This window comes from Toxorhynchites rutilus, chromosome 1 (genome assembly GCF_029784135.1).
Source record: "Toxorhynchites rutilus septentrionalis strain SRP chromosome 1, ASM2978413v1, whole genome shotgun sequence".
Classification (NCBI taxonomy): Eukaryota; Metazoa; Arthropoda; class Insecta; order Diptera; family Culicidae; genus Toxorhynchites; species Toxorhynchites rutilus.
The window spans coordinates 107,101,954-107,174,042 of NC_073744.1; the positions used below are offsets into that span (position 1 = coordinate 107,101,954).

A 72,089-nucleotide genomic window follows, 5' to 3' on the forward strand; every position below is an offset into this window, starting at 1 on the left:
TAGGGCGTTTAGATAACGCCTAATATTTTACAGGTATTCAATTGTTTATCTAATGAAAAACAACATTTTGTTAGTTGCGATAGATGCGTAGAAATATTCCCTATCAAGTGATGCAAACATCTCTCCTATCCAGTACGAAATGTTCGAGCTATAAGCATTCGAAATCTTTCATTTTTTCCTGCATGTTCTGTGTTTAGGTTTTCATTTTACCCTCCATATATTCCGGTTAGACGTAGTCCCACGTCAAAAAAAACGGATGGGTAATGTCGGGAACATAACCGGAGTGACGTAGGACTATACAAAGGGGACAGATTTTGCTAAATATATATTTTAAATATATTGTTTTATTTTCTTCTCCTACGTGAATACCTACCTATCTACCTGAAAAATGGATTAGTTTACTGTTTACTCTTTATGAACATGTTGGGGGTTCTGAAAAGAACCTTTGGTGTTGTGTTTTTGCGATTTTTTTTACAAACTTGATTCTTGATTTTTTTCTGAAGGCTTTGTACTTATTAAATGTTAAACGCCGAGCATTTTTCGGGGTATGCAAATATCGTACAATCAAAATGATGGCTGTGATAGAGAATGCATAGGTGGTCATCAACTCATTTACTATAATATATTTCACTATTGAGCACCTTACCGTACCTTAAACTGTGGTTTCGGAGACGAATGAATTGTAAGATTTGTAGTCTCCGCAAACAAAGTAAATATAAATGAAAAAGAACTGAGGTTTTGGAGACGAACTCTACGATCTGTCGAGAAATAAACGAGCTATAAGCGTTCTGAAAAACCAACAGTAAATATAGGGACGGATGACCTTCGGATTAAAGTCCTTTAAAATAAGAACAGAGCAGCAGGAAATACATTGCTCCTGTTGCTCCTTAGTTGTTTTTCTATACAATGCAGATGTAACGTCAGTCAATTTTCAACACCAGTTATCAACAAAAGAAAGCAGTTCTTGCTACCGAGAAAATTCGTTAATGCCATCCTGCATACAATGTGTTGTAATTTGAAGCCACTTTTAATTCGGGAACCATGCATGGGTTTGTTAAAACAGAATGATCAATTTAAAAGAACCCAACCACCAATAAGTTCAAGAACAAGCATAAACAAAATAAATTAGCTTATTTTATATGTCATATTATGTCACTTTAGAATGCATTGGTATTGTGAAAAACTTTTAATAACTCTTCTTTGAAAGGTTTAATGGCCCTGAAAAGCGCCGTGTTTTACGGTGGCTGGTTTTGCCACCAAAACACTCTGTGTAAATAAACTTTTTCCTTCTTCTACCTGCTGCCGTTTTGCGATTGCGTTTGCCACTCGCTGAAACTAGTTGTTGCCACCGAACCGAATGTGCTCTGTTCTATAGGCGGGTTTTCTTATTGTCGTGAGCAGCTTTGCAAGCCAACCCGAGCACTCCGGCAGCCGAAATTCTATAACCGCTATTAGGTATACTGGTGCTCCGGCACCAATCCGTTGATGCGATGTGATGTGAAACGATGCCATACAACCACACTGATTTACGGTTTGAAAGAGAATGATATATTTTTCAGCGGATACGCGCGTTTTGTACTTTAGCGGTACACGCTCACAGGATAGAGACAAATCGGCAGACTCAGTCAAAGGGACGGGTCCAACGAGACGAACGAATGAGCGTTAAAAGGCAGCGATGGCAAAAAAAATACATTCATTACGATTTGTTCGCTCGTTGGATTCACATGCAGGCTAAAAAGGGTCCTTTTCAGGATCACAAAATTATCTTTAATCTAAAGAGTTTATTGTTTTGTTATCACTCGATATCCCCATCTTGTTCGGCTAAACGTTCCTGTTTAACGAATGCGTTTGCCACTCGCCACAGCTTTCACAGTTGGGAAATTTCTTCCCATCCAGCTTGTGACATGTTGTACAGTGAATTATATTTAATGCGACGTGCCGAAGCACCACTTAGTGTCGCATTGGAGGCGATTTTAACCTGTAATTGAACATTTGCGATGACAGTGGTACAGTGTCGATGTGGGGTCATAATTTGGACCACGAACTCTATGTTTACAAAAATGTCCAACTAAATGTCGCATTATAGGTCCGTCCAATTAGATAAATGTCGAGCTAAATGTAAATTACTGTACTTTCAATCTAGAAGCAATTTAAGAATTGGTGAAAATTGAATAATCTGGAAAGTCCCCAACTATCAATAAGCTCAGAACAACTGCCAAATTCACATACTCATCATATCCTGGCAAACAAATTATAAAAAAATCTATTTGTGTTTTATTATTAATTGGGATGCTGTTTTAGAAAGCATTGAACTGTATTTCGTAAACTCTTTTTTGAAAGGTTTAATGGCCCTGAAAAGCGCCGTGTTTTATGGAATGGTTCCAATTTAGAAATCTTAGTACTCGTGGTTTCGAACATTTCGAACGCCCTCGATGCCGCCTTGTTCTGGATTTGCCACCAAAGCAGTTTGTACAAAGAACAAACTTTTTTTCTTCTGCTACCTGATGCCGTTTTGCGATTGCGTTTGCCACTCGCCACTCGCTGCAACTGCCTGTTTTTGTCTTGATGTCCACCGAACCGAAGGTGGTCTGTTCTGAATGCGGGTTTTCTTATCGTCGCTAGCAGCTTTGCCAGCTAACTCGATCACTTCGGCGGCCGAAACTATATAACGCCGGCTAGGTGGACTGGTGCACTGGTACTAACGCGCTCGGCCTATCTACCCTAGCTACCCGGAGCAATTGGCGGATACACCTACGGGGAACTGCACGGACCAATACGGTCCGAGCGGGATTTTGCCTTTCCCTTCAATTTTCTTCCTTTGCCGTGTCCAGAAATAGGTGCTTGTGTTGGTTTGTTGATGTGGTGTGGTGCGAAACGATGTGGTGTACGGTTTGGATGAGAATGATCGTTACGGTAGCGGAGCGGGGATTTTTAAGCTGACTGGCTGGCTCGAGAATTACGCATGTGGGAGACTGCGACCAATGTTTCATTCATTTTTTTTCTTTTACCTTTCCAATCGTGCTTCATTCTATTTTGCTGCTGCTCTGGTTGCCCGTTTTGGTCGGTACGATTTGAGGAGCACAAAATGGGCCAATCAAAAATGGGCACATAGTGCATTTGGACAATGCTTGATATTTCACAATTATTCAATTATTTATCTCAAGAAAAATGAAATGTTATTCGTTATGATAGATGCGTAGATATATTTCCTATCAATTGATGCAAAAACCTTTGCGATCTATTGAGAAACGACGGAACGTGAACGTGACGTGGATGTTGTATGTGAATCGAATCGTGAATGTATTTATTGTGCGATTCACATAGAACGTTACGGAAAAGAACGTCCACGTTCCGTCAACGCCTCCACCAATTCACACATGCAGTCAATGCTCGCACCAGCACCGTCACGTTAAATGTCAAACGAATGATTTATTTAATCAAGGCGCCTAGAAGTATATCCTAAGGTGAGGCCGTTTCGTCACTAAGTTGGTTAGGGGAGCGGTACGGAAGAAAGCAGAAGAGGAATTATTTACTTGAAGCGTGAATAAGACGGACAGATCAGGAGCGAGCTTCGGCACTAGCGAAATTTGTTTTGTTTACAAACAAAACACAGTAGACTTCCAAGATGGCTAAAGAGTGCTTTTAGCAAGTTGGCTCACCTTAGGATATACTACGTATTTAATGTCAAATCTGCTGTTCGGCCAGCTCATGATAAAACAAATTTGTTTACAAAACAAGTCGTATCTTTTGGTGACAAATGCATTCGTTGGCAAAATAGCTGCTCGCGCTTTATTGTCGAATCATAACAGTGCAGAAGGATGTTTTAGTATATCTTTTCGCCTTTCTTTCCAAGCAAAATGTACTTCTGTTTGGCTCCTATCGGCGGGGAAAAGAGTACTATAAGCTTACGACGATGGCGACAAAAAATAACGCTGATTGTGGCTCCACTAATTTCGCTCAGGGAGGAGGAGAATGTTGTGCATATACCGGGAAGGAGATCCGGAAAGGGCCGTTACAAGTAATTGGCTAGAGCAAAAGGAGGTTGTGCACTATATTTCACGAATATATATTTGCTTATTTTTTCCTTCAATTATTTTCCTTAGCGAGTTGACATTGAAATCATAACCATACTCCCAAACAAAAAGTAAATAATTCTGAAAGTTACGTCTCGCTACTCGTCTCACGTCATGTCCTGAAAGTGCCAAGAACGAAACACCTATAGTTCAGCATCTTGGTTCTAAGCAAAGAAAAATTCAATGAAAATCATTGAATTATATTATTTGAATGAGCCCCGTAGTCCCGACCCGTATTCAACAATAATAATATTTTTCTCTATTTTTCTATATTTTCTATATTTTCAATAATTTCTATTTATATCGACTATTTTTCTCAGCAAGTCGCGAATGATTTCGACTCCAAAATTCGGAACTAAGAGATATGTTGGCAAAATACAACCAAAATCAAAACAAAGCCCAGACAAAAACACAACTAACCGTCCCTCTCCGTCAATTATTTTTTTCTACAAATCCTGCCGGTCGTTTTCGTTGAACGTTCGCTGACGGATTGTTACGTTGCCGATGGGTGTGAATGTTTTCATTAGAGATGTGCCATCCGCTCATGAACTGTTCATTCGAATCGCTTCATCATAGTGAGTGGATTCGGATCGGCTCGCAATCAAAACAACGCAGCTCGTAAGCTCATTACGGAGCTGGAGAGCTGATGAGCTGATGAGCTGCTGAGCTGTTGAGCTGATGAGCTACTGAGTTGTTGAGCTGATGAGCTGCTGAACTGTTGAGCTGCTGAGCTGTTGAGCTATTGAGTTGGAGAGCTACATAGCTGTGAATCGCAAAAGCTGCAGAGAGTGTGAGTCGAGAGACGCGAAATTTTTATTCGTGTCCCGCGCTTTATGATATGACGTCAGTTTGTTTTCGTGTGTCCCTCTTCGTTCTTTAGCTTTAACAGAGATGCCAGATAGGAAAAAAGTTTTTGTTTTGAAGATCGTTCGTTACTTCATTAAATTTTCTTACATCGCCGAACAAAATAAAAAACATTATTATATGATTGTAAATAAAATTACTACATTATATTGTGATTCAAACATGACTATAGAAACACATACATTTATTTCCGCGTGCTGAATCAAAACAATTCAGAAAACCACCCGGCATAAATGCTGATGATTGATAATGGTCCCTTTGTTACCTTTGTCATCGCGAATAATTATTTCTCGTTGCGCCTATTAGTGGATTTATTTTTATATCCTTGGATGCATTGGATTTTATTGGGCTACTACTGGTTCTAAGCATCTTCTATGTTGGATTTCAGCATTCAATATTTGTTGTATATTATATTATTAGAAATCATATTAGCGGTTCACTTGTATGAGCTGAACGGCTCTGAGCCGCTCACCATGATGAGTTGATTTGCCCATCTCTAATTTTTTTATAAGAATTGCATGGCAGAATTCGCGTTGACGGCGGAATGGTGTCGATATCTGGATACGATGATAGTTTGTATGAGGACAACTATTCTCTATCAGATAAGTCGACCCTAAGGCAGTTTTAAATTGTTAAAATTTCCTCTTTATTCCGCGCGGCGAGTGACATGAGATTGCAAAGTTTACTACTTTATTCTGGAAGCCACTTTAGTTTTCAGCTCCTATTTGACGCTCGAATCGATAACAAATGAGGACACGACTTCAAATCACACCTAGTGACGCCAACGGAAATGCAGTCACTTGAGCCATCTCACGTCATTCGCCGCGTAGAATAAGGGGGGTTGTATGAATTTTTTTTTCTTGGCGTTATTTACCTACTAGAAGTACGTTGTTCTGACCCTAATTTAAACTTTTTATGAATGTTCAGATTTTGTCACCAAAACTTACCATTATAATACAAAATTATCTTTAGATACAATTTATGTATGATATTTTTTCACTACTTGCAAGCAAAAGTGATTTTCATTTACATAGAGTACTAATTTGGTTTGGTAAAAATAATTTTCATTCATAATTTTTATTTTCAAAGTACGTTCATTTCTTCTGCAAACCCATATTGTCATGCCTACTCCCCCATTTCGTAGTACGAAGCTCAATGCCGTCAACGCGGATAACTGACGTAACGTGACGTGAATGTGACGTGGATGTTGAATGTGAATCGCACTTATAGCTGCTAAACGAATTTTTTATATTTTTGTCATTTTTGTTGTTTTGTTGTGTTGCAAAGTGCGAGTTTCCCGCAAAAGTCGCAAAGTAAACATAACCTACACCTGGGCAGTAATGGGTTAACATGAATATAGCTCCAAAAGAAAGCTCTTTTTTAATTTTTCACGCTCAAAAAATGAGGCATGTTGCTAGATGTCACACTGGAGAAAAACATTAGTAAACACAGCTACCAAATCTTTAGTAACCGAAACATTGGTATAATGTACACATTTTTTGTACATATTACCAAATCCTCGTAAAACTAATGTCAAATACAATTTACATCCCTACCAACGATTCGTACATTTTACTTCATAACATGAGTAACCTTGAGTATTTTCATGCTTAGCAACTGTGTGTGTGCATTCGCCATTTCTCTTGTGGAAGCGATGCAATTCGAAGGTAAGCAGTTTGTTTTATTTTAATTATAATACTTAACTTGTATATTTCTTTTTAGTCGCGAAGCTGTTTTTACTGGAAGAAATGCAGGGCCACACAGAATACAGCCCTCAAGAGGAACGCTATTAAGTCGCCGAGCAGCAGCGGTGGTTCAAAACGGAGTGGATGTGTTTCGCAGTTTGTACTGGCACTTATTCAATTGAGCCGCAAACTCGAAAAAATACATTCCTGCGCCCATCGATGATGAGACGATTGGCATATCACTTAAACTAGGTAAATTTTGAACGTACTTATCATTCCCTCGAACGAAAAGAAACCAAATCTGTCTTTTTTTTCTTTCTAGGTCAACTTAAAGAGTTTCCGGGAGCCGGCTATGTAAAATTCTCCAGTAAGTTTTCAGCCGGTCCATTCCATTAATTGCGCAAATATTATTCCTGCGAACTCTATGAACAATTCTTGTGCTAAGAAAACTTCAGACGGCATCTGCAACAAATTTCCAGCGCAGATATAAATTACAAAATTGCCAATCATCCAACAGAAAAATCCTTCGAGCGGGAAAGTGAACTCATCTACATTGTGCCAACATAAACCAGAGCCCAAACAAGTGCCCAATTCCGAAACAATTACATTTTGTATTTCCTTTTTCATTGTCATTGCAAAAACTGAAAATACAATAATAATACGAATGCAACCCGATTTCAATAAAGTGCGCGTAGGCCCAAAATCTCGAAAGCAGGAACGAAGTTGGGGCGATATTCGGGTACATGTTTTGACACTTGTATTTACCCATTTACTCGCGTAAAATATACGAATAATTAGTACGGTCGAAAATGACTAACGAATTGGTATTATTTACAAGACATTTTGTAATATATACTAATTATTTCTCTCAGTGCAGAACCCAGATGGTGGGGTTAACAGGTGGCTCGTAATTTACACTATTTAGAAAAGACGTAATGGCAAGACGAAAAGTTTGGATTTGTATATGTTATTACTTACGTTGATATGGTTACATTTGATTTCGTCGAAGGTATTTGAAGCAGTATAATAAATAAACAGTTGTCGTTGAAAATAGTAACCTAATAACCTTTATGCATATGCTTCCGCCAGCTGGCTCGGTTAAAGTGATTCAGGGAATGCTTTGATCGTGGTACCGCCACTGGCACATAATTTGCAGCTTTGTTTTGACGTAGGATTACGTCTTTCGGGAACATATTGGGGTACAAATTGAAAATCGAAAATTGAGTATATCGTGAAAATTGTCCAATTTCAAACGCTTATTGCTCAGTCATTCGATGATGGATTGATGAAATTTTTGCTCCAATCGATTTCGGCACTCCATAACAATTTTTCATATTGAAGAAAATAATATATGTCATGAAACTAACTATCGAACAATTGAAAAATCTCAACCCCTACCCTAACGGAAATACCAACTTCTGATTGGTCGAAATTGACGATACATGCGGCGGGTACCTAACAGAGACATCAAAACCATGCTGCCTAGGGGAAATCGGCATTGCAAATACATAAAAGTAGGGGGAGCTTTTGCTCCCACCGAAATGTGTTCCCTAACAGAGGCATCAAAACCAAGCTGCCTGGGGGAAATCGGCATTGCAAATATATGCAAGTCGGGGGCACTTTTGTATTGCAAGTAGGGTGAGTGATACGATTAATTCTAGCAAATAAAATTTAAATTTGGAACTTTAATGTTGGTTGCTTCGGTAAATTTCATATCAATGACCGATCGTGTATTTTGAAAAATTTAGCACAAGTGTGTGGACACGTCATATCGACACACCTTGGTTTCTGAAAACGTGTTCACCTTAGACATATACTACATTGTAATCACAAACGTGAGAGGGAGAATTTGGTTTCATTAGTAGCGACACGCAGAAAACGTAACACGCGAAATTCTTAGAGAAATAAAGTTTATTTTTATAACAAATCCGTTCGTATTCGTTTCTTCCGGCGTTAATCCACCACATTGGTGACCGCGACGTGAGTTCCGTTCGTATGCTCAATCGATTCGAGCAAGTTTCGCGATAAAATATCGAATCTTTCAAACCGCGTCCTCGCCCTAACCTCAAACTACAATGTCAACACCGCCAAGCAATGGTGGAACTTCTGGAACAATCGAACCTGTCGGAGCAGCAGCCGTTGTTTCCGTGAAGCTTCCGGAGTTCTGGAAAGCAGAACCAGAAATGTGGTTCGCGCAAGCGGAGGCACAGTTTATTTTGGCAAACGTAACGAGGGACGATACTAAATTCTATCATATTGTGGCAAAGCTCGAACAGTCGGTGATATGCCACATCACTGACCTGGTATCCAATCCACCGCAACAAGATAAGTACAAGAAAATTAAAGAGCGTTTGATTTCTCGGTTCGCACTTTCACCGGAAACACGCCTAGAACGGTTGCTAAGTTCATCGGATCTGGGTGATATGAGACCGACCCATCTCCTTGCCAAAATGCAGGATTTAGCAGCGGGCTTGAACGTAAATAATGAGCTTCTCAAAATGCTTTTCCTACAACGGATGCCTCAACACATTCGCCCGGTTTTGACCATTAGCGATGGAACGCTCCCCAAGTTGGCGGAAATGGCAGACAAATTGACCGAGTTTCCTCGGGTCGCGTCTGTGTCTTCGGTTCCCACTCCTATCTCGAATGCAGTATCTGATCAAATGGAGGGCTTGAGGGAGCAAATGGAAGTGCTCAGCACGGAGATCCGGCGCCTGAAGCAAAATTCTGCTAATCATCGTAGAACTCGTTCAACATCTCGCTCCAGTAACAACAGTACGACAACCGAACTGTGTTGGTACCACCGGAAGTATGGACAGCAAGCTGAACGTTGCCGGCAACCGTGTCAATTTCATGTTTCAAAAAACTAAGCCGGCGCTCACCCGAATCGGCAGGAGTGAGCGAATCCTTCTCGAGCCGACGACTTATGATATTTGATAAAACCAGCGGGTATCGTTTTCTTGTAGATACCGGATCCGATGTTTCTATTATACCCGCCACAAGAAAAGACAAATTCAACGAGCCTATTTCATTTCTGCTGCACGCTGCAAATGGAACATCAATTAAGACTTATTCGACCAAGTTCGTGTCAATAGACCTCGGCCTACGACGAAAATTAACGTGGAATTTTCTGATAGCTGATGTAAGCCATGCGCTGATTGGTGCTGATTTCCTGGCGCACTTTGGGTTATTAGTTGATTTGCGTAATAAAACTCTCATCGATTCAACAACAAATCTTCGATCGACAGGTGATGTGATGACCACGACCTTCCACAGTATAACTACTATTAACATGAATCATCCGTTCCACAACCTTCTATCAGAGTTCCGTCAGGTTACACTACCAGCAACAATGCGAAACGAGGCTCAACACGACGTTACACACCACATCATCACCAAAGGCCCGCCAGTAGCATCAAGAGCCCGCAGGATGCATCCGGAAAAACTTAGGGCTGCTAAGGAGGAATTTTCGCTGATGATGGAGTTAGGAATCTGCCGCCCATCGAGTAGCAGTTGGGCTAGTCCACTTCATTGTGTGCCTAAGAAGGATGGCCAATGGAGATTCGTTGGAGATTATCGGCAGTTGAATAAGGTGACTGTTCCGGATCGATACCCGGTTCCACATGCGCACGATCTGCTGAATTCGCTGCAAGGTAAACAAATATTCACTACTATTGATTTAGAAAGAGCATATCACCAGATTCCTGTCGAGGACGCTGATATACCTAAGACTGCAGTTATCACGCCATTTGGCCTCTTCGAATTCACAAAAATGCAATTCGGTCTCTGTAACGCTAGCCAGACATTTCAGAGATTTATGAACAAGATATTAGGGGAACTAGACTTCGTAATAGTTTTCATTGACGACATCTGCATCGCGTCATCATCAGTGAAAGAACATGAACAACATGTTCGAACTGTTTTTGAACGGTTACAAAAATATGGCCTAGTCATAAACGTGGCGAAAAGTAAGTTCGCACAAAGCGAAGTTGAATTTCTGGGATACTTGGTCAACCAAGACGGAATCAGTCCGCTGCCATCTAGAGTTCAAGCGGTTTCAAATTATGCATTACCCAATACAGTCAAGGAGCTTCGACGTTTTCTTGCTCTTATTAATGTATATAAACGGTTTGTACCCAAGGCAGTTGATCTGCAACTGGAGCTTCGAAAACTGATACCTGACAATAGGAAGAATGATAATAGAAAATTACATTGGGATGAAAATACATTGTTAGCTTTTGATCGTTGTAAAAAATCTCTGGCAGAGTCTGTTTTGCTGCATTATCCAGATTCGAACAAAACGTTAGCGTTGTTGATTGATGCTTCTAACACTGCAGCTGGGGCCGTTCTTCAACAATATTCTGGAGTTTCCTGGCAACCACTCGGATTTTATTCGGAGAAGTTCTCAGAAGCGCAAAAGAAATATTCAACTTTTGGACGAGAGTTGACAGCTATGAAAATGGCAGTCAAATATTTCCGTTATTTTCTGGAAGGTAGAACATTCGTTATATTCACCGACCATAAGCCGCTTACCAGTGCTATGGGCACCACTTCTTCCAGTAGACTTCCGCACGAAGAAAGATATTTGCGATACATTTCATTGTTTACCACAGATATTCGCCATATCAGTGGTATGGATAATACAGTTGCCGATGCTTTATCCCGAATCGAGGTTGTTACAATGATTGACCTCTCATCTATTGCAAAAGATCAGGTTGACAACCAGGAGCTTAAAAAACTTATGAATTCTTCAACGCTCAAAATAGAACCGATTCGCATTCCGAATGTTTCCAGACCAGTCTACTGCGATGTATCGATTAAAAACAGAATACGTCCGTTTATTCCAGAAAACCATCGTACCGCAGTGATGCAACAGTTGCATGGTATGGCGCATGTGGGTGCACGAGCAACGAGAAGGCTTATATCTGAGCGATTCATATGGTCATTCATGAACCGAGACATCAATCAATTCGTTCGGAAATGTCAACACTGTCAACTTTCAAAAATAAACCGGCATACTGTTTCACCATTAGGCTCCTTCGACCCTCCGAAATGCAGATTCCGTCATATTCATGTGGACCTTGTTGGTCCTTTGCCTCCATCGAAGGATAATCGTTATCTCTTAACCGTTGTAGATCGGTTTACGCGTTGGCCAGAAGCCATACCTTTGCCTGATATGACCGCACCTACTGTGGCTAGAGCATTGACACAGCATTGGATTTCACGATTTGGCACACCTGAAACGATTACTACGGATCAAGGGCGTCAGTTCGAATCCGAGTTATTTCGGGAATTGAATTACATTATGGGAGCTCACCACATTCGAACAACAGCGTATCATCCTCAATCAAATGGAATGGTGGAAAGGTTCCACCGTACATTGAAATCAGCTTTAATGTGTAAAAACCCCAATCGTTGGTGCGACGAATTGCCGTTAGTGTTACTTGGATTGAGAACAGCGTTCCGAGAAGATTTCAAGTGCTCTTCAGCTGAACTGCTGTATGGCCAACCATTACGAGTCCCCGGGGAGTTCTTCGATCCACCTGTTGGCTCAATCGATCGATTCGAACTTGTCAAGACCTTGCATGACACATTTGCAAATCTTCGACCACCCAAACCAAATCATCACACGAAACCTAAAATATTCATTCACAAGGATCTGCGTACATGTGATCAGGTTTTCGTTCGAACCGACGCGGTGAAGCGTCCGCTGCAACAACCTTATGAAGGACCTTTCAAAGTCTTGGAACGTTCTGAAAAACACTTCGAAATTCTCATTGCAGGCAAAAAGCAAAACATAAGTGTAGATCGATTAAAACCAGCATTTGTTTGTGAGGAGGACATTGCCAATCACCCTTATGAAGATTCGCGAACACTAGTCACGCCAACCGGACATCGTGTACGATTCTTGGCGTAACTAGGGGGCGCCTGTGGACACGTCATATCGACACACCTTGGTTTCTGAAAACGTGTTCACCTTAGACATATACTACATTGTAATCACAAACGTGAGAGGGAGAATTTGGTTTCATTAGTAGCGACACGCAGAAAACGTAACACGCGAAATTCTTAGAGAAATAAAGTTTATTTTTATAACAAATCCGTTCGTATTCGTTTCTTCCGGCGTTAATCCACCACAAGTGTAAGTGTAGAGCAAGGGGACGAATTACCCGCAAAGGAAGGGAAGGGGGGTATAAGGATATAGGAACAATCACACACGAGAACTTGATACATGAAACGATTTATTTCAATTTTCATAAATAAAAACCAAGGTGTGTTCCCACTCGAGAACGGGTCGTTTGGTCTAAGCTGTCTGTTTTGTTGTGTTCATTCTCACCCAAAGAAAGTTTATACAATGAGAAAAATTGTAAAAGTGAAGAAATATTAGAAAGTGATTTTCCATATGCTCTACATATAAGATTAGGTGTTGTTAGTCCAATTTAAATTCGCATCAACAGATAGCCTAAGGGAATCCTACGTCAACTATGCGGTCGTGTCTCGGACACAACCCTTCTGTGACTTTTTTGTAAATAAGTTCAAACTTACGGGATACGTCCGAACGGCAATTCTGACATTACGTTTTACCTTCCACTTCACTTCCCTTGGTCAGAACTAATAACTAGAAGTGATAAATTATTGTTAAAAAGAAAAAAAAATTAAATCATTGGTGGGAATATAGTTGCCGCTACCCGTGAAAGGGTTAAAGTAAACATATAAGTGCGAACCGGAGTGCTATTATGATAATACTCATTTCCAAGCAGGAAAACTTTCTCAGAGATCCTACATATTTCCTACTGATACTTTTTATTCTAATAAAGTACAAAAGTACAAAAGACCAGGATAAATCAGAATCATTCCTAAAAAACAGGAAAAATTGAGTATTAGTCAGGATATCAGAGAACGTACCAAAAATTTTGAGAAATCAGGAGTGTTGGCATCTCTAGTCAGCAATAATTGTATCACCTGAATTGCGTTCGTTGTTATACAAGTTCAAGAAGAGTTTTTTAGTGATATTCTGAGTTTCTCCGGATTTTCTGGAATGTGTTTTATTTACAAAACATTATTGATTTGACTTTTTTATTGCTAAATTGTTACCATTTAGTTTAATAGATCCACACTTGAATGAAAGTATAAGATTTGATCAAACAGCAGTCTAGACTTTTGCCGAGCCTGGCATGGAAATACCAAATTCTTTCAAAAGCGATGCATTCTGTCGCCACATCCAAGAGGAAATTTAACTATACCAACATTAGTAAAAAAAAAAAAAGATCCGCAAAATGTTGTTTATTTTGGAGAATTTTACTCTACTTAGTAGATTATTTGTTTCGTGATTGTTTATGTTGAATCAGCAGTTCTTGGAAACGAAAAATGCTTTATGTTGTACGGCGACAGCATTGTAGCCTCAATTGACTCGAAGTTGCGTACACTGTTGAGCAAATTTCGACGAATGTTTGGAAACTTTGTATAGCGAATCGAATTCAATCAAGAACATTTTGTTTATGAATGGGACATTAAATTTACAGCTGGCCACAGTTAGCAACTACAATCTGCTTCACAGTCTTGCCCGACTGGTTGCCGTAAGACTCAACCTTCCGGATAACATCCATACCCTCAACAACGCTACCGAAGACTACATGGCGATCATCCAGCCAAGAGGTCTTAACAGTGGTGATGAAAAACTGAGATCCGTTAGTGTTAGGTCCAGCGTTAGCCATCGAGAGAATGCCGGGTCCGGTGTGTTTCAGGATGAAGTTTTCATCCTCGAACTTGTTTCCGTAGATGGATTTGCCTCCGGTTCCGTTGTGATTCTGGAAATCCCCTCCCTGACACATGAAGTTAGGAATCACACGGTGGAATGTAGAACCCTTGTAGCCGAAACCCTTTTCTCCGGTACAGAGAGCGCGGAAGTTTTCGCATGTTTTTGGAGTCACATCTGTGCGCAGCTAGAAAGAGAATATATTTTTACAGCGTCGTTAGATACTTTCATTCAGACAAGTTTATATTCAATTTATTTACATATAGTTTCGCATGCTTAACATGAGTATTGTTTCAAAAGACAAAATCGAATACAAATCTTCTGATACTAAAATATTGAATTGAATTGGAGGAAACTTTTTTGACATATCAAGTAAATTGATATGAAAAACCTGCCCAAATTCCGGATGTATTATAGCATAAACGACTGTGGCTCATTTCTTTCGTTTCGAGTGTAAAATAGCTTCGCGAGTAAATCACAAAAAAATCAAATGTAATTCAGAAGACATCGTAAACGCATGTAAAAAATTGCTGGGTTACCAGCTCAATGTGAACATTTAAGGTTGAAAACTATGGGTAATTCTCTCAACTTACTGTGAAACTAAATCGTATCAATGCTTTATAAGCACCCGTTCTCGAAATTACACGTATTGATATTGGAATATGAGTTGCTTCATGAGATGCAGATGAAAAATTGCAGAATGATTCACAGTAATTTTCCATTAGCATGACCTACGCGAATCAATTCATTTCCCACACATTGTTAAAATGGCGAGAACAGACGTGTGATATTCATTGGGAACAAAAATTAACACACATACATAGCATTCGAGGTTCCTAGTTTGATGTCGGTGAAAATTGTACACATTACGGAAAAACGAACTTAGGAAATACTCGTATTCTGTAAAACACAGATTATGCCGACAGTTTAGCAATAGTTCTGATTTCCAGGTAGCAAAAATCGGCTGTATCCGAACATGGTTTTGGAAGGAAAACTGCTAGATAGAAAAAAGAAAATCTTGTAGGATCATAGTTACTATTCGTTTAAATGATAACGAATTTTGCAGCCTGTAGAGAAACAAGATCTACTAATCTATTTTTTCTACTCATCTACACTTTCTTTTATAAATATTCATCTGAATAAGCAAACAAGTATTTTTTTTGGAATGAAAAAATTATATCTTAACGAACTTAGCTCGGCTTGATTACTCTACGCTTTCTTTCAATGTGTCATGTAGGTGATGCAAATAAAGCAACCAAGCGAGAAAGTGTGCGTTTCTTCCACAAATTTTACCAACACATCAAGCTAACTCAATGTCTCCCACGAAACCAACCACATACAATTGCGATCTGACCTGCTCTAGCGCCTTCTCGTCTCCATTCTTCCGGCGTTTCCTTCAGAGCAAGAAATCATCCTATATGAATATGTAAATCAATAAGCAATTACATTGCAAACATGAGGGCACATATCATGATTAGGTAAACTCTCGCAACAGAATGTTACCTTTTTCATGTTTACAGTTATGCTTGCCTTCAACTTTTCCCACTAATCAATCTAAATATGCCGAGTCGGTAAAAAAAATTGTAGAAATCGATTTTTACTAGCATTGCAAGTATTCTACTCGCATCTGGATATTAATTTGTGAGAAAAATTGCAAAAACTTACACCAGTTGATTTAAAAAATGTATATAATACTGTAATTTCCCTGATAGAAAGTTGCATTAAAATGGAGAAAAAAAAAATATCTTACCTCGATAACAATACGCCCCAACGGAGCGTTATCAGCAGTTAGGTCGAAAAAGCAACGCGGCAAACCCATAGCTTTCTTAGCGTAATTAGACACTTGCTGCGCCAACAGAGAAACTCCAGAAACACTTAACAGCGATTTATTCCTGATTTCCCGAAAACCTCGGTTGAAAGTGATGCTGCTCTCAACGGAGCCAACGACGACTAATGCACGAGTGATGAATCCTAGAGCCATGGCGGAAGTCATTTGCCGTCGAAAAAGCTATAAAAACGCATACTCGGGGGATGTAATAGAGCGGTAATAGTTTGTCATTACGGACAGCGTATATCAAGATGGGAACAAAAATGTTTACACTGAACATTTGAGACAGAATAGTTAATTGAAGTAATAGACTAAAGATAAATTGAAGATTGTTATATCTGTGTTATATCAAAAGTACATTTAATCGATGATACAAACTATCTTCTAAAGTATGTATGTGTATAAATGAATTCGATTCATATATTATTTTAGAAGAACACTCTGCACATTAGATTGTTTGGAGTATCTGGTACCGTATTGAATAGAATATTCGTTGTCACCTTCACGCATTCCATAACAAAGAATGTAATCTTGCATAATTTTTCAATAGAACCTATATATATATATATATATATATGTTATGTTGTAACAACAATTCTAGATGTGTTTGATTGTTTTGTATATTGTATCATAGTTTGAGTTTTGAATCACTTTGAAACACAATTTCAGTTCATAATTTTGTCAAACACGTGGAAAAAAGATGTTTCCTTCAAATAGAACACATATTCATTACTGAATAGTCGATTTTCATTAGGAGCTCAATTTCAGAAACGCACTGTGGCCATATTGGGTTGAGGAAAAAGAAATGTCGTATATTGTCAATATATGGCAACACTTAAACATATCTTGTGTTGTACTTATCGCATCGGGTCATACTATACGGCTATTTAAAGACGACAATCTGTGCTACAAGTGTAGTTTTGACAGTGTTGCGAGTGTCCTTTTCAATCTCAAGTTATAGACGCGTATGGACCCGATACTCCCCTTTATTCCGCGCGGCGAATGAGGTGAGATGGCTCAAGTCACTGCATTCCCGTAGGCGAATGGCGTGACTATCGTTTGTCACTAACTGATATTCGAAGTCGTGTTCTCATATGTAATCGACTCGGGTATCGAGAAGAAGTTGAAAAGTAAGGTAGCGTCCACAATGAGCGAAAAACTTTGCTATCTCACGTCACTCGCCGAGTGGAATAATGGGGACTGTAACGATTCGCACAGCACAGCGTTGGTTTGATCGATTTCGTTCTGGTGTAGTGGCTGTCGAAAATAAACCCTGTACTAATAGGCCAATCGTCGTGGAAACCGATAAAATCGTTGAAATCATCCAAGTAGACCGGCATGTGAGCACTCACTCGATTGGCCAGGAACTGGGTATAGACCATAAAACCGTTTGGAACCATTTGCAGAAGATTGGATTTTAAAAAAAGCTGGATGTATGGGTGCCACACGAGTTGACGCAAAAAAAATCTTTCAGACCGAATCAACGCCTGCGATGTACTGCTGAAACGGAACGAACTCGACCCATTTTTGGAGAAGATGGTAACGGGTGATGAAAAGTGGATCACGGACGACAACCTAAAGCGAAAAAAGTCGTGGTCGAAGCGCGGTGAGCCGGCCCAAACCATCGCCAAGCCCGGATTGACGCCCAGGAAGGTTTTGCTGTGTGTTTGGTGAGATTGGAAGGGAATCATCCACTATGAGCTGCTCAACTATGGTCAGATCCTCAACTCGGTTCTATACTGTGAGCAGCTTGACCGTTTGAAGCAGGCGATTGACCAGAAGCGGCCAGAAATGATCAATAGGAATGGTGTTTTCCACCAGGACAACACTCAGCCTCACACATCTTCGATGACCCGCCAGAAGCTACGGGAGCTCGGATGGGATGTCCTATTGCACCCATCGTATAGTATGAAGTTGCCATATAAATGGCAACAAGTTTGCGAACAAAACGGTGCATATTTGACTTAAATTGGATAATTTTAAGTATGTTAAATAAAGCGTCAAATTTCGATCAGAAATACGACATTTCTTTTCCCCCAACCCTATATATAAAGTCATCTTTCTTCCAATTTTTTATGCCGTAAAAACACTCCTTGAAGGGGATTGTATATTGTGTACAACTTTGAGCTCAATCGGTTCCGTACTTTTCGAGTTTTTGACGCGTACACAAACCAACACAACATTTATATATATATATATATATATATATATTTGTTTATTTGTTTAGATATAACATTCATCTGACAAAATCGTCTTAATGAACAAAAATTAGTATAATAGTCGAACAAAAACATAATATTAAACACATCGGGATTCTCAATTCGGTTTCTGAAGCGTAGTGATGATTCTCCAAAGTCATAAAACTGCTCTACGGATGAAAAGGTTCTGATCATTTCCGTGACCGGCTCATGTTGACCATACGATGAACGATGTGCAAGCGGTTGCAGCAAAAACGAGGATCGTAGAATTCTACTGGGAGCGCGAAAGTTCATCTTCTCGAGCAAGTCATCGCTTTCACCACAAAGAAGTTTGGCAACAAAGGTGGCTTGTTGAATACGCCTACGACGCTCAAGAGTATTCAAGTTCAGTAAGCGACATCTAGCTGTATATGACGGCAGGTTCCGCGGGTCACGCCAAGGCAGATTCCTAAGCGCTCTACGGATGAACCATTTTTGAATCCGTTCAATCCTGACGATCCACATGTGTTGGTACGGGCTCCATACTACAGATGCGGTTTCAAGAATCGGCCGAACAAGCGAGCAGAAGAAAGATTTCAGGCAGTAGGGATCAGTAAAGTCCCTAGAGATTCTCGAAATAAACCCAAGCTGACGATTGGCCTTGGATATCAATGCAGATCGGTGTGCGTCGAAAGTGAGCTTAGGGTCGAGAGTTACGCCCAAGTCATTGACCTGACTGACTCTCTCCAAGATAATATCATCGATCGTGTAGTCGAATATAGTTGGTTGTCTTTTTCGATGGAAACTCATGATGACACATTTATTTATACTGATAGTTAGTTTGTTCAGGCGACACCAACTCACAAACTGGTCAAGCAGGCTCTGTAACCGTCGGCAATCCTCGAGGGTTTCGATGGCTAGATAGATTTTCAAGTCGTCTGCATATATCGACACACAGTCACATGCTAGAATAAGCGACACATCGTTATAGAAGATCGCGAACAGCAGTGGTCCAAGATTGCTGCCTTGCGGAACACCCGAAGAAACAGCAAACGGAGATGAAGTGTGAGACAGGAGCTTGACACGGAGCGTTCTTCCAGACAGGTATGATCTCAGCCAGTTGATGAATTCGTCGGAAGCACCAAGACGGGATAGTTTTCTCAGTAGGATGCGATGGTCAATTCGATCGAAAGCGGCTTTTATGTCGGTGTAGATAGCATCAACTTGAGCGCGTTCCTCTAGACGGTTGATACAAAACGACGAAAACTCGAGGAGATTGGTGCTAACCGAGCGTCCTGGCATAAAGCCATGTTGTACTGGTGAGATATAACGCTTAACTTTAAAAAAGACAGCATCGTTCACGATCAACTCAAAAAGCTTGGAGGCGACAGATAAACTGGTTATGCCACGATAGTTAGCCACGTTACACTTATCACCTTTCTTAAACACGGGAAACATAAAGGAATGCTTCCACACATCTGGAAAAACCCCTTGACTCAGCGAAGCTGTGTAAATACGGGAGAGCGGTAAAGCCAAAGATGTAGCACAGCGGCAAAAAACTATAGCTGGAACGCCATCTGGGCCAGGAACTGTTGAACGTTTCAATTTTTTACGCCCTTCTCAACCATCTGTGGGGTAACGACGAATGGTCCCAAGTCTATTAAACTCTCTGGAATGTTAGCTGCAGCTCTCTCGGCTTCTGACGGGGTGGCTGCCTCAGCGACAAACACCGATGCAAAGTGTTTTGAAAATAAATCGCACATTTCAGAAACGGAGGACGATTCCTGAGCGCCCGAGAACACCTTAGACGGGATATCTGCTGTTTTTCGCTTGGAATTAACAAACTTCCAGAAGCTCTTTGGATTTCTACGCAGGTTTGTCTGGACACGAAGCACGTATGATTTGTAGAGGGCACGGTTAAGGCGTCGGTATACACTGCTAGCGAGTTGAAAGTTGTGTATGGTTTCAACAGTTCGTCGACGGCGTAATTTACGTTGGCAAGAATTTTTGTCGCGCCGTAGAATGCGAAGAAGTGGAGTGCTCCAAGCTGGAGACATTGGAGGTTTCCTTCGTGGGGTATTCGTCACGAGCCAGCTGCAAACGATTTCGCAAAAACGCGTCGCCATGTCGTTAACGTCCTGACCAAGAGCGTTCCAATTGTAGCTACTCAGAAACTCGTTAAATGCAGCGAAATTAATTTTTGCGTAATTCAACGCTTGTTCGCCTTCGTTCCGATCCTCAACGGCCAACACTGCTCCTCTTGTATCCGATAACGATAATACTAACGGAGGATGGTGCAAATCCACCGCTAGCAGTGGCGATACAGATTCGTTGATAGCGATGTTAATATCGGGAGCACAAAAAACCAGATCCAGTGTTCGGCCACGAAAATTACGAATGAAGTTGCGCTGCTGGAGACCGAGAAAGGTGATTCCATCCAATAGAACAGCACTCGCCGCAGAGGTCAAAGACGGATTCAGATCAACAACAGAGTTAGCATGTAATTCCCATGCAATATGAGGCTGATTGTAATCGCCACATACCAATACGGTGTCATCAGAAGACGCACGGTCACACAGCTCACGCACAGAAGCCAAATGGGAATCATAAACCCCCACGTCACGACTGCGGTCGGGAGGAATGTATACTGCGCAAAGTAATATCCTTTTCCCACGTATGGTAGTGGAGACACAAATCTGTTCCAAAGAGTTTCCATTCCTCGTTTGAACCGATACAGCAGAGAAGTGACGAGCTACTGCGATAAGGACACCACCAAATCTGGACTTGGAACTGTTGGAAGGACTACGGTCACAACGGAAAACGTTAAATTCAGCTCCGAATAGCTGTATGGAGTTGATGCTGTCGTCAAGTCCGGATTCAGTCAACATGATGACGTCGTAATTACAATCGCATACTGCTACATAGAGATCGTCAATTTTCGTCCTCAGGCCGCGTACATTCTGATAATACAGCCACATAACATTGGAAGTCGTGTCGTTGCCCCTAGAAATGAGAGGCAGATCAGGTTGCGAATGGTGCTCGATTGAATCGTACTCGCCTAGAGTGGCACGTTGGAAGACCCCTTCCCCAGACTCAACAACAGGACCGGGACGGCTAATCTGACGCTGGCTACAAGGCTCGACTGAGTTGGACGGGTTAGGGGCTTCCATGATGCCGTTAATCGTGCGTCCCAGTAATCGAAGCTCATCATCGAGCTGATCAGTCCATATAAATTGGCTGGAAATTTGAACGAAGTCAGGCAGATACGAGCGATCATAAAATGCATACTTGCCTGAAGAGTCAGGTTGGGAGACTCTCCCCCAACATCCGACCACAGGACCGGGATGACTTGAACGGCAAGGGTCAATCCGAGGTGGATGAAGTCCGGCGTGTGGCACGACTGGGTCGGAGTAGTTGAGAGCTCCCATGGTACATTGTTTATTGCATCCCGGTTGTACAAACTTTGATGATTGCTGCTGATGTGACTCGCTGGGTACATATTCTCCTCGTTCTCCTCGTCCAATCTGCTTTTCTACTTCAGACGGGGCGTTTTGGAGAACCCCGACTGAGTTTTCCGATCTTGATAGTCGATGAATTCACGAAAGTATACTCCATCAGGCCACGTGTCAGCACATAGAGCCACTTCCCGATATTTTTCGTCAATTCCAATTTTGAACGAGACGAAACGCATCGAATTCAGGTCAGCGTCCTTTTTTACCAGCTTTTTGACAACTATGGGTTCGTCGCACGGAATGCACTCGGTGACTAGCGAAAGTATGTCATCTTCAGAGGCTTTTGGATCGATTCGGGACATGTATACCCAGCAGTTTTCAGGCTCTGGGGCAACAACAGGGATGGTGGTTTTTGTTTTTCTCCTACCGCACGACATTGTAGGTAGCTTTGGAGATTCTAGTTCCGCAGCATCAACGGATCTTTTAATAGTTGGTCGTTTAAGGCTCGGCCATGGTTTGGGAGTTGTAGGAGCAGTGGAGACTTTGGTTGCTAATAATTCCACTTGCTCCCAGTTCTTCACCAACTCTGATTGGATTCCTTCCAATGCAGTACGATGTGTTTCGCTCAGCTTGTGAAATGCATCATTCAGAGTAGCGAACGCATCACGAACATGCTTTGACTTCATGATCGCAGTGCAATTGTTGCAAAACCAAAACAGATTGGGTTGATCGTTGATGAAATCCATGTTCGCTCTAGTGAATGAAACGCAATCCAAGTGCGCAATTTTTTCGCAAAATCCCTGACATTTGATGAACTTCAACGTTTTCACCGGCTCAGAGCACTGAAGGCAGCTGGATTCCATCATAAAGCTTAATGCGGGAAAATATACGCCAACAGTTATGCAACCCTTAAGGTAGGTAATCTTGTGTGGTAAAAGTTGAAATTGTACGCAATTTTCAGTACCGCTGCTGACCAGCAGATGTCGCTCCGGGAGAAAAATTTTGCGTGGAGAGGTGATAGAGCGAGGTTCTTTTCAATACACCAAAAACAATCACTACACTACACTGCCGAATATTAATGAATTCGGGACAAAAACAAACAAACAGCACTACACCAACGGATAAAAATTGTTCACAAAGTGAATTACGCGTTAGTATGAATTAAAAACAATAGAAGTATTTCAAAAAACGGTAAACAAAAATGAACAACAAAAAACCGTACGTTCAGTCAACTAGTGTTGCCAAACATATATATATATATATATATATATATATATATATATATATATATATATATATATATATATGTCATTCACTTTTTTCGCTTTAGGTTGTCGTACGTGATCCACTTTTCATCACCAGTTACCATCTTCTTCAAAAATGGGTCGAGTTCGTTCTGTTTCAGCAATGGATCGCAGGCGTTGATTCGGTCTAAAAGATTTTTTTGCGTCAACTCGTGTGGCACCCATACATCCAGCTTTTTTTGGAATCCAATCTTCTGCAAATGGTTCCAAATGGTTTTATGGTCTGTACCCAGTTCCTGACCAATCGAGTGAGTGCTCACATGCCGGTCTACCTGGATGATTACAACGGTACATTATCGGGTACATAAGCTACACGATTTTTTTTCGGCCGCCTTCGTTGCAGTTTTATCTCGCAGGTAATAAAAACGTAAAATATGGCGAATTTCTTGCTTGGTGGACTCCATCTTTGACGCGCTATAACTTGAGACTGAAAAGGACAATCACAACATGTATATATCGAGCGAGTGGCCGGCACACTTCGTCCCGCCCAAAATTTATTTTTCGTTATCACATCCACGTTTCCTTACTTATCACATACCATATTTCCTTACTAAGATTATTTTCAGACACAATTCTCGTTCAAGATTTTTCAACTACTTGCAAATAAAATGTTTCTCCGTTACATGGAATAAATGTTTGATACCGAAAATATGATACGATAAAGACACCCCTAAATCAGACAATTCCTCTCTCGAGTTTTGCTCTTATCAACACATTCGGCGATGCATTCATATTTATACAGATACAGAGTGCGTTTTATCACATTTAAATCCATTTCCATTTTGGAACAAAAATCAATTCCGAAAATTGCAAACGGAAATTGAGAAATGGAGAAGTGTCTAACCATTATAGAAACATTTATTGCATCCTGAAACCTCCACATATATATAATAGACGTTTTTTGAAGAACTCCACTTGGTTTCCGGGTACTGCAGACCATGGAGGGGAAGTGTGAGGATCTAAAAGTAAACAAGAAATGGAAAATTCAATTCATGTATTCATGTTTTCACAGCTGATGTTATAACACTTTGAGAATGTGTACGAGTACATACCGAATCATTAAATCCACTTTATTCGCGAAATTTATCGTTTGAGGATGACTCCTGAAAAGCTGAATTGCAACAAAATCGATGAATGGTAAATTAGACCGATAATAGCAGAACGAACCGCATCTCAACGTCCGTAGCGCTAGGACGAGATTATTTTTCGCGAATTGACTTCATTTGAGAGAGGAGGCAATGTAATTAATAACACTACTGACAGCTGTTTGAGTTCATGCGATGAACGCATCAACACTTAATGAACATCGTCTTATTGCTCTTACAAAATAAGGAAGAGAAAGCTAAAGTGATGCAAAAAAAACCACGATCAAGATATTTTCCAGTATTAACTTAGAATGAAAAGGTATGAAGATAAAGTCTTTTTGGTAATTGATCCTCAAAATTAACAAGATAGTTATTTTGAAACCGTCGGAGAAGTAATGCAACCGTTGGTTCCAAGCATTAATTTGGGCTCTACCCAAATAATAGATCCCAACATAATGTTTCAATAAAAATCGCCATAAATACCCACCGCCTGTTGCTTGTGAACAGTTGGCCCAATAGTGAACGGTGTGAGTCCTGGGTAAAGATGGCCACCGCGAAATACGCTTCATGGGACCATCTGTTATTCAACAGAGCTGCCAACTAGGCAAAACCAAGACGAGTCTATGGTACTAGGTGAGGCCGTTTCGTCACTAAGTTGGTAGGGGAGCGGTATATGAAAACAGTACGGAAGAAAGCAGAAGAGGAATTATTTGCTTGTAGCGTGAAAGAGACAGACTGATCACGAGCGAGCTTCGGCACTAGCGTATTGTGTTTTGTTTACAAACAAAGCACAGTAGACTTCCAAGATGGCTGAAGAGTGGTTTTAGCAAGTTGGCCCACCTTAGCATATACTTCTAGGCGCCTTGGGCAAAACATAAATGAACTCACACAAAAGAAGAAAGAAAAGAAAAGCTCGGTAAAGAGCAAGGCGTTTGTATAAATGTATAACAGGTGAAGCATCATCATCACTTCAATAAGAAGGGGATTATGGTTTGTGGAGCGGGGGTTGTTTGTTTTGTTATTGCTAGGATACGCAATTTTTGCATTTTCACATGCGAGAGTAGTGGATGAACTGGATGAGAATGAAATTCTACAAAATCATCTCTTCTTTTTCACATAAATTTGCGAAAGCCGAACATAGTAGGCATCGTTCGAATAAGCGTCGTGGCAGTTTGTAGAGAGCCGCCGGCAGCTGTTTGTAAACAATACCGACAGCAATTCCAATATGGCTGAAAGTGCATTTCATATGATTGTTACACCTGGTATATATAGAGGCACCTTGGTAAAGAGTAGTGCCGGCTAACGACTTTCCACCATCAAGGAAGTAGGAAGTGCGCGTCGGAACAAGTAAATTTTAATAGTGCCAGAGTGCATCGAGAGCAAATAGAGAAGATAGAAAAAGATTGTTATAAGAAATAAAAGGTTAGTGGGAAATTGAAAAGGAATGAATTATTAGTAATTTAATATTTAATTTATAGAAATTATAAGAGAAAAGATAAGAGCTAAAAAGAAGAAGAGAAGCGGAAGAGAAAAAAAAAGGTAAAGTAGTGTATTGGCGAGAATCAAGACTAAGAAATAATACGCTGAACATGTCCTTTCAGCGGGCCTTTTTTTTATATTTCATCTTTTTCTCCGCCGAGACGTGTGGTACCCGCCATTGAAATAAGGGACGTTCGACTGCAATTTCCGCCATTGATAGTCGACGTCGAGTAAGGATACCGGAACCAGAAGAGCCATATTCACGCTTGGAGGTTACAGCGGGGATTTTATCCGGTTAAACGATGGAGAAAGAAGAGAAAAACTACACGAAAAGTACTGCAAGTATAAAAGCATAAAATTTAGTGACGTCACAATTAGGACAGAGGAAGAAGTGATAGGGAAAATAGGATAGGGTCAGAAGAACATCAAAGAGTAGATTTAAAAGGAAGGAATAAAAGAAGAAAATTGTAAGAAAATTACATTTATCTCCTCTATTGCGGTTTTGGAAATTCCCGTTTTTCGGACTCGAAAGGAGTCGTCAGCCCTCGTCCTCGATTGGTCGGCGGAGTTGGCTAGCATTGCTCAACCTTTGAGAGATAGTTGATTGTGGGAGTAGTTGGTGGCTTCAAAGGAATGCGTAGGTCTTGTGGAGAAGGATAAAACTGACACTGCTCCTTTTTGCTGGAGGAACAGCTGTTTGCAAGTGACCGGAAGCAGGTTAAACGACCCTGACGGAAGGAAATCCCTAATTAGAGAGTTTCACCCTCAACTCGGTTCTCTACTGTGAGCAGCTTGACCGTTTGAAGCAGGCGATTGCCCAGAAGCGGCCAGAAATGATCAATAGGAATGGTGTTTTCCACCAAGACAACACTCGGTCTCACACATCTGTGATGACCTGCCAGAAGCTACGGGAGATCGGTCGGGATGTCTTATTGCACCCACCGTATAGTCCGGACCTGGCTCCAAGTGATTATCATCTCTTCCGGATACTAAGTTGGCCTCTTCATTATAATATCAGATTATTTTCGTTCAAGATTTTTCAACCACTTGCATTCCCGAGTAATGTAGAAATTTGTGTTTCATTTGTATGACAGACCCCCCCCCCTTCCCCCTTAGAGAGGGGGGTGGAGAGTCTAACCACCATAGAAACATTTATTGGACCCTAATACCTCAATTTAGCACAATTTAGTTTCATTCACTTGAATAATTCTCGAGTAATGCAGAAATTTGTTTTTCATTTGTATCGCAGCCGCCGCACCACCCCCCCCTCCCCTTAGAGAGGGGGTGAAGAGTCTAACCACCATACAAACATTTATTGCACACCCTAATACCTCAATATACCCAATTTCGTTTCATTTGCTTGAATAATTCTCTAGTAATTCATAAATTTGTGTTTTATTTGTATGGCAGCCCCCCCTTTAGAGAGGGGGGGGGGGGTGAAGAGTGAAGGTGAGGTGAAGAGTATATATATACATTGAAAACTTCGAAAATCTACTCCAACTGATTCCTCAGTCAAGTTTTATGTCTTTATACCATGAGTACCTTACCCAGGACGTGCACCCTTCACCAGTTATCTCCAACCACGTTTGCTTCCCATACTTTTGCAATTCCTCTGTCATTTTTGATCTGTCCATGCGACAAAAAATCCATGGAATCCCAGATCATCTACGCTCAGATTCTATTCCGCCGATATTTTCGGCAGAATATGGGGGCATAGTTAGATATGATAAAATGTTCTTTACTGACGGTTCATTCATAAACGGGTCCACTGGCTTTGGCATCTTCAATGAAAATTCCAGTGCCTCTTTCAAACTCAAAGATCCTTGTTCCATGTATGTTGCTGAACTGGGTGCGATATACTACGCACTGGGGATCATTGAAACATTGCCCATCGACCACTATTTTATTTTTTCAGACAGTCTCAGCTCATTAGAGGCAATCCGCTCAATGAAGGTTGATAAACGCTCATCTTATTTCCTAACAAGAATAAGACATCTATTGAGTGTTTTGGTCGAAAAATTATTCAAGATTACCTTAGCATGGGTTCCCTCTCATTGCTCGATTCCGGGGAATGAGAAAGCGGAATCGCTAGCTATGGTGGGCGCTTTAGAAGGCACTCTTTTTGAAAGGCAAATTGCTTATAATGAATTTTTCCACATTCCTCGTCAGTACACGCTCGTAAGTTGGCAGCGCATGTGGAGTGGAGATGAGTTCGGTCGTTGGTTACACACGATTATCCCTAAGGTCTCGACGAGGGCATGGTTCAGGGGATTGAATGTAGGTCGTGATTTCATTCGCGTGATATCTCGGCTTATGTCCAATCACTACAACCTAAACGCGCATCTCTATCGCATTGGGCTCGCAGCAAACAATCTTTGTGATTGTGGTGATGGCTACCACGACATCGAGCATGTTGTCTGGTCGTGTATCCGGTTCCATACTGCTCGCTCTCAGCTCTCTAGAGCACTGAGAGCACAAGGCAGACAATCGGAGATCCCCGTCCGGGATATCTTAGGTAGCCGTATCCTGATCTTCTGCTTCATCTATACCTGTTCCTCAGAAACGCCGATGTCAACGTTTAATGATGTTTCCTTCGTTGTGTCCCAGTTTCATATCCCTCCTATCCGATCGATAAACTTTTACTTAGTCGCGGCAATACATACACACACTCTTTACAGATGCACGGGCCAAAGGTTGTGCAGTCCACTGATCATTCAACAAGAGCCAAAGGTTGTACCGCTCATGACAACTCTACACGAGCTGATGATTGCGCCGGCTAGTGACCATTCTATCCTGGATTCCTCGAGTCGAGAAAGACGCACCACGCAAGATATGAGGTACAGACTAGGGAGGCGTTGCTGATTAATGGTCAGCTGCATCCCAATAGGAAGTATCCCGTGTCGGGCACACGTACAGAGCATTGGAGACAGCAACATCCCAATAACGAAAACACTTGTAATACTAACCTCGAGCCAACCGCGAGTGATCGGTTACATATTACTAACATAGATAATAAGAAAAATTGTCAAAGTATTGAACTCCCGGCCCCGTGAGGCTAACGCCATATGAGCCTTTATAAAAATATATATTTTGGAAAAAAAACAGGAAGTGGGTTATATCTATGGTATAACCGCAAGGGTGACGTAGGACTATCGTTGATTTAGAGATCATTTGTTTGAAGTTGAATCTGAATTCATTCTGAATGAATGAATATTTGGAGAACTTCGAAAACGAGAGCGTTACGTTGGAGCCACAAGGTTTTATGCATCCAATATTGGATACGGAAATATCCTACTGATGGGGAAGAATAATCTTCAGAAGCTATCCTGTTAATTGCGATTGATTGAAAAATCACAAAACCAAATGTATTTGGTCACAGCGTTTCATGGATAGAAAACATTAAAATAAACTCTTTCACATGAATGTAATTTTAAATTCCCAGAGGAACTGGCAGATTATTTTCAGTAACGATTAGATATTTCCACATTTTCCTCGATACTGGAAGCCCACCAGTGGTTAATGCCAACTCGATAACCACCTGTTAATAGAACTTGATTGAAATATATTTGGTCACAGTGTTACATGGATAGAAAACATTCAATTAAACTCTTTCACATGAATATATTTTGAAAATTCCCAGAGGAACTAGCAGATTATTTTCCAGCAATGATTAGATCTTTCCGGAACTTTCCCGATGCTGAATGGCATCCTAACGGAAAGAGTTCTGCGCGTGTATGTGTCGATCCTTCGCCGTCCACCTCCTCCAGCACGTTAGGCAACGATGTTGTCTTGTCGATGTCCTCACGAAAAATGAATGTGTCTCACCACCAGAATATCGCTTAAGTATGCTTTTTGTGTGTGATTGAATCGAGAGAAGGTGTGGTTTACGATGGCAATTTGGAAGGCAAACTAGAGGGGAATGAACTCTCTGAGCTCGGAACTTTCGGCGACTGAGCAATAATCGATTGCGGGCGCATACAATATTGGATACGGAAATATCCTACTGATGGAGAAGAATAATCTTCTGAAGCTATCCTGTTAATTGCGATTGATTGAAAAACCACAAAACCAAATGTATTTGGTCACAGTGTTACATGGATAGAAAACATTCAATTAAACTCTTTCACATGAATATATTTTGAAAATTCCCAAAGGAACTGGCAGATTATTTTCAGTAACGATTAGATATTTTCACATTTTCCTCGATACTGGAAGCCCACCAGTGGTTAATGCCAACTCGATAACCACCTGTTAATAGCACTTGATTGAAACATATTTGGTCACAGTGTAACATGGATAGAAAACATTCAATTAAACTCTTTCACATGAATATATTTTGAAAATTCCCAGAGGAACTGGCAGATTATTTTCCAGCAATGATTAGATCTTTCCGGAACTTTCCCGATGCTGAATGGCATCCTAACGGAAAGAGTTCTGCGCGTGTATGTGTCGATCCTTCGCCGTCCACCTCCTCCAGCACGTTAGGCAACGATGTTGTCTTGTCGATGTCCTCACGAAAAATGAATGTGTCTCACCACCAGAATATCGCTTATGTATGCTTTTTGTGTGTGATTGAATCGAGAGAAGGTGTGGTTTACGATGGCAATTTGGAAGGCAAACTAGAGGGGAATGAACTCTCTGAGCTCGGAACTTTCGGCGACTGAGCAATAATCGATTGCGGGTGCATACAATATTGGATACGGAAATATCCTACTGATGGGGAAGAATAATCTTCTGAAGCTATCCTGTTAATTGCGATTGATTGAAAAACCACAAAACCAAATGTATTTGGTCACAGTGTTACATGGATAGAAAACATTCAATTAAACTCTTTCACATGAATATATTTTGAAAATTCCCAAAGGAACTGGCAAATTATTTTCAGTAACGATTAGTTATTTCCACATTTTCCTCGATACTGGAAGCCCACCAGTGGTTAATGCCAACTCGATAACCACCTGTTAATAGCACTTGATTGAAACATATTTGGTCACAGTGTAACATGGATAGAAAACTTCAATTAAACTCTTTCACATGAATATATTTTGAAAATTCCCAAAGGAACTGCCAGATTATTTTCCAGCAATGATTAGATCTTTCCGGAACTTTCTCGATGCTGAATGGCATCCTAACGGAAAGAGTTCTGCGCGTGTATGTGTCGATCCTTCGCCGTCCACCTCCTCCAGCACGTTAGGCAACGATGTTGTCTTGTCGATGTCCTCACGAAAAATGAATGTGTCTCACCACCAGAATATCGCTTAAGTATGCTTTTTGTGTGTGATTGAATCGAGAGAAGGTGTGGTTTACGATGGCAATTTGGAAGGCAAACTAGAGGGGAATGAACTCTCTGAGCTCGGAACTTTCGGCGACTGAGCAATAATCGATTGCGGGCGCATACAATATTGGATACGGAAATATCCTACTGATGGGGAAGAATAATTTTCTGAAGCTATCCTGTTAATTGCGATTGATTGAAAAACCACAAAACCAAATGTATTTGGTCACAGTGTTACATGGATAGAAAACATTCAATTAAACTCTTTCACATGAATATATTTTGAAAATTCCCAGAGGAACTGGCAGATTATTTTCCAGCAATGATTAGATCTTTCCGGAACTTTCCCGATGCTGAATGGCATCCTAACGGAAAGAGTTCTGCGCGTGTATGTGTCGATCCTTTGCCGTCCACCTCCTCCAGCACGTTAGGCAACGATGTTGTCTTGTCGATGTCCTCACGAAAAATGAATGTGTCTCACCACCAGAATATCGCTTAAGTATGCTTTTTGTGTGTGATTGAATCGAGAGAAGGTGTGGTTTACGATGGCAATTTGGAAGGCAAACTAGAGGGGAATGAACTCTCTGAGCTCGGAACTTTCGGCGACTGAGCAATAATCGATTGCGGGTGCATACAATATTGGATACGGAAATATCCTACTGATGGGGAAGAATAATCTTCTGAAGCTATCCTGTTAATTGCGATTGATTGAAAAACCACAAAACCAAATGTATTTGGTCACAGTGTTACATGGATAGAAAACATTCAATTAAACTCTTTCACATGAATATATTTTGAAAATTCCCAAAGGAACTGGCAGATTATTTTCAGTAACGATTAGTTATTTCCACATTTTCCTCGATACTGGAAGCCCACCAGTGGTTAATGCCAACTCGATAACCACCTGTTAATAGCACTTGATTGAAACATATTTGGTCACAGTGTAACATGGATAGAAAACTTCAATTAAACTCTTTCACATGAATATATTTTGAAAATTCCCAAAGGAACTGCCAGATTATTTTCCAGCAATGATTAGATCTTTCCGGAACTTTCTCGATGCTGAATGGCATCCTAACGGAAAGAGTTCTGCGCGTGTATGTGTCGATCCTTCGCCGTCCACCTCCTCCAGCACGTTAGGCAACGATGTTGTCTTGTCGATGTCCTCACGAAAAATGAATGTGTCTCACCACCAGAATATCGCTTAAGTATGCTTTTTGTGTGTGATTGAATCGAGAGAAGGTGTGGTTTACGATGGCAATTTGGAAGAGGGGAATGAACTCTCTGAGCTTGGAACTTTCGGCGACTGAGCAATAATCGATTGCGGGCGCATACAATATTGGATACGGAAATATCCTACTGATGGGGAAGAATAATTTTCTGAAGCTATCCTGTTAATTGCGATTGATTGAAAAACCACAAAACCAAATGTATTTGGTCACAGTGTTACATGGATAGAAAACATTCAATTAAACTCTTTCACATGAATATATTTTGAAAATTCCCAAAGGAACTGGCAGATTATTTTCAGTAACGATTAGATATTTCCACATTTTCCTCGATACTGGAAGCCCATCAGTGGTTAATGCCAACTCGATAACCACCTGTTAATAGCACTTGATTGAAACATATTTGGTCACAGTGTTACATGGATAGAAAACATTCAATTAAACTCTTTCACATGAATATATTTTGAAAATTCCCAAAGGAACTGGCAGATTATTTTCAGTAACGATTAGATATTTCCACATTTTCCTCGATACTGGAAGCCCACCAGTGGTTAATGCCAACTCGATAACCACCTGTTAATAGCCGCGCGTGTATGTGTGTGTAGCGATGTCTTCCCAGGGAACCGTTTGTGGCATCACTCTCCTCCTGATAGATTCCCTTCTGGCCTAGGGTGCACAAACAGGCTCTTGGTGACACCGTTCATCCGCGCTTTCATGATAAATAAAGAGCTTCACCGCAACAGCGACAACATGCTCCAATCGCTGTTCAATTAGAACTGAGTGGATTTCCGAGCGCCGCTCGCTTATATACCGATTGGTGATTTCAATAGCCTGTTTTGAAAGCAATTTTAAGACTATTGAAACAAGTTTTTGGATCAAAAAGACGGGTGGGTAATGTCAGGGACATAACCGGAGTGACGTAGGACTATACAAAGGAGACAGCTTTTGTTAAATATATATTTTAAATATATTGTTTTATTTTCTTCTCCTACGTGAATACCTACCTATCTACCTGAAAAATGGATTAGTTTACTGTTTACTCTTTATGAATATGTTGAGGGTTGAAAAGAACCTTTGGTGTTGTGTTTTTGTTATCACTCGATATTCCCATCTTGTTCGGTTAAACCTTCCTGTTTAGCTATTACGTTTGCCACTCGCCACAGCTTTCACAGTTGGAAAATTTCTTCCTATCCAGCTTGTGACATATTGTTCAGTAAATTACATTTAATGCGACGTGCCGGAGAAGCAGTTTGCCACTCACTGAAACTAATTGTTGCCTTGATGAGCGCCGAACCGAAGCTGCTCTGTTCTTGATGCGGGTTTTCTGATTGTCGTGAGCAGCTTTGCAAGCCAACTCGAGCACTCCGACGGCCGAAACTCTATAATCGCTGTTAGGTATACTGGTGCTCCGGCTCCAATCCGTTCGGCCTAGTTACCCTTGCGGAGCAATCAGTGAATGCGACCAACAGAGAACTGGAGACCTGCACGGTTCGAGTGAGACTTTGCCTTTTCCTTAACTTGTCCTCCTTTGTTACGTCCACGGTGCCGATGCCGTACAACCACACGGGTTTACGGTTTGAAAGAAAATAAGATATTTTTTTGGGGTCCGCGTGTTTCATACTCTAGCGGTACACACTCACAGGATAGAGACAAATCGGCAGACTCAGCCAGAGGGGCGAGTCCAACGAGACGAACGAATGAGCGCTAAAAGGGAGCGATGGCAAAAAAAATACATTCATTACGATTTGTTCGCTCGTTGGATTCACATGCAGGCTGAAAAGGGTCCTTTTCAGGATCACAAAATTATCTTCAATCTAAAGAGTTTATTGTTTTGTTGTCACTCGATATCCCCATCTTGTTCGGCTAAACCTTTCTGTTTAGCGATTGCATTTGCCACTCGCCTCATCTTTCACAGTTAGAAAATTTCTTCCCATCCAGCTTGTGACATATTTTACAGTAAATTACATTCAATGCAACGTACCGAAGCGCCACTCAGTGTCGCATTGGAGGCGATTTGAACCTGTAATTGAACATTTGCGATGACAGTGGTGCAGTGTCGACTTTCAATGTGCGGTCATAATTTGGATCTCTATGTTTACAAAAATGTCCAACTAAATAAGTCGCATTACATGTCCGTCCAATTAGCTAAATGTCGAACTAATTGTAAATTACTGTACTTTCAATCTGGAAACAATTTAAGAGTTGGTGAAAATTGAATAATCTTGAAAGTCCCCAACTATCAATAAGCTCAGAACTACTGCCAAATTCACATACTCATCAGATCCTGGCAAACAAATTATGAAAACATCAATTTGTGTTTTATTATTATTTTGGATAATGTTTTAGAACGCATTGAACTTTATTTCCTAAACTCTTTTTTTGGAAGGTTTAATGGCCCTGAAAAGCGCCTTGTTTTATGGAATGGTTCCAATTTAGAAAACTTAGTACTCGTGGTTTTGAAAAAAAAAACCATTTCGAACGCCCTCGATGCCGCCTTGTTCTGGATTTGCCACCAAAGCAGATTGTAAAAAGAACAAACTTTTTTCTTCTGCTACCTGCTGCCGTTTTGCGATTGCGTTTGCCACTCGCCACTCGCTGCAACTGCCTGTTGTTGTCTTGATGTGTTCTGTTCTGAATGCGGTTTTTCTTATCGTCGCGAGCAGCTTTACCAGCCAACTCGATCACTTCGGCGGCCGAAACTATATAACGGCGGCGACTGGTGCACTGGTACTAACGCGCTCGGCCTAGCTACCCTTGCGGGGAACTCCATATCAACACGGTTCGAGCGGGACTTTGCCTTTCCCTTCACTTTTCCTCCTTTACCATGTCCAGACATGGGTGCTTGGGTTGGTTTGTTGATGTGTTGTGATGCGAACCGATGTGGCGTACGGTTTGAATGATAATGATCGTTACGGCAGCGGAGCGGGGATTTTTAAGCTGACTGGCTGCCTCGAGAATTACGCATGTGTGAGACTGCGACCAATGTTTCGTTTATTTTTTTTTTTTTCCTTTCCAATCGTGCTTCATTCTATTTCGCTGCTGCTCTGGTTGCCCGTTTTGGTCGGTACGATTTGAGGAGCACAAAATGGACCAATCAAAAATGGGCACATAGTGAATTTTGAGAATGCTTGATATTTCACAATTATTCAATTATTTATCTCAAGAAAAATGAAATGTTATTCGTTATGATAGATGCGTAGATATATTTCCTATCAATTGATGCAAAAACCTTTGCGATCTATTGAGAAATGCTCGAGTTATAAGCGTTCCAAATCTTGCATTTTTTCGTACTTGTTCAGTGCCTAGATTTCCATTTCACCCCCTATATCTTCCGGTTAGACGTAGTCCTACGTCAAAAGTAACAAGTATATAACGCGTAGACATTTTATCTTTCGAATGAAGTGTTTATCATACCATTTCGTTCAGTTGTTTAGGAGCTATTAACGCTCAAAATCTCGGTCTCCGGCGTAACGCTTTCGTTTTCGAAACTTTGATTTTACACCCCGGTATAGAAATGAAAGACGTAGTCCTACGTCAAAAATATACACAATACGCGAAAAAAATATACACAGACGCGAGATACCGAGATATCTTCTATCGTGTCCGCGCTGCGTGTGGAGTTGGGTTCGCGATAAAGCGAACGATGATGTGTCTTACTGGTGGGATGATGATCGCGCTGTTTGTTGATGTTCTGGTTCCAATGAAATGATTGTTTCCGCCAATTGCCGCTGATGTTGCTGCAATCGGTCGAGTTGGCGATTCAAGGTGGTCTCAAGAGGAATGTTAACTTCTCCCTCCTTTAGTTCGAGCCGTCTCGGATCGATGTTTGATTTTGATCTTCCAAGTTTTAATACTGGGCAAATGTTAATATTATTTATACAAAGAATTACGGCTATGAAGCAAATCACTGTTGACAAAGAAATTCCTCCGAATGTTGTCCATAGACTGAAACGAAGACTATTCTGTCGTAAATGAATGTGATCTAATTTCTGTCTGTTGATAATCGCTGTGTCGCGTATTTCTGTAATGTCATGCTCTTTTTGTAATGTCCAGTGAATTAGAGTGTTATAAAGTGCTCCGTACAGAACTTAGGTTTCACCGATTATTTCTGAATTTTGAAACTTATGACCGTTGAACTTGACTGTACAATTTGCGAATTTGATTATGAAATTTCCGGTGATAGTTCTATCATCGGGTCCACAGTTGGATTTGAGTGTCTGGTTTCGGGCGTTTGAGATTAATATAGTGTTTTCGTTGATCAACTGCTGTATTGTGTCATTCTTGAAAATTGAGATGCAGCGAGACTCCTTTCCGAGTATGATTGGTTTGATACAGTCATCTTCGATTTCGTCAATGTAGGATGATCTTTGTACAAAATCTTCAGGTTTACTGGTTTTGAAGAGTTTCGGCCCATGTCGTATTACGTGGCTTGGGTAGGTTTTGATAATTTGATCGTTTACGATGAGCGGAAAAATTCTTGTAATTGTAGATGTAGAGTTTTCCAATTCGGGAACGTGCAGAATGTACAGTAAGTCTCCATTATTGACGGCAATTTTGGGTGTGACAAATTGTAGCGCTTCGTCCGGAAAGTTGATTTCTACTCCTTGGTCCTGAAGAGCAGATTTGATCACATTTATTTCACGTGTTGTTAGAATTTTGTTATTGATGACAGAAATTCTGGTGAGTGCGATTGCTTCTTGAATGTTATCTAAAAGTTCATTGACAATATCAACGTTCAACATCGTGGTAACTGCTTGTAAAATATCCAATTCTTTCGTACTGTTATTTATTGAACTAGCTATTTGATTAATCGCCTGTGTCAGTTGGGTAATTCGGTTGTTGATATTTTCGTTGATTTGATATTGTTGATTATTCTGATTGATGAGGTCATTCATGGATGAATTGATTATTCTCAGGTCCTGTGCATCAGGTGAACCGGCGATCCATTTCCACGCGGTGCCTATTGTATCCCATCTCTTTTGTCGGTGCGCTTTTTGTGGTTTTAATGCGTAGAGGGACGAGTACAGCTTTTTGATTCGGAATTTTATAACTTCGTGCAATGGGTTAGTTGATGTTAGTTGAGCATAAAATTTTGCTGTTACAAGTTCTGCGCTTTCCTCAATTTGATCTAAGTTGATTGGATGTATAATGTTTATTGTTCCAGTCTGTATTTTGCAATTAATTTGTTTGATTAACACTATTGGGTTATTTCCAAGATCCACGATATTTAAAATTGGATCACTGTGTATTTGGGTGAGAGCTGTCAGCTATGCTATCAGTATATTCCGTAACATTTTCCTATACATTTGATCAGATAGTAATATAAAGAGTTGTTTTTTTTTGTTTTGTTTTGATATGAGGAATTTGAAGAAATAAAATTACAATGTATTTTATTCACTTAAGATAAATGTTAGTAAATGTTATTATCAATATAGTTGTTGCTTTAGAAAAAGTATAATTTTGAAATTGCATGAATTCGAGATATTTTCTTGTTGACAAATTTCGTGAATTTTATATAAAATACTGTATCTGAGGAATATTACATACTTATTTTTTTTATTACCTTTCTGTTTGAATTTATTATTATTTATTTACTTTATTTTCTCTCCCCTTTACACAATTTTTTCTGATGAATAAGAATACCTGCAAAAAAAAAGAAATATTAGTGTGTTTGTTAAGTTATTTAATTTTATTTTATTCAATTTTGAAAAATTGTTCTGTTCTCTATTTTTCATATGTTGGTCGCAGGTTACGCGTTTCAAAACAATTCTTCTGTTTTTATGAGATGTGTATAATGAATATTGTGTGGTTATATAATGAATGTATAATGGATATTGTGTGGTCCTTGTTGATTTTCCAGAATTTTACCGGGTCGTGTGCCTCTAAAAAGATATGAAAAAGAAATTATTCAGTATTTTTGGTAATGAATATCTTCATTTAGTTGTAATCATTCTGGGATTATGGATATCCCATTCTATTGTGTCACGTAGGTCGTCAACTAAATCGGTAAGATATTTTGTACATTGTTTCGCAAAGTTCTGTCTTACGGCGGCTCCTGCAGCAAGCTCAAAGAAGCAATTGATTATTTTTAACTAGCTTCGGCGCTTGTAAACTGCAGCGGTTGACGTTGGGTGAATTTTTCCTCAATCGCTTTGAGGTGCATTAAGCACAGCGAGAATAGGAGCTGGTCGCTGGATTCGTGATTCATGTTCGTCTGTGAAAAGAAGAGACGGTGTGCCAACTGTCACTTTCTGATTCTGCGCAATTTAGCTTTATGAAGTTTCCGATTGTTTCTGTCCTTATAAGTTCTGGTTCGATCTGTTACAACAAGAACGGGTTCATATCGATCTCTAGTCTTAGATTTTATACCTTGAACCTTATTTAAGGTACTAGTTCCAGGTTCTAACACAGGGGGGCTTCTTTCTTGGAATTATGGTAATTATTTTGTTGTTTTTGCATTTTAGTAATTTGCAGAATTGCTTCATCATAGAGTTTACTTCTGGACTCGATAATGGCGTTTAAGTTTAAAGGTCGCTCAGTTCCATCTTTCAGTCCATAGAATACTTCGCGGGGTTTGAGTTTTGTAGCAGAGTGTATAACGTTATTATAAAGGGAACATGCTATCAAGAATTTCTCCTTATTCGAAAGTGCTTCGTATTTATGTTTATTGGTTCTAAAAAATTCGCTAATAGTGGAATGAAAGCGTTCCACTATTCCGTTCACTTGGCTATAATTAGAGGGTGTGAAGTATTGTTCGACATTCAAATCGTGCAGAAGTCCTCGGATTTCTATGGATTTAATAGCTGGTTCATTATCTGAAACTAATAGCCTTGGGGTTCCGTATAGTGAAAAATATTTGAGTAGGGCTTTCCGAATATCGGGAATACTGCGTGATTTGATGGGAAGAAGAGTTCCAAACCTTGAAAGTTTATCCACTACAGAGAGGAATAAATCAGGTTGGTTGATGAAAATATCCACATGAACGATGTCTAAAGGCTGTTTAGGAATTGGGGTGTCCGCAAATTTTATTTTGTAGGGATGTCTTTCGTATTTTTGTTTGTTACAGACTCCACACAAAATTACGTATTGTCGAATTTTCTCTTTCATTTTTGGAAAATAAAATTGTCTAGATATTTCTGCTTTGTTTTCAAGTATACCTCTATGTGCTGTTTCATGGATAACTTCAATAGTCTGGTTTTGTTCTTCTGCTGATCGGATATCAGTCAGGATTTTCTGGGTTATTTTAATTTTGAATGTCTTACACCTACTGAAATAGTTTTTGTAAACTACTTGCAGGGATGGTATGAGTGATTCTGGACAATGGATACAATTAACTTTGCCTGGGTCCAGGTAATCTCGGAATATTCGGATAAGTGAAGGTACGCCGAAAGCGAACTTTGTTATAGTTCTTCGGTACATTTTCGGGAATATTTCTTCAAACTTTTCAGAATCAATTTCGCCGTTTTTTAGAATGATTTGATTATGAAATTCGTTCAGGGGTCGTTGGGTGCATTCTATGAATTCCGAAACATCGGTATCTGCTGAGTGAATTGAGCTTGAATCTTCTTCATTCAAGTTAATTTCGACAGGTATTCTAGAAAGAGCGTCGGCTACTATATTTTGTTTTCCGGGCCGATGTTTTATATCGAAGTCGAATTCAGTCATCTGTAATCTCCATTTGACCAGTTTGTAGTTTGGGGTTTTGAGATTAAGTGCATATGTGAGAGGTTGGTGGTCGGTATAGAGTGTGAATTTCTTTCCAAATAGATAGGGTCGAAAATACTTTGCGGCCCATACTATGGCGAGAAGTTCTTTTTCAATGGCTGAATAATTTTCTTCACTTTTTGTCAAGGTTCTTGATGCGTATGCAATAGGTCTGTCTTGTCCAATGACTCCTTGGGATAACACTGCTCCTATTGCAAATTTACTGGCGTCCGTGGTTAATATAAATGGGCGCTCGAAATCAGGATATTGTAATATGTTACTCTGAGTTAGCAAAGTCTTACACGTTTCAAAAGTTTTTACGAAAATAGGGGTGTGTTCTATACATTCACCTTTACGAAGCTGGGCGGTCAGAGGCTTGGTTATTTTCGCGAAATCGCGTATGAACTTTCTATAATATCCCAAAATTCCTAGGAACCCTTTCAGCTCTTTTTGATTTTTGGGTAAAGGCCATTTTTTAATTGCTTCAATCTTGTCAGGATTCGGTTTCACACCCTGATCCGTAACAATATGTCCGAGAAATGAAACGTCTTTCTTTAAGAACTCACTCTTATCTAGTTGGATTTTTAAATTTGCGTTTTGTAAGGCGACAAAGATTTTTCTGAGGTTTTCCATGTGTTCTTGAATGGATGTTGAAAAGATGATTATATCATCCATATAAACGAGACAACATTTTCCTATTAGACCACGGAGAACATGGTCCATGACCCGTTGGAATGTCGCGGGCGCATTTTTCAGACCAAACGGCATTCTAATATATTCATATAAACCGTGTTCGACTGAAAACGCTGTTTTGGGAATATCCTTAGGATGTACCTCGATTTGGTGAAATCCAGAGGTCAAATCGAGAGTAGTGAAGTATTGGCACCTTCCTAACTTATCCAGAATATCAGTTATGTTTGGCAGGGGGTATTTGTCATCTACAGTCTTCTCGTTAAGTTTCCTGTAGTCAACTACCAGTCGCCATTTTTGTTTTCCCGATGCATCTATTTTTTTTGGTACAATCCATATCGGTGAGCTCCAGGGTGATGTGCTTGGTTGAATGATTCCTTTTAATAACATGTCGGATATTTGTCTTTGAACCTCTTCTTTGTGAATAAATGGGTAACGATAACTTTTGCTGTGAACGGGGATGTCATCTTTAGTCTCTATTTTGTGTTTTATTACGTTAGAGAAAGAAAGATCTGAGCCTTCCTGATAGAAAACATCTTTGTATTCCTGAATAACGTCGAAAAGTTTTGTTTTCTCCTCGTGGTTTAGGTGTGAGGTTCGAATTTCTTGAAATATTTTAGTTTCTGCAGAGGGGTTTTTTGGAAAATTTAGAATCTCTTCGAAGTTATGAATTTCTTTGATGGGAATCTCGGTATCAAATTGCAGAATGGTTGGTTTATTTTTCATATTAGTGATGGGGAATATTGCTTGGTTTCTCTTAGCAGTGTAGACACCAGTCGGTATTAGGATGTTAGGCGTGATGAAAATGTCTTTTTCAACATAAAAGTCACCTTGAACAATAGATACGGGAATCGATTTGGTAATGGTTTCATTGCTATTCAAGTTTATCAGTAGGTAATTAGGGTATTTTTTCTTCATCGGGATGGCAATATCACCAATGTTGAGTGTGTTTGATGAAGTGTCGATGATAGCACCTAATGAATTCAAAGACTCGTATCCAATGAGTCCATCGAAGAAATCATGAAATTTAAATAGATAGTATTTTTGTTTAGGAAAAGATTGGTACTTGAAAAATATGTCTGATTCAATATATTGGGTTAAATCGAAAGAACCGTTTATATTCTTGAATCTACTAGGGGGTCCGATTTTCCGTGCAGAAGGGTTTGTACACTGGGGGGAAATGTAGTTTTTGTTTGCTCCGGTGTCTACTAAAAACTTTAAAGTTTTATACTTTGTTTGAATTTCGAGATAAGGGAGAAAATTATTTGGTGTTATTCGGTCTGAATCGGATTTTGATCCGATGGAAAATTTACTTCGTCATCTATGGAGATTGGTTCTTCAGGTGTTTCGTATGTTTCTTGATAACCGTATGTTTCATCCAATTGTTCTTCTGGTTTCTCATTGAATTCCTGATAATGAATGTGATTTTCCGTATTGGGAACCCTTCTGAAATTATTTTGCGATCTTGGTTCTTGCTTTATGGCAGTTAACATGGGTTTAGCTTGCATATAATTTTTGTTAAACATGAAGTTCGAGCTAGATGGTTGATTCTCTAATGCACGTGGAGGGTAATTTTGGTTTGAGTTCATATTGGCATTTTGGGGTTGAGCTCCTTGTATGGGTCGATGGAAATTCCTGTTAGAAATAAAGTTTGGATTCTGAAAATTGGAATTGTAGGGAATTCTTTGTACGAAGTTTGAATTTGTTGCAGGCTGAAAGCGTTGCGGGCTCGGAAGTTTATCTATAGAAAGTTTAGTATTATTTTCCCTGCGTCTCCTACTTGCATTTTCATGTTCCATTGCATGCTGAAAAGCAGAATTTAATTTTACTGCTCTTCCAGTGCGAGTTAAAGAGGAAATAGGTTCTCGTAGCCCATCTATAAAAGAATTTGTTAGCATGGCTTCATATGAAGCCATTACTGCCTTTGCACAATCTTTCAGCTCAGGATCCAACAAAACTTTTGCGTTCATATCTGCCAAAATTTCAGAACATTCATCGTAATATTCTTCGACTGTTCTATTGTTTTGCCTAATGTACGGAATTTTGCTAATTATTGAAGATAAATCTCTTTTATCGCCAAATCTATCTTTGAGGTGAGCTTTTATAGCTTCCCATTGGCATTCAGTTTGATTGTTTATGAGAGCCTCATTAGCTTTCCCCGATATTTTATCTCTAATAATTAGAGTCCACACTTTAACGGCATTTTCCCTGTTTGGTTCGGGTACGTGCAATATTGCAGCTTCCAATTTCTGCTCAACAGAATTGATCCACGCAGGTAATCCCTTAATGTCACCATTGTATTCTGGAATCATTTTAATGATATCCGGAATTCTAGTAACATCAAAATTATTTGCTGGTAGGTCGGGAACTGTTATTTGTCTAGAAGAGTTTTGCATTCTATCTAGTTGTAGCTTCTGCTGTTCTAGCAGGCGCTCTAGCTCCTCAATTCTGTCTAATAGATTTTCACTCATATTTCGGGTTAACATCAAATGCACAGAAACAGAATAAAAAAAAATTCTCACTTTCTTGCTATTTTAAGTTTCTTCGCTAATTTTCACTTTTTTCACACTTGTTTTATTCTCTAAAACTATTTTTCTCTTATTTTATAAAAATGTTTTTTTTTATCGTTTGGATTGGTTTATGTTAGAACACTTTTTGTTTGTGATATTCAGAGGGTCGCTTACAGGTGGTCTGGGCTAACCTCTCTTAATTAGTAATGATTATTGTGCTGGAACAAGATAGCGCTTTTGTTTTTTTCGGTAAAGCGTTTATCTGTTCTTTTTGAAATTAGAGAAAAATTAAAATTTCTTACAATTTATTTATCGATGTCCCCTCGATAGTGTAGGTTCAACGCTGATTCCGGGTGCTTCTGTTGGAGGTCCTCAAATCATCAATATCCTCTTGATGATGCTTTTTCCTTCGATGTCCTTTCGATGGAATACGCCGGTTTTTTTTCACATTAATCACTCGCGGAACGCGTTTAACTAATCCACAAAGACTGCGCCAGTTAAGTTCCCTCCATGAACTTCGGAGTTTTTAAAAACTAAAAATGTCAAACCGTTTTCGATGGTCGCTAAATCTAGACTTTATTTCATTTCCTTATACAGAGGCCTGCCGATTTCTTAGTTTATACAAAGATACTATTTTCTGGGAATCGAAAGCGTGCACTCGGTGTCCCGTTATCGTTGATGCTGATTCTGCATTCTCTTCTATCGCGTCCGCGCTGCGTGTGGAGTTGGGTTCGCGATAAAGCGAACGATGATGTGTCTTACTGGTGGGATGATGATCGCGCTGTTTGTTGATGTTCTGGTTCCAATGAAATGATTGTTTCCGCCAATTGCCGCTGATGTTGCTGCAATCGGTCGAGTTGGCGATTCAAGGTGGTCTCAAGAGGAATGTTAACTTATATATATATATATATGTTCCCTGCCTTTTTATAATGTCGGTATCTCGCGTCTGTGTATATTTTTTTCGCGTATTGTGTATATTTTTTTTTCCAAAATATATATTTTTATAAAGGCTCATATGGCGTTAGCCTCACGGGGCCGGGAGTTCAATACTTTGACAATTTTTCTTATTATCTATGTTAGTAATATGTAACCGATCACTCGCGGTTGGCTCGAGGTTAGAATTACAAGTGTTTTCGTTATTGGGATGTTGCTGTCTCCAATGCTCTGTACGTGTGCCCGACACGGGATACTTCCTATTGGGATGCAGCTGACCATTAATCAGCAACGCCTCCCTAGTCTGTACCTCATATCTAGCGTGGTGCGTCTTTCTCGACTCGAGGAATCCAGGATAGAATGGTCACTAGCCGGCGCAATCATCAGCTCGTGTAGAGTTGTCATGAGCGGTACAACCTTTGGCTCTTGTTGAATGATCAGTGGACTGCACAACCTTTGGCCCGTGCATCTGTAAAGAGTGTGTGTATGTATTGCCGCGACTAAGTAAAAGTTTATCGATCGGATAGGAGGGATATGAAACGGGGACACAACGAAGGAAACATCATTAAACGTTGACATCGGCGTTTCTGAGGAACAGGTATAGATGAAGCAGAAGATCAGGATCACGGCTACCTAAGATATCCCGGACGGGGATCTCCGATTGTCTGCCTTGTGCTCTCAGTGCTCTAGAGAGCTGAGAGCGAGCAGTATGGAACCGGATACACGACCAGACAACATGCTCGATGTCGTGGTAGCCATCACCACAATCACAAAGATTGTTTGCTGCGAGCCCAATGCGATAGAGATGCGCGTTTAGGTTGTAGTGATTGGACATAAGCCGAGATATCACGCGAATGAAATCACGACCTACATTCAATCCCTTGAACCATGCCCTCGTCGAGACCTTAGGGATAATCGTGTGCAACCAACGACCGAACTCATCTCCACTCCACATGCGCTGCCAACTTACGAGCGTGTACTGACGAGGAATGTGGAAAAATTCATTATAAGCAATTTGCCTTTCAAAAAGAGTGCCTTCTAAAGCGCCCACCATAGCTAGCGATTCCGCTTTCTCATTCCCCGGAATCGAGCAATGAGAGGGAACCCATGCTAAGGTAATCTTGAATAATTTTTCGACCAAAACACTCAATAGATGTCTTATTCTTGTTAGGAAATAAGATGAGCGTTTATCAACCTTCATTGAGCGGATTGCCTCTAATGAGCTGAGACTGTCTGAAAAAATAAAATAGTGGTCGATGGGCAATGTTTCAATGATCCCCAGTGCGTAGTATATCGCACCCAGTTCAGCAACATACATGGAACTAGGATCTTTGAGTTTGAAAGAGGCACTGGAATTTTCATTGAAGATGCCAAAGCCAGTGGACCCGTTTATGAATGAACCGTCAGTAAAGAACATTTTATCATATCTAACTATGCCCCCATATTCTGCCGAAAATATCGGCGGAATAGAATCTGAGCGTAGATGATCTGGGATTCCATGGATTTTTTGTCGCATGGACAGATCAAAAATGACAGAGGAATTGCAAAAGTATGGGAAGCAAACTTGGTTGGAGATACCTGGTGAAGGGTGCACGTCCTGGGTAAGGTACTCATGGTATAAAGACATAAAACTTGACTGAGGAATCAGTTGGAGTAGATTTTCGAAGTTTTCAATGTATATATATATATATATATATATATACTCTTCACCCCACCTTCACTCTTCACCCCCCCCCCTCTCTAAAGGGGGGGCTGCCATACAAATAAAACACAAATTAATGAATTACTAGAGAATTATTCAAGCAAATGAAACGAAATTGGGCATATTGAGGTATTAGGGTGTGCAATAAATGTTTGTATGGTGGTTAGACTCTTCACCCCCTCTCTAAGGGGGGGGGGGGGTGGTGCGGCGGCTGCGATACAAATGAAAAACAAATTTCTGCATTACTCGAGAATTATTCAAGTGAATGAAACTAAATTGTGCTAAATTGAGGTATTAGGGTCCAATAAATGTTTCTATGGTGGTTACACTCTCCACCCCCCTCTCTAAGGGGGGGGGGGGTCTGTCATACAAATGAAACACAAATTTCTACATTACTCGGGAATGCAAGTGGTTGAAAAATCTTGAACGAAAATAATCTGATATTATAATGAAGAGGCCGGCCAACTTAGTATCCGGAAGAGATGATAATCACTTGGAGCCAGGTCCGGACTATACGGTGGGTGCAATAAGACATCCCGACCGATCTCCCGTAGCTTCTGGCAGGTCATCACAGATGTGTGAGACCGAGTGTTGTCTTGGTGGAAAACACCATTCCTATTGATCATTTCTGGCCGCTTCTGGGCAATCGCCTGCTTCAAACGGTCAAGCTGCTCACAGTAGAGAACCGAGTTGAGGGTGAAACTCTCTAATTAGGGATTTCCTTCCGTCAGGGTCGTTTAACCTGCTTCCGGTCACTTGCAAACAGCTGTTCCTCCAGCAAAAAGGAGCAGTGTCAGTTTTATCCTTCTCCACAAGACCTACGCATTCCTTTGAAGCCACCAACTACTCCCACAATCAACTATCTCTCAAAGGTTGAGCAATGCTAGCCAACTCCGCCGACCAATCGAGGACGAGGGCTGACGACTCCTTTCGAGTCCGAAAAACGGGAATTTCCAAAACCGCAATAGAGGAGATAAATGTAATTTTCTTACAATTTTCTTCTTTTATTCCTTCCTTTTAAATCTACTCTTTGATGTTCTTCTGACCCTATCCTATTTTCCCTATCACTTCTTCCTCTGTCCTAATTGTGACGTCACTAAATTTTATGCTTTTATACTTGCAGTACTTTTCGTGTAGTTTTTCTCTTCTTTCTCCATCGTTTAACCGGATAAAATCCCCGCTGTAACCTCCAAGCGTGAATATGGCTCTTCTGGTTCCGGTATCCTTACTCGACGTCGACTATCAATGGCGGAAATTGCAGTCGAACGTCCCTTATTTCAATGGCGGGTACCACACGTCTCGGCGGAGAAAAAGATGAAATATAAAAAAAAGGCCCGCTGAAAGGACATGTTCAGCGCATTATTTCTTAGTCTTGATTCTCGCCAATACACTACTTTACCTTTTTTTTCTCTTCCGCTTCTCTTCTTCTTTTTAGCTCTTATCTTTTCTCTTATAATTTCTATAAATTAAATATTAAATTACTAATAATTCATTCCTTTTCAATTTCCCACTAACCTTTTATTTCTTATAACAATCTTTTTCTATCTTCTCTATTTGCTCTCGATGCACTCTGGCACTATTAAAATTTACTTGTTCCGACGCGCACTTCCTACTTCCTTGATGGTGGAAAGTCGTTAGCCGGCACTACTCTTTACCAAGGTGCCTCTATATATACCAGGTGTAACAATCATATGAAATGCACTTTCAGCCATATTGGAATTGCTGTCGGTATTGTTTACAAACAGCTGCCGGCGGCTCTCTACAAACTGCCACGACGCTTATTCGAACGATGCCTACTATGTTCGGCTTTCGCAAATTTATGTGAAAAAGAAGAGATGATTTTGTAGAATTTCATTCTCATCCAGTTCATCCACTACTCTCGCATGTGAAAATGCAAAAATTGCGTATCCTAGCAATAACAAAACAAACAACCCCCGCTCCACAAACCATAATCCCCTTCTTATTGAAGTGATGATGATGCTTCACCTGTTATACATTTATACAAACGCCTTGCTCTTTACCGAGCTTTTCTTTTCTTTCTTCTTCTGTGTGAGTTCATTTATGTTTTGCCCAAGGCGCCTAGAAGTATATGCTAAGGTGGGCCAACTTGCTAAAACCACTCTTCAGCCATCTTGGAAGTCTACTGTGCTTTGTTTGTAAACAAAACACAATACGCTAGTGCCGAAGCTCGCTCGTGATCAGTCTGTCTCTTTCACGCTACAAGCAAATAATTCCTCTTCTGCTTTCTTCCGTACTGTTTTCATATACCGCTCCCCTACCAACTTAGTGACGAAACGGCCTCACCTAGTACCATAGACTCGTCTTGGTTTTGCCTAGTTGGCAGCTCTGTTGAATAACAGATGGTCCCATGAAGCGTATTTCGCGGTGGCCATCTTTACCCAGGACTCACACCGTTCACTATTGGGCCAACTGTTCACAAGCAACAGGCGGTGGGTATTTATGGTGATTTTTATTGAAACATTATGTTGGGATCTATTATTTGGGTAGAGCCCAAATTAATGCTTGGAACCAACGGTTGCATTACCCCTCCGACGGTTTCAAAATAACTATCTTGTTAATTTTGAGGATCAATTACCAAAAAGACTTTATCTTCATACCTTTTCATTCTAAGTTAATACTGGAAAATATCTTGATCGTGGTTTTTTTTGCATCACTTTAGCTTTCTCTTCCTTATTTTGTAAGAGCAATAAGACGATGTTCATTAAGTGTTGATGCGTTCATCGCATGAACTCAAACAGCTGTCAGTAGTGTTATTAATTACATTGCCTCCTCTCTCAAATGAAGTCAATTCGCGAAAAATAATCTCGTCCTAGCGCTACGGACGTTGAGATGCGGTTCGTTCTGCTATTATCGGTCTAATTTACCATTCATCGATTTTGTTGCAATTCAGCTTTTCAGGAGTCATCCTCAAACGATAGAAATTGTCAAAGTATTGAACTCCCGGCCCCGTGAGGCTAACGCCATATGAGCCTTTATAAAAATATATATTTTGGAAAAAAAAATATACACAATACGCGAAAAAAATATACACAGACGCGAGATACCGACATTATAAAAAGGCAGGGAACATATAGAGTATATATATATATATATATATATATATATATATATATATATATATATATATATATATATATATATATATATATATATATATATATATATATATATATATATATATATATATATATATATATATATATATATATATATATATATATATATATATATATATATATATATATATATATAGGTAATGACCGAAGTGGCGATTACGATATAAAAAATAAATTTATTTTCACTAAATTTAAAGATTACACATCAACGTTCATACTAAGACTAAATGCTATCTTCTGTTCCCTGCCCTTTTGTCGGTATCTCGCGTCAGCAGATTCCTTGTTATCCGTACGGTCGCGTTGTTTCCAGATCGGGTTCCTTTGAATGATGTCGCGTGGTCAGCCGTTGTCGTCAGTTGTTATGGCTCGCGATTGTCTTGATGGGAGGCCTCTGAATGCAATCTGATCCTGGTTGCATCGGTTGTTATGATTTGTTGTTGCTCGTGTGGGGTACATCTGGTCGTAACGTCTCCCCCTAAGTTTCAAGCGTCCTCGATTGAAGTTTTGGCAGCTCGATCCATGGTTTCGGGATGCATTTTTGCTCTGCCTTCTTCGCCGGAAGTAGGGATAATGGAATACTTCCGTTGTTTTCAGTTTCGTCCACCTGAGTAGCCACGAGAGGTTCTGGCGGATTTTTGGTTACTTCATTTCTTTTATTAGCTTTTTTGCAGAAATATACGGAAAAGAAACAAATAAATGTTATTATGAGGAGGGTTGTACCTCCAATTGTTACCCGGTGTTGTGTGGTGTTCAAGTAAAGTTGAACTTCATTGAGTTCTTCCAAGTTCTGTATTCGTAGCATGACGTTTTCATCGTCAAGATCTGTAAAATTTCCATTTTGGAGGGGCTTGCTGTATATTGGGATCAGGTATTCTTGCTGGTAGGTTACGTCAGGTTGTCCAAAAAATGTGAAATTTCGTATTTTGACGGTACAGTTTTCGGTTTCGATTATTGTGGCATCGCTAACCATCCTTGAATCTCCGCAAGAGTCTTTTACTTCTACGATTTCTGTTGTGTCGATCAGGATGATTCCTTGCTTGACTTCTTTGATTTGTGTTGTTTGTTTTGATTTTACAAACGAGCATTTGGGTGTTTGGTGAGTTAATATTTTATAGATGCAATCGTCCTCAATTAGGTTATTTCCATCGCAAATATCGCATTCTGTTGGTTGGTAATAAACTGTGTTGCCATATTTCGTTACCAGGTTGATGTTCGTATCGATCCGTGAATTTTGACGTAGGACTACGTCTAACCGGAAGATATAGGGGGTGAAATGGAAATCTAGGCACTGAACAAGTAGGAAAAAATGCAAGATTTGGAACGCTTATAACTCGAGCATTTCTCAATAGATCGCAAAGGTTTTTGCATCAATTGATAGGAAATATATCTACGCATCTATCATAACGAATAACATTTCATTTTTCTTGAGATAAATAATTGAATAATTGTGAAATATCAAGCATTGTCAAAATGCACTATGTGCCCATTTTTGATTGGTCCATTTTGTGCTCCTCAAATCGTACCGACCAAAACGGGCAACCAGAGCAGCAGCGAAATAGAATGAAGCACGATTGGAAAGGAAAAAGAAAAAAATGAACGAAACATTGGTCGCAGTCTCACACATGCGTAATTCTCGAGCCAGCCAGTCAGCTTAAAAATCCACGCTCCGCTGCCGTAACGATCATTCTTTGTGTGGACACCGACTGGACAACATCGTTGCTGGACGAGCTGGACGGCGAGGGATCGAGTGCCTTTCTCAAGGCAAGAGGGCGGAGGTGGTAGCGCTGGAGTAGAGTAATAGAGTAGAGTAGAGTTTTCAAAGGGCCTTTCTCAAGGCAGAGACGAATGAACTGAAAAAGTTTAAAGTCTCTATAATTCAAGACCTTCCTTCCTTCCGTAACTATCATTCTCATTCAAACCGTACACCACATCGGTTCGCATCACAACACATCAACAAACCAACCCAAGCAGCCATGTCTGGACATGGTAAAGGAGGAAAAGTGAAGGGAAAGGCAAAATCCCGCTCGAACCGTGTTGATCTGGAGTTCCCCGCAAGGGTAGCTAGACCGAGCGCGTTAGTACCAGTGCACCAGTCCACCTAGCCGGCGTTATATAGTTTCGGCCGCCGAAGTGATCGAGTTAGCTGGCAAAGCTGCTCGCGACGATAAGAAAACCCGCATTCGGAACAGAACACATTCGGTTCGGTGGACATCAAGACAACAGGCAGTTGCAGCGAGTGGCGAGTGGCAAACGCAATCGCAAAACGGCATCAGGTAGCAGAAGAAAAAAGTTTGTTCTTTATACAAACTGCTTTGGTGGCAAATCCAGAACAAGGCGGCATCGAGGGCGTTCGAAATGGTTTTTTTCAAAACCACGAGTACAAAGTTTTCTAAATTGGAACCATTCCATAAAACAAGGCGCTTTTCAGGGCCATTAAACCTTCCAAAAAAGAGTTTAGGAAATACAGTTCAATGCTTTCTAAAACAATATCCAAAATAATAATAAAACACAAATTGATTTTTTCATAATTTGTTTGCTAGGATATGATGAGTATGTGAATTTGGCAGTTGTTCTGAGCTTATTGATTTTCACCAATTCTTAAATTGCTTCTAGATTGAAAGTACAGTAATTTACACTTATCTCGACATTTAGCTAATTGGGTGGACCTGTAATGCGACATATTTAGTTGGACATTTTTGTAAACATAGAGTTCGGGGTCCAAATTATGACCCCATATTGAAAGTCGACACTGTACCACTGTCATCGCAAATGTTCAATTACAGGTTAAAATTACCTCCAATCCGATACTGAGTGGTGGTAATGCGACGTGCCATTGAATGTAATTTACTGTAAAATATGTCACAAGCTGGATGGGAAGAAATTTTCCAACTGTGAAAGCTGTGGCGAGTGGCAAATGCAATCGCTCAACAGAAAGGTTTAGCCGAACAAGATGGGGATATCGAGTGATAACAAAACAATAAACTCTTTAGATTGAACATAATTTTGTGATCCTGAAAAGGACCCTTTTTAGCCTGCATGTGAATCCAACGAGCGAACAAATCGTAATGAATGTATTTTTTTGCCATCGCTACGTTTTAACGCTCATTCGTTCGTCTCGTTGGACTCGCCCCTCTGGCTGAGTCTGCCGATTTGTCTCTATCCTGTGAGTGTGTACCGCTAGAGTATAAAACACGCGGACCCCAAAAAAATATCTTATTTTCTTTCAAACCGTAAACCCGTGTGGTTGTACGGCATCGGCATCGTGGACGTATTTTTTTTTGTCTGTATTATAGTGATTTTCAACTCATTTGGCTGGTTCGTCACTTTTACTTCCATTTTTGGAAGAATGTCGGGAGTGAGAATTGAACTCGTGACCTTTAGCGTGAGAGGCATGGATGTTACCACTACGCCAGATCGCCTCCTCTATCGTGGACGTAACAAAGGAGGACAAGTTAATGGAAAGGCAAAGTCCCACTCGAATCGTGCAGGTGTGTAGTTCCCTGTTGGTCGCATTCAATGATTGCTCCGCAAGGGTAACTAGGCCGAACGGATTGTTGCCGGAGCACCAGTATACCTAACAGCGATTATAGAGTTTCGGCCGTCGGAGTGCTCGAGTTGGCTTGCAAAGCTGGTCACGACAATCAGAAAACCCGCATCAAGAACAGAGCAGCTTCAGTTCGGCGCTCATCAGGGCAACAATTAGTTTCAGTGAGTGGCAAAGTGTTTCTCCGGCACGTCGCATTAAATGTAATTTACTGAACAACATGTCACAAGCTGGATGGGAAGAAATTTTCCAACTGTGAAAGCTGTGGCAAGTGACAAACGCAATAACTAAACAGGAAGGTTTAACCGAACAACATGGGAATATCGAGTGATAACAAAAACACAACACCAAAGATTCTTTCCAGAACCATCAACATATTCATAAAGAGTAAACAGTAAACTAATCCATTTTTCAGGTAGATAGGTAGGTATTCACGTAGGAGAAGAAAATAAAACAATATATTTAAAATATATATTTAACAAAAGCTGTCCCCTTTGTATAGTCCTACGTCACTCCGGTTATGTCCCCGACATTACCCACCCGTCTTTTTTTTTTTTATTAATTCGTTTATTTTTACAGGCTCAGTTACTTAAATTTAAAGGAGCCGAATTCTTAAATATAATTTTAAAACTATATATATATATATATATATATATATATATATATATATATATATATATATATATATATATATATATATAACAATTTTCTTACATCTATGGTTAAGGTGGAAAACCGATTACTCGCGGTGTACTCGAGTTTAGGAGGGTGACATATTTTTAGGAGAAGGATGGGATATAAGGAAATTGTAACAATGTTGATGAACACTCATTTCATAAATCTATTCGTACATCTATAGTGTATTTACATTTCAACTTATTCTACTATTTATAGCAAGGGGACGAATTACCCGCAAAGGAAGGAAAGGAGGGTATAAGGATGTAGGGACAATCACACACGAAGATCTATAGCTTTAAGGAAAACATATATATGGGACATGTAATCAAGGTCTAACCGAGCCAACACATCTCTCACCGGCACATTGGGCTGTCTTCCTTGGGCCCGAAGGGAGTTTTCTAAATTCGATCTGGCGACCAGATACACCTCGCACGACCAAACAATGTGTTCGATGTCGTGATAACCTTGGCCACAAACGCAGAGATTGCTGTTGGCAAGATTGAAACGAAAGAGTAGTGCATCTAACGAACAGTGATTGGACATGAGTCGGGAGAAGGTGCGGATAAAGTCCCGACTCAAGTCTAGACTTTTGAACCACGGTTTGAGGCTAACCTTAGGGATAATCGAGTGAAACCACCGGCCCAATTCATCTTCATTCCACTTGCGTTGCCAGTTAGCGATGGTATTTTTGTGGACTAAAGAATAAAATTCATTGAAGGCGATTTGACGCTGATAAATATCGCCTTCAATTGCACCTACCTTTGCTAATGAGTCAGCCCTCTCATTACCCGGAATGGAGCAATGTGAAGGGACCCAGATAAAGGTAATGACATAACAGCGTCTGGATAAAGCACTCAAAATTTCTCGTATTGTCTCAAGGAAGTACGGCGAGTGCTTTTCCGGCCTCACTGAACGGATAGCTTCGAAAGAGCTAAGACTATCCGTTACAATGTAATAGTGTTCAACAGGTCGTGAGGCGTCGCTGTCCAGCGCCCAATGAATTGCTGCCAATTCAGCAATATACACTGAGCAAGGATTCTGAAGACTGTGTGAGGTGCTAAAAAATTCGTTGAACACTCCAAATCCTGTGGACTCGTTTATAGTGGACCCATCAGTAAAGTACATATTATCACAATTGATACCCCCATACTTTTCATCGAAGATCGTTGGAGCGATCCTCGATCGTTGGTAATCTGAATATCCATGGATATCTTGCTTCATGGACAGATCAAAATGCAAAGAGGAATTGATGTAGTCAGGGAAACAAACACGATTGGGAATATACGAAGAAGGATCAACCTGCATGGAGATGAATTCATGATATGAACTCATGAATCCGGAGTGAAAATTTAGCTCGATCAGCTGCTCAAAATTTCCGATCACCAATGGGTTCATGACCTTACACCGGATGAAGAACCGAAGAGATAATAATTTGAAGCGATCTTTTAGTGGGAGTACGCCTGCCAAAACCTCGAGACTCATGGTATGCGTTGAGGGCATACATCCCAACGCGATACGGAGACAAAGATACTGAATTCGCTCGAGTTTAATGAGGTGTGTTTAGGCAGCTGATTGAAAATAGAAACTGCCATACTCCATCACTGAGAGAATAGTTGTTCGATACAACATTATAAGATCTTCGGGATGGGCTCCCCACCAGGTGCCGGTAATTGTACGGAAAAAGTTTATTCTTTGATCCGTGAATTGTTAACTCTCAAAGTATGGATTTCTAACAAATCGTACGTCTTTTTATCCAAAATTGGGGTCTTTACTAATATGACTGCTTGATTGTTGCTGATACCTCTACTTGCTCCTCGATGTCCTCTAATATGCTGATAATTTTGTCCATATTCCAGATAAGGTTAACGAATTCTAAATCTGTTCTTATTCCCTGTACTGTGTTGTATTCCTTAGTAATTTTTGATCCAATTTTACTAATAGAGTCTGTAATATTATTCAATTTATTTTGAAAAAGTTCATTGATCTGGATTTGTTTCATCTGATTGTTCACTAATTTGTCTCCTTGTGTTTTTAATATTCCCAAACTTTGATGCATGACTATTAGGTCATCGTTATCAGGGTTTCCCGTGATGAGTTTAATGGCTGTTCCTAATGCGTTCATAAGTCCCCTTTTTATTCTATGTGGTAGGAGGCTCCTGAGTTTATCTTTTGCTAATTTGTTTTTTTCTACTAGTGTTTGCTCTAGGTGTTCTATAGTTTTAAACGATTTCATGATTTTTTCTATGTTTTCTATATTGTCATTTAATGGCTTTAGGTTGATTCTATGCAACATTCTGTCATATCCGATTCTAATCCTTGCTGTTTTGATCTTGAACGCAACCAATCCATTTCTATTCGTTATTTCTTTATAGTTGGTGGTGCTTATTGTTTTGATGAGTATTATTCTGCAAGAAAAACAAATGGCTTCTTTAATATGGTGTTCATTTTAGTGGTCTTTGTTAATTTTTTATGCGATTTTTATGGATTTTAATGTTATGTGTGTCTTTGAAGGTTAGATGGTTGTCTTCTTTTATGGTAGAAAGTTTATAAATGTCTTTATCTTTATTCAACCTTTGACTATTTTTTATGTATTTCGTGTCGTTAGGGTTGAGTGGCTTGGGTTCTTCACGATTCTCATGCTTCTTTTCGAAAGCTTGTTTACGTTTATCTAGTTCTAATTTTACTGCAGAGTGGATTTTGTTGGATTGTTCAATTATGTCAGCTGTGTTCGTAACATTATTTGTGTTAAATATTAGCTCACGTAGTTTTCGTTTCGTCACGGAGTGAAATGTATTATTATAGATGTCGGTAATTATATTCATCCGATCGTTGATCCGAAGTTCATTATATTTTGTTTTTAGTGTTCTATAAAACTCGATTATCGTTGAGTGGAATCTCTCAACTATTCCGTTGGAATTAGAAATACTCGCGAAATGTATTTCGATTCCGAGTTCGTTTAAAAAGCCGACGAAATCTATTGATGTAAAAGCGGGCTCTTGATCACAAATTATCGTTTGCGGTCTACCGAAGTGCCTGATGTGTTCGGAAAAAGCGCGTTTTATGACTATTATCGTTCTTGTTGTCAGTGGTATGGCGTTGGCAAATTTGGAGAAGGAGTCCACGATGGTCAGCCATTTTTGGCCTTTCATGAAAAATATGTCCATGTGAACCCGTTCGAATTGTTTTGAGCCGAAAAATGATTTCTGAATTAATTTTGGGGGCTTCCTGTCGTATTTGCTTCTTTTACAAATATGACAGGAGTTAACGAATATTTTCAGTTTTCGCTCGATTTCGGGGAAAAAATATTTCTGCAGGATTTGCATTTTGTTTTCTTTTGCTCCTCTGTGTGCTGCGTCATGTATTTCCCGTATTATAGCATCTTTTTGCTCGTCTATTCTGACATCTTCTAGAAGCTTTTCTGAAATGAAAACTTTGAATTTATTGTTAGTAAAATGTTTACAGTATGTTTCCTGAACGAGTTGTACTAATGATATTGGATTTTTAGACAAGATATTCCTCTGGGGTTAAGCTAACTTTTGAGAATTTCGACTATGTCTGCTTCTGTATATTCTGGTTTTACAATAGTGAATCGGTGGTATTTTGGAAATGTTTCTTCGTGTATAGTCGTATCAAAATGATTTATTTTAAAAATTATTTGTGTTCTAAAACTGTTGATTGGTTTTTCGGTACACCATAAGAAAAAATCATCACTGGTTTCTGCTGAGTGAACAGTTTCAAGATCAAGTTCATTATTATTTAATTCTTCTGGTTTTATCCTTGATAAAGCGTCTGCTACAACATTTTGGTTGCTAGGCTTATAAATGAGTTCATAATCAAATTCATCCAATGCTATTTTCCCCCTTATAATTCTTCTGTTAGCGTCTGACATGGAGTAAGTAAGTGGTTGGTGATCCGTAAGAAGTTTAAATTTTCATCCATAAAGATATGGTCGGAAATGTTTCACAGCCCAAACGATGGCTAGAAATTCCTTCTCCGTCGTGGAATAATTTTCTTCGGTGTTGTTAAGGGTCCTAGATGCGTACGCAATTGGTCGATCTTTGCCTATGGGTCCTTGTGAAAGAACTGCCCCTATGGCAAAATCGCTGGCATCGGTGGTCAGTATGAATTCCTTCGTGAAGTCGGGATAAATGAGTATAGGGTCCATTGTAAGAAGTTGTTTACATTTCTCAAAACATTCGACTGTTTCTGGGGATATAATGAAATCGGTGTCTTTACGAAGTAGAGCAGTTAAGGGCTTCACCAATTTCGCGAAATGTTTAATGAATCTGCGGTAGTATCCCAGGGTACCAAGAAATTGACGTATTTCCTTTTCGGTTTTTGGAGTCGGCCATTTTTTAATTATTTCGATTTTGTCGGTGTTTGGTTTAACGCCTTCTTCTGAAACAGTGTGTCCAAGATAGTGAACTTTTTTTTTTAAAATTCACATTTATCTATCTGGATTTTTAAATTTGCTTCCTTTAGTTTTTTCAATACATTCATGAGATCTTTCTTATGTTCCTCTAGGGAACTTGAGAAGATTATGATATCGTCCATATAGACGAGACAACACTTCCCTAAGAATTCTCTCAAGATGCAGTCCATAACACGCTGAAAAGTTGCTGGAGCATTTTTCAGCCCGAATGGCATGCGTGTAAATTCATATTTTCCGGAGTTAATCGAGAAAGCTGTTTTCTCGATATCTTCGATTGCAAGTTGAATTTGGTGAAAACCGGACACCAAATCAATTGTAGAAAAATAACAAGTTCGGCCAAGTTTGTCAAGTATTTCCGTTATTTCCGGGATGGGATATTTATCACTAATTGTCTTTTCGTTTAGTTTTGGGCCCGATAGTCGATAACTAAAGTCGATAACTAAACGAAACTTTTTCTTCCCAGAAGCGCCAGTTTTCTTCGGGACAACCCATATAGGCGATGTATAAGGTGATATTGATTCCCTTATTATCCCGTCTCTAAGCATTTTTTCCACTTGTTGTTGGATTTCTGTTTCGAAAATTTGTGGGTATTTATAGGATTTTGTATGTATTGGTATATTGTCTGAAGTCCTGATATTGTGCTTTATCTTATGGGTGAAAGTTAATTTATCCGAGTCGGAATAAAGTATTTCTCTGTTGGCATCTATAACCCAAAGCTTTTTTCTCCTCATCGTTCATGTGTTCACTCCTAAAACAGTATTTTCCTTTTGGTGAAATTTTTGGAATGTCCTTCAATCTAAAACAATCGGTTCCAATTTCAATTTCATTAGAGTTCAGTTGTACTGTTCTATTGGGGTAATGACTTTTTATTGCCACTATAGCTATGTCATTTTTGCTTTGGTATAAACCGGGGAGAATTGAAAAATAATCAAATGGAGTTTCTTCCTCAACAAGAAAGCTACCTTTTTGCTTTATTGGTATTTCTACAAATTGGAACTCTTGTTCCGAAATGTTGATTTTGTGGTTTCCTGGAAATTTATTTTCGAGGTTAAAAGTTTTTCTACCAATTTTCAATTTATTTCTGCCGATGTCCAACTGAGCATTGAGGTCTCTCAGTGTTTCGTACCCTATTAATCCATCGAAAAAATCGTGGAAATCGAATACATGAAATTTTACTTTCTTCCTAATTTGGAAGATGTCAAATGAAGCTGATCTATTGATGTCATGTTTGCCATTGATATTCGTGACGTGAATTCCTGCTTCATCTTTGCAATTTTCGAGTTTAACATGTTTGGGCGAAATATAATTATTATTGGCACCTGTGTCCATTAAAAATTTTAAATTGCCTTTAGTTGTTTGGATAGTCAGATAAGGAATAAAATTATTATTCTTTATGTTTTTTGCTTTTCATTTCTTACCATCTGAAAATTTAATTCGTCGCCTTCAAAATAATCGTCTTCTGATTCTAAAATTTGATCGTTCGACGTCAAATCCGCTTTAGGTTTCGGTTCGCGCACTTCATTGTTATGAACCTGCATTTTCAACTGGTACGTCCTCATAGAAACGTCCTCGTCATTATTTACTTTTTTAGATCTGAATCTCTAAGATACAGGTTTATTATTCTGATTGGTTTTTGGATTATATGACTTTTGATTTTGTAAAATTGTCTGAGCCTTCTGCTCGGGAATTCTGTAGGTCGAAGGACCATGTTTGTTTTCCAATTTTTGCCTGAATGCGGCATTGGAATGTTGCATAGTTATGTCATGGGCCTCTTCTAATGAATTCGGCCTATAGCACTATAGCTGATCCCCATTCAGTCCGTCTATGTACCTTGTAAGTGACATTAAACTTATTAATTTTATGACTGCTTCCATGGAATTTTTATAGTCTTCCATGTGTGCAGCAGACGATTTGATTGCTGTATCAATCGACTTAACTTTGTTATAGTATTCTGTGAGAGATGCTTTCCCTTGTTTTACATAAAAAAGAGATTGGATATGTGAGGTGATATCTCTCTTGTCTCCAAACGAGTTTAAGAGAACCTCTTTAATTTCGTTCCATTCCGTAGGGTTACCGGAGGAAATTAAAACCTCTCTTGCTTCCCCAATAATTTTTGACCTAACAACACGTATGATTTGCTTGTAGGTTGGCTCGAATTTATAGTCACTGAATAAATCTAGTGTTTGCTGCGTGTCTTCCACCCACGCGAGCGTTTCTTTTCTATTTCCGCTAAAGTGCGGAATATTTTTCACGGGATCCGGCGTGATGAAATTTCAAAATGGATCCTTCGTTTTGTTTTCTAACTTAGTTATAGTATGAATTAGAGCGGCCTGGTTTTTCGTTAACTCTTGTATTTGAGCGATTAATTGCTCCGCTGTAATTTCCACTGGTAATTCAGCTTGCGCTGTTTCTTGCATTGTTTGGTTCTCTTGCGTGGACATTATGCTGTCTCTATGCTGTTGAAACCTTTCGTGTTTAGAGTTTTTTCTTCTTGAAGCAATGGTTGCACTTGTTAGTTGCACTTGATCACTTTTTGGTTAATTAATAACGAGAGTGAAAATTACTTACAGTATCAGTAACCTCATTCCCGGAGTCTGTTAATGCGTGTCGATGAGCGTGGTTCCGTGAGTTGTTCGGCAGCTCCCGTAACTCCAGCGATGTCCTTTCGCGGATGGTTTCCCAGGAAGTAGCACTACACAACACTTTCACAAAGACTGCGCCAGTAATGACCGAAGTGGCGATTACGATATAAAAAATAAATTTATTTTCACTAAATTTAAAGATTACACATCAACGTTCATACTAAGACTAAATGCTATCTTCTGTTCCCTGCCTTTTTATAATGTCGGTATCTCGCGTCAGCAGATTCCTTGTTATCCGTACGGTCGCGTTGTTTCCAGATCGGGTTCCTTTGAATGATGTCGCGTGGTCAGCCGTTGTCGTCAGTTGTTATGGCTCGCGATTGTCTTGATGGGAGGCCTCTGTATGCAACCTGATCCTGGTTGCATCGGTTGTTATGATTCGTTGTTGCTTTAAGTGGTCGTGTGGGGTACATCTGGTCGTAACGTATTTATAATTTTTTTTCGCAGACTTATCTCACTTCTTAACTAGGCGAACCTAGCAAGAATTTTCACCTGCCCCCGGGCTTCTGAATGCCAAAGGGGGACTAGGCTCTGCGGAATGCACGTATCTGCATGCTCGTGCTGTTTTAGTCCTGACCGAGGAATTGTCGGACAATCGCGCAGGTGCTAAGGATGACCGATTTTTGGATGCCGGCCAATTCCTTCTCGATGTTCAACACCTTTAGCGCTTCCAGAAGTGTCTTCGGGATAATTCCAGTTCCAGAGAGAACGACTGGAACAATTCTTGGGACCTCCCTTAGCCCCCACAGTTCCTTGAGCTCCACGGCCAATGGTCGGTACTTGCAGATTTTGCGACCGTGGGTCTCCTCCAGATTCTGGTTCAGTGGAATAGCGACATCGATGATGGTGACTTTGCGGTCGCTCTTGTCGTAAACCATTATATCTGGGCGGTTGTGGTGGATCGAGAGGTCGGTCAGAACAGTGCGACCCCAGTACACCTTGAAACGGTCATTTTCCAGGACAGGTGCAGGCAGGTACCGGTAGTTTGGTACGTTGTCTTCCAGCAGAGCACATTGGAGCGCCAGTTGTCGATGAACAATACGGGCCACATTGTTGTGGCGCTCGGTGTAGGCTGCGTTGGCCAAAACGGGACAGCCTCCCATAATGTGCTCTATGTTTTCACCTGGTTGATGACACATCCGGCAAATGTCATCAACGTCTTGATGCCAGACGTACCGCCTGCAGTTTCTCGTCGGCATTATCCTGTCCTGGATGGCTATCATGTCGGCTTCTACTACTGAAGAGAGTTCACCACGCGTTAGCCACAGATTAGATGCGGCCTTGTCGACGTGTGGCAGGTCCAGTTGATGGGGGTGGGCACCATGCACTGCCTTCTGCTTCCAAGCTGCAATCTTCTCCTCCACTGTCTGCAGATTGCAGTTGAGTTGGTACTCCGCTTGCGCCAAGTGCAGAGCGCTGTATCCTCTGTCGGCGGCGCAGACAGCCCGGTATAGCGCGTTTTGGTTGGCGCGTTCTGCGAAGTACTCGCGCAGTTGTCGTACCTGGGCAACACACAGTGCAGAAATGTCGACGATTCCAAGTCCCCCTTCTTTGCGTGGTAGTGAAACTCTCTCCAGTGCCGATTGAGGATGGTGCATTCCGGCCTCTTTGAATGCTTTCCTCATCCTCCTCTCAAGGTCCTCTAGGTCAGTTTTGCTCCATTTGACTACACCAAAACTGAAGGTCAGCAGGGGAACCGCAAATGTGTTGATCGCGCGTACCTTGTTCCTCGCCTTGAGGAAAGTCCTCAGGACACAGTTCACTCGACTCAAGAACTTGTCTCGCAGCTCCGTCTTGATGTCGGAGTGGCGAATCCCGGTGAGCTGTCGGAATCCAAGATATTTATAGGATTCGCCACGAACCATGTCTCTTATGAACTCGCCGTCATAGACCTCGTAACCTCCGGATTCGGTAAGCTGCCCTTTCAGCAGATGGACACAGCGGCACTTGTCAAGGCCGAACTCCATGCAGATGTCCCTGCTTATGTCTTCGACAACCCGGATAGCTACACCTAGACGCTGACGTGAATCAGCGTAGACCTTGAGATCATCCATGTAGAAGGTATGGGTCACTTCTTCGTGGGCGCCGTCGCCATACCTTATTTTATAGCCATGACCGTTTCTATTGAGCGTCCTACTGAGGGGGTTCAGTGCCAGACAAAACCAAAGCGGGCTGAAAGAGTCGCCTTGGAATATCCCCCTCTTTATCTGCAGCGTTCTAGACTGCAACACATTTTCCCCATCACTGAGGTGCAGAGACGTACTCCACTGCCTCATCGCATGCTGCAGGAACCTAACGACGACGGGATCAATTTTGTAGAGCTCCAATACCCGGACGAGAAACGAGTGAGGTATGGAGTCATAAGCCTTCCTGTAATCGATGTAGGCCATACTTAGGTTCCGCTGGTTATATACCGCCTGGCCGACTATGGCTGCGTCGATGATGGCCTGGTTTTTGCAGCCATGCGTATTTTTCCTGCATCCTTTCTGCTCTTCTGCGATGATGTGATGCTGTTCGCAGTGAGCAGAAACTTTGGCGGTAATTATGCTGCTCAGTATTTTGTACAGACGCGATAGGCACGTTATCGGTCTGTACTTTGATGGGTTCAATGTGTTGCTGTCTTTCGGGAGGAGGAAGGTGACGCCACGGGTGGCGAATTCAGGAAGATTGTGTGGGTCTCGTAGCACCTTGTTGAAGCACTCAGCTATCTTTGGATGGGCGACGGTCAGCTTCTTGTGCCAAAAGTTCTGGACACCATCGGGGCCCGGTGCTGCCCAGTTCCTCAGGTACCGCGAGGCTTTGCGGACATCGTTCTCTCCGACGATGATAGCTGGCATCTCTCCAATTTCACCACAACTCTCCTCCTCCCGTCTTAACCACATTTGCCCGTCGCGATGTTCTACTGGGGTCTCCCAAATACCAGCCCAGAAGTTCGTCACATCGCTAATATCTGGCAAACCTTCGCGGTAGTCGGGCTTCTCGTCGCTAATGTGGTCGTAGAACGCTTTCTCGTTATCTCTGAACATCCGATTTTGTTCCTGGCGCTTTGCAGAGTCAGAGTAACGTTTCAGCCGTTTTGTAAGGACGCTCAATTGCTGTACCAGTGTGTCGAGTTTTTCCGTCAGCTGGTGAGCTCCCAGCTGGCGAAGTTCAGTAGGCCGCACGATCACAGCAACTTGGCGACATAATTTCACCGATCTGCTGCCTCTTTTGTACGCCATCAGTCTTCCAATTGCGGCGCGCTTGTTTAGGATCCGTTGCTCCAATCTCCTTCGCCATGGAGGCTCACGCCTTTCACGGAGATGTTGGAGCAGTCCGCCTCTTGGCCTAATACGGTATCCTAAACTTTTGGCGGTCGCCACAGCAGCACAGTAAACTTTCAGTTGCAGCTCCTCCGTGTTCTCAGCATCAACCAAGTGCAGCGGAAGAACGTGCTCGTTCATGAGCTTTACTGCACTTGTCAGCCTGCGGGAATGCTGCAACTTTGGGATCCTGGGGCGCGACAAAGGGTCCGTGTCGCGGAACTGTGAGATCGCCTCGTCGTAATGGAAGACCAGATCGCGTAGTAGTTGTTGATCTGGCTGTGGATCTTCCGGCTCAGGGGGTTGTTGTACTGTGGCCTCCACTGGTGCTGATTCGCGTGCCCCACTCGCGAATGAATTGCTCAGCCGTACTGAACTTCGTCTCGACACATCGCTTGCTCTGCTTGTTCTGGAGCTTAGTTCTCTCTGCACCTGCTGCTTGATCTCGTCGACTTGCGTTTGGGAGAGCATATTGTTGCGTACAATCGCTCTACGCCTCGCGTTCATCGCGTTTTGGTCAAGCCTCCCGACGAACTCTGGATACGCTTCCTCGAACATTGCGAGTATTCGAGGGCGACCGCTCATGTCCGTCTCCAAAGCAGTGCAGATGTAATAGGCGCGGATCACGAATTCGTTCATTTCGTGTGTCCACATGATCCGTCGCCTAGTAGTACCCACAAGTGTGGACGACTGCCCGCTCTTGCACATCGCCCTCCAGCCGCTGGCCGCTCGCTCTTACGCCTGTTCCAGGACCAGCTCCAGTTCGGGGACCCTCCTCGGGCGATCGCATTCTAAGTATTCTTCGTGAACGTAGCTCCATTTTCTGGGTGTATCTCCTTTGCCCGGGAGACAGCGGGTTGGCAAGGCCTCCATGACCCGGGAGGCCTTCCCCGGGAGAGATATAGCGCTCTGACTCGCTCGCACCCCCTCACTTAGCCACTTTCGACACCCGTTCTCGGAGCCAAGACCAGGTGTGTGTTTCCAGTTCACGCCCGATCTAAAAATGTCGTCATATGATCTTCGTGGAGGCGTGAGATAGGAACATTTGAGACCAACAGGTAGGCTCCTACCCTAGTGTTGATCCCCATTTGAGAACATTTGAGAAGAATTTTTTTTTTTCCATTAGGCTGTCAAAAAAGTCCTGCGGTATTTTTTTTTGAATTTTCATTTGTTCATAAAATTAGTTACAATCATCTGTTTTGAGTCAAATATGACTTAAGGTCATCTGTTTTAAGTCAAATATGACTTAAGGAGGATCTGACGCCATATGAGCCTTAATAAAATATATATTTTGGATAAAAAAAAAAAAAAAAAAGTCAAATATGTGCCGTTTTGTTCGATGACGAGATGTCAACTTCATAATACCCCTGTTATAGAAGCTCGCTTCCTTATTGGCAAAAAACTCGGATATCCAATTTTCACAGGCCTCTTTTGTGGCTAACTTCTGACTACCTAACTTGTTCGCCATGGACAAAAACAGGTGGTAGTCACTTGGAGCAAGGTCCGGACTATACGGCGGATGCAAAAGAACCTCCTATCCGAGCTCCCGGAGCTTCTGGCGCGTCACCAAAGAAGTGTGTGGCCTGGCCTATATATATTAGGCTGTCAAAAAAGTCCTGCGGTATTTCCGCGAGGTGTCGTTGTAAGCGCGTAGTTCTAGTTGTATTCATTGTATCGGGTCATTTCCTTCCCAGCTTTTTCTTCAATCATACTGAAGTTTAGGTATATCGGCAGCAATCTTAGCTTTCAATATAATGTTATGTCATCTCTTCTAGTTCAACTTCGATCCTCATTTTAGTATCATGTGATTTCTGTTTATCTTCAACTTCAGATTTTTCGGCGATATATAATCGTTATGGAGGTAGTTGTAGTCTTATTGCGTCAACCTTTGCATTACCTCATTTATGGAATTTAGTTGTATCACGTTCTTCACAGCTTTTATTCCAGATTTGTTAGAGCCAGATTGATCACTCCACGTTTCCAATACTCTCGAATGCTTATTGTTGTTTTCTTCTCCATCATCTTACAGTACCCGACACCTTCGATCATTGACCTTCCGCATGACTCGTCGTCCTCTTCCTTCCTGTGACTATCCGGCTGGGATGCCGAATCACTTCTCTCCTTTTCAGCGGTATGCTGAGTTTTGACCTTGACTCGCCTAGCCATGTATCGCTCCTCGTCGACAATCCATCTCCATCGTTCCAGGGAGATCATTTTACACTTTTTTTCCCTTGCAAAAAAAAAATGTTTCATTTGTTTTTTAATGTTTTATAATCAAACATTTTGATACTTCATTTTTTTTCTTTTATTTTGGATTACACATTTCTAGTTGCTATGAGCTAGTATGTAACTATTGAATTCAAGTGTTGTTAGAATCCCACATTTATAAATTCTTGTTATTTTTCATTTGTCATTTATCTTCTTCTGTATAAGCTCGACTTGCTACAAAAAAAAAACGAAAATTTAGGTTAAATTTTTTTTTTGTACAAAATATCGTAAAAAATGTGGTTTCAGTTACTGTTCTTTATTTCCGGTTGTAATTAAAAATTAAATTCCTTCAACTCTGTAATCCCCCAATTCTAAATGGGAACAAAAAAATGGTCATATCTCCTTAAAGCTTCCCCAAAAGTCTTATCGATCATTATTGATGAGCTTTCACAGCTTCATTAAAATTTTTCTTGGTGCAATATGTTTATTTTCATCATTCTTGCTGAATATATCTCCCTCTCATCATCTTCATCATCATCATCTTCATATTCTTTTAATCTTTAATCTTTCATCTTCTTCAATATTTAGTTTTCTTTATTTATATCTTTATTGTTGGAGGTAAATTCATCTCCCATGATTCTTCTTCGCTTTCGTAGCGCTACTTCGTTTTATTTTTCTTTATCATTCGTCAATATCATCTTCATTTTGTTTTATTTAATTAATTGCTATCATCGGTATATCCCACATTTCTAGTTTCTCGTGAACTTTTATGTAAATATCGATTCATACATGCCCTTACAGGAATTCATTCCTGGCCTTCCAGCCCTTCGGTACATTCAAAAGCTATTTTAGCGATTGATGGACTCATTCTCGTTATTAATTGGCTGTAGACATATACGATTCCATATCTTCATTTTTCTAAAAAAATCCCACTTCAAAGCGTGTGTGAAAGAAAGAATTACGCATTTTTTTAATTTCGATAAGTACTTTCCCCATATTACCCAGTTCATACAACTAAAGTATGGGAGACATGATTGTGTCTCTCAAAATGAATAATCGGTTATTACAGAATTGCTGGAAAATTAATGTTGGTTCCCATTCTATTTATTTTAGTGTTGGATGCTCAGTACATAATAAAAGATCATGGAACGCGGAATCCGATTTAGATACTTTATGTTAACTTTGAAAAATTTCCAAATATGACAATCGTCTAAATATTGACATAAAAATAACTGCCCTACAACTAACTACGATTATTTCCCTTGATGAATTAATTGGCTTATAAGTTTATTTTGAAATTTTTTTTCAAAATTTAATGGTTTATGGGAAAGTTGATAGAATATCATATATATCCTATGCCTAGTATTACCGAACTTAGTGCTCCTCTAGATTGTCACCTTGTTAGATCCGAATCGCAGCGAGATTACTGTCTGTCCGGCTCACCTTTGCTCTTCCGAGAACTGACGTTTGTTCCTGTCTTCCTTCTTTGACCAACGAATAGTTTACCACATTCGATCCGATGTAGATAGACATTAGGTCGAAGACGTTTGACATTAAATAAATAATCTCGGGGCCACAGTTCAGCGAAAATATCGATCGTGAATCAAACTTCTCAGCAGACAACGATGGCTCAACCAAATGACCTTCTCCATCGGTTGTCTTTCGGGAATCACTGAGAAACAACTCGTCGAGCCCATGAAAATCCGGATAAATGTAACGTATCAGCTGTTCCAGCGGCATGGTTTTCATCTCACTGATAGCGAATACGCCTTCACCCAAACTTGCTTTTATTGTTTTCATTCCGCCTCCACACAGTATCACAAAAAATTGCATTTAAACACTATTCCAACCGCACTGCATACTGAAGCAGACATGATTCTGATAAACCGCAGCGCATATCACATTTGGGAAAAATCTTCGTATATCCAAATACTTGTGTGGCAAATCTCACCGTGTGCCAACATGGGCCACTAACAGTAACTCTTGATATGCATTTCCATCCACGCACAATATAGCACAAAATTCCTTCCCTTATCGCAGCGATGAAACACAACTAAACACAGCCACGGTGGCCCGTGGGGAAAAAAAGTTTAAACACGCCGATGGATGGGCTGCTGTCCTCACTTGGACAGCATCCCACCGCTGTCACCACTTGTAGCACTAGTTTTGTCACCTGTCATTAAAAAGACAAACGCGGTATAATATTATCCAGCATACTGAGCATACTCCCCCTGGCCCGACTGGCTCAGTACTTTTTATTTCATCTTATGTTTACAATTACATTTTCTTATTTACTAACTTAATTTTTCGGTTCGCGCTAGAATCGTACGCACACGTTTCCGTGGTGCTGACTCTGCGCGAACCTCTGTTGTATAACCAAACCGCTATGTTGAACAATCACAATTTCTTATTTACTAACATAAAATTTTTCCGGTCGCGCTAGAATTGTTCGCACACGTTTCCGTGGTGCTGACTCTGCACGACCCCTGTTGTACAATCAAAACCGCTATGTTGAACTTGCCCCTGGAAATTTGACGAATAAACAAACCTAAAGTGGGGCCGGTTCGACATAAGCGGGACTTATAAATTAAATAAGGGCGCTGCATCATCTTCATCATCATCATCTTCATTAGCCACAAAAGAGGCCTGTGAAAATTGGATATCCGAGTTTTTTGCCAATAAGGAAGCGAGCTTCTATAACAGGGGTATTATGAAGGGTGCATTTCGTTGGGAACTAGTCATCGAACAAAACGGCGCATATTTGACTTAAAACATATGATTGTAACTAATTTTATGAACAAATGAAAATTCAAAAAAATACCGCAGGACTTTTTTGACAGCCTAATGGAAATATATATATATATATATATATATATATATATATATATATATATATATATATATATATATATATATATATATATATATATATATATATATATATATATCGGACAGGTGTGTCAGAGAACCCTACAATAGATTATCAACAGCAGCTGCATTGCCGCCACCCATGGCGGTATCAAATTCGAACGGCATAATTGCCGCAAACAGATAAGCGCGCGAGGTGCAGATTCAGCGATCCCGGAGACTGGAAATGGGAACATAAACATCTCGACAGCATCGGTTCGCATCATCGGACAAACATAAACAACGGACGGACAACAACAACGGCATGGAATGCTGACGAAGTGTTTTGTGATTAATAAAAGCTTTTGGAAAATAAAATCTAGTTAGTTCTAGTTAGGACCTGGCGCAGTCAAGTTTTTTGAAAAACCCGAACGTTGCCCAGCAACTATAACTGGCGCGTGTCGGTAGTTGTTAAATGTTAAATTTGTGTTTCCAGCGTTGCAGCTATTTTCGGCGGATTACCGAAAATTTTTGGAACAACAACGAGGCACCCGAGCCACGCTCTATCAGCCACCGCGACGACAGCATATCGCCAAAGTGAGCAGTGATTTCGTTGGAGCTATTTTCGGCGGCTTACCGAAAATTTGCTGGACAACAACGAAGCATCCGAGCTACGCTCTATCAGCCACCGAGACGACAGCATATCGCCAAGGTGAGCAGTAATTTGTAAGTAATTTATTAAGATTAGCTTATGTAAAAGTGCTAGTGTTAAGTTTTCTCCCAACCGAGTGAAAATTGGTTGTATTTTTTTTTTGTGCAGAAATAATTGATTACTGATTGATTGATTTAGAGTGTTAGTTATTATTACCGAATTGTGTGAATTTAATCAATTTTCGAAGAAAAATTTTGCAGTGAATGTAATTAGTTGTAATTATTTTATTCAACGATTTTTTTGTGAACTTCGTGAATTATAATTAATCAATTCAAATTTTCCGGTGAATTTCGTGAATGGCATTAATTTTTTTTTAGTTGCTGAATGAAACATTATCTTTTTATTAAAAAAAAAGTGAATTCAAATAAATTTCCCTTGGTGAAAAAGTTTTATTCATTCTGAAATAAACCACATACGGTCTGTTTGTTTTTTGTTATTCAATAAAAGAAATTCAGTGGATTCCTCGAAGTTTTTTTTCGTTTGCTTTTACTCACCAGTGCATTGAATAGTGGGAATTTATCAATTTTGTTCTCCGCACGCAAACGTTCCAAAGCATTATTACTACTGATATAAACAAAACTCCAATTTTGAAAAATGGATCCTTACCAGCTCCAACACCGTGTAGCTGAATTAGAAGCCGCGGTTCAGGACCGGGATGACCACATCCAGCAGCTTGAAATAGAAGCAGCAGGTGCCGCTCACGCTGTGCAAGCTGCTCGCGTAGGTCAAGCAGCAGCAGCAGCAGTACCCAACATTAATCAAGAATTATCTCCAGTGGAGAGGATTTTGAAATCCTTACAGACTCCACAGATAATTAGGGATTTGCCATTCTTTGATGGCAACCCAGTAAAACTTCATAGCTTTATTAAAGCAATTGATAATCTTATTCCTCTACTTGAAGCCGCTAGAAATACCCCCGTGTATAGGGCCTGGATACAAGCAATAAGAGCCAAAATTCAAGGCGAAGCAGACAATGTACTCGAACTTTACGGGACAAATTTAGACTGGCCCGAAATAAAAAACAACTTGATAACGCATTATAGCGACAGAAGGGACGAAGTGAGCCTTAGCAGAGACTTGTTCAAACTCTGCCAAACGACCACTGTCGAAACCTTCTACGGAGAAGTGAGCAACATTATCTCTCTTCTAATCAATCTGTTGAACTTGAGCACAAATAATGAAGAAGTTAAAGCAGCAAAAAGTGCGCTTTACCAAGAAATGGGATTGAAAGTGTTTTAGCAGGTTTAAAAGAACCTCTAGGACCTATAATAAGGGCCCAATCCCCAAGTTCTTTAAAAGAGGCTCTAAGATTGTGTCTTGAGGAGAAGAATTACAACTACGTAAAGCACCCTTTTAAACAGACACCAGTGGTTCCCCCGAGACCAATTGGTACACAAAACAAAATATTTCAACAACCCCAGCACGTCTACCAACCCCCATTAAGGAATTTTCCGCCACCCGGTCTAATGCCATCGACATCTCAACCGCCTCCAAGGCAATTACAACCTTACCGATTCTTTCAACCACTTCCAAGAAATTTACTTCCACCCCGCCCAGATACTACATCTCAACCCCAACCAAAGCCGGAACCAATGGAGGTAGATCCCTCCTTACGTTCACGACAAATGAATTATATAAACCGACCAAGAACAAGTGCACAATTGCGTTATGGATCACCAAGGTTCCGCAATGAGGAATTGAGAAATACAGAACATAATGAATACGAACCATATTATTATGACCCTTATCATTATTATTATGACTATGAATCAATGTCTGATTATGAACCTGAATCGGAACAAAAAGATGAACCAATCCCGGAACAACAGCAGCCAACTGAGGATTCGGCGTGCGACGACCTAAATTTTCAAATGGTCGCGGTGAACCCTCCCGTGACTTGAATAATTTCATTCCATTTATAACTATACAAAGTACGAAGGGACCATTGAAATTCCTGATTGACACCGGGGCGAATAAAAATTATATCAGCCCACGGCATGTAAATATTGAAAAATGCAGATACACTCAACCATCACAAGTTACAAATGTAAATGGTACTTTTGTGGTGAATCAGTTTGTAGAATTTAATCCATTACCACAAGTACCTAGTTCTAAGAAATTTCTTTTTTATGTTTTTGAGTTTCATAGCTTTTTCGATGGGTTGATAGGATATGAATCTCTGCAGAAACATCATGACAAATGTCAATGAACTACATTTCCCATGTGGATCAAAAATCAAGATGCTCAGAAAGCATGCTGACAAAGTACAAGTTCGACTCAATGCTAACGAAACAAAAATTATTAAACTACCAGTAATCTCGAACGATGGAGATTTTTTCTTAGAAGATGACCTCAATATTTCCCCTGACATCGTCATTCACTCAGGTCTTTATCATGCTGATAAAAATAAAGCATTTCTCTTAGTGACAAATCGCTCAGCAGCATTTGCAGAAATTAGCGTTTCCAATCCTATTGATGTTGAAATAAATAATTTTGAAACATTCCATATGTTCGAAAAACAGGTCAACCAAAAAATGAACTTGCTAAATGAACTTCGTATTGACCATTTGAATGCAGAGGAAAAATCCAAACTTTTGCACGTGATCTCGAAGTACCAAGATGTATTTTATAAGGAAGGCACTGATCTTTCATTCACAAATGCAATTAAACATAAGATTGTGACTAAAGATGAAATACCTGTTCATGCTAAAAACTACAGGTATCCTCATTGCCACAAGCAAGAGGTTCAGGAACAAATCACTAAAATGCTTTCACAAGGAATCATATAACCAAGCACATCCCCTTGGTGTTCGCCAATATGGATTGTGCCCAAAAAGTCAG

General features: G+C 40.3%; 3 protein-coding genes and 1 long non-coding RNA gene across 5 annotated transcripts; 1 reads left to right on the forward strand and 3 right to left on the reverse strand.

Moving 5' to 3' along the window:
• Positions 1 to 8,565: 8,565 nt before the first annotated feature.
• On the forward strand, positions 8,566 to 9,645 carry LOC129762070 (uncharacterized). The gene is made up of 2 exons (XM_055760054.1): positions 8,566 to 9,518; positions 9,589 to 9,645. Exon 1 carries the CDS (start codon positions 8,698 to 8,700, stop codon positions 9,490 to 9,492), a length of 795 nt encoding a protein of 264 aa, XP_055616029.1. The 5' UTR covers positions 8,566 to 8,697; the 3' UTR covers positions 9,493 to 9,518; positions 9,589 to 9,645.
• A 4,037-nt stretch (positions 9,646 to 13,682) lies between these two features.
• On the reverse strand, positions 13,683 to 16,354 carry LOC129761971 (peptidyl-prolyl cis-trans isomerase-like). 2 transcript variants are annotated; one of them, XM_055759846.1, is made up of 2 exons: positions 16,129 to 16,354; positions 13,683 to 14,565 (listed from the first exon to the last, which is right to left on the reverse strand). In XM_055759846.1, the coding sequence occupies exons 1-2, from the start codon at positions 16,195 to 16,197 to the stop codon at positions 14,140 to 14,142; spliced, it is 495 nt and encodes a 164-aa protein (XP_055615821.1). In that variant the 5' UTR covers positions 16,198 to 16,354; the 3' UTR covers positions 13,683 to 14,139. The 2 variants fall into 2 exon arrangements, with proteins under 2 accessions (XP_055615821.1, XP_055615822.1); XM_055759847.1 differs by lacking the exon at positions 16,129 to 16,354 and adding an exon at positions 14,972 to 15,468.
• A 2,786-nt stretch (positions 16,355 to 19,140) lies between these two features.
• Positions 19,141 to 21,882, reverse strand: LOC129761281 (uncharacterized). The gene is made up of 4 exons (XM_055758992.1): positions 21,676 to 21,882; positions 19,997 to 21,598; positions 19,248 to 19,823; positions 19,141 to 19,173 (listed from the first exon to the last, which is right to left on the reverse strand). The coding sequence occupies exons 1-4, from the start codon at positions 21,880 to 21,882 to the stop codon at positions 19,141 to 19,143; spliced, it is 2,418 nt and encodes an 805-aa protein (XP_055614967.1).
• A 24,929-nt stretch (positions 21,883 to 46,811) lies between these two features.
• Positions 46,812 to 47,382, reverse strand: LOC129762502 (uncharacterized). The gene is made up of 3 exons (XR_008740646.1): positions 47,262 to 47,382; positions 47,146 to 47,205; positions 46,812 to 47,083 (listed from the first exon to the last, which is right to left on the reverse strand). It is a non-coding gene; the product is annotated as an uncharacterized LOC129762502 (long non-coding RNA).
• Positions 47,383 to 72,089: the final 24,707 nt, after the last annotated feature.

What these genes read in the sequence shown, in the direction of transcription:
- LOC129762070 (XM_055760054.1), top strand. Translation starts at nt 8,698, where the DNA reads ATGTCAACACCGCCAAGCAATGGTGGAACTTCTGGAACAATCGAACCT.
- LOC129761971 (XM_055759847.1), bottom strand. Translation starts at nt 15,106, where the DNA reads ATGCTAATGGAAAATTACTGTGAATCATTCTGCAATTTTTCATCTGCA. An exon ending in TGATACGATTTAGTTTCACA is followed by an intron (nt 14,566 to 14,971) that starts GTAAGTTGAGAG and finishes TTCTCTTTCTAG; the next exon opens with CTGCGCACAGATGTGACTCC.
- LOC129761281 (XM_055758992.1), bottom strand. Translation starts at nt 21,882, where the DNA reads ATGTACCCAGCGAGTCACATCAGCAGCAATCATCAAAGTTTGTACAAC. An exon ending in CTCCCAACCTGACTCTTCAG is followed by an intron (nt 21,599 to 21,675) that starts GCAAGTATGCAT and finishes TGGACTGATCAG; the next exon opens with CTCGATGATGAGCTTCGATT. An exon ending in CACAGATGGTTGAGAAGGGC is followed by an intron (nt 19,824 to 19,996) that starts GTAAAAAATTGA and finishes CCCGTGTTTAAG; the next exon opens with AAAGGTGATAAGTGTAACGT.